This window comes from Trichosurus vulpecula, chromosome 6 (assembly GCF_011100635.1).
Source record: "Trichosurus vulpecula isolate mTriVul1 chromosome 6, mTriVul1.pri, whole genome shotgun sequence".
NCBI classification, from domain to species: Eukaryota; Metazoa; Chordata; class Mammalia; order Diprotodontia; family Phalangeridae; genus Trichosurus; species Trichosurus vulpecula.
Genome location: NC_050578.1, coordinates 265,991,373 through 266,063,461, shown reverse-complemented (window position 1 = coordinate 266,063,461; position 72,089 = coordinate 265,991,373). Strand labels below are relative to the sequence as shown.

The 72,089-nt window shown below is 39.8% G+C and overlaps 3 protein-coding genes across 3 annotated transcripts; 1 reads left to right on the top strand and 2 right to left on the bottom strand.

Moving 5' to 3' along the window:
• The first annotated feature begins 11,385 nt into the window (after window positions 1-11,385).
• LOC118854537 (olfactory receptor 4D6-like) lies at window positions 11,386-12,321 on the top strand. Its single transcript, XM_036764902.1, has one exon. It carries the CDS (start codon window positions 11,386-11,388, stop codon window positions 12,319-12,321), a length of 936 nt encoding a protein of 311 aa, XP_036620797.1.
• A 4,604-nt stretch (window positions 12,322-16,925) lies between these two features.
• On the bottom strand, window positions 16,926-46,433 carry LOC118855118 (butyrophilin subfamily 1 member A1-like). Its single transcript, XM_036765230.1, is given in 9 exon segments — window positions 16,926-17,698; window positions 19,758-19,784; window positions 23,924-24,145; window positions 26,663-26,683; window positions 32,760-32,873; window positions 34,921-35,202; window positions 37,241-37,588; window positions 40,371-40,472; window positions 46,367-46,433. Coding segments are annotated over 9 exon segments (1,956 nt in total).
• Window positions 46,434-49,967: 3,534 nt separating this feature from the next.
• On the bottom strand, window positions 49,968-65,440 carry LOC118855117 (butyrophilin subfamily 2 member A2-like). The gene is made up of 7 exons (XM_036765229.1): window positions 65,433-65,440; window positions 65,269-65,336; window positions 62,647-62,988; window positions 60,661-60,942; window positions 55,704-55,733; window positions 53,319-53,345; window positions 49,968-50,566 (listed from the first exon to the last, which is right to left on the bottom strand). Exons 1-7 carry the CDS (start codon window positions 65,438-65,440, stop codon window positions 49,968-49,970), a joined length of 1,356 nt encoding a protein of 451 aa, XP_036621124.1.
• Window positions 65,441-72,089: the final 6,649 nt, after the last annotated feature.

Sequence of the window (72,089 nt, the reverse complement as noted above, 5' to 3'; positions counted from 1 at the left end):
ACCCACTCAGAGTTAGAATCAAGATTTTTGACTTAAATACACATCACAACTATGTTAGTATCTTCAGGCATGTGGGGGTGGGGGTTTGTCTTGAGCAGAAGATAGAGGCATCCTAGGCTAGGTTGACTTGTTTTTGGTCTGGACCTATGATTCCACTGTTGTAGGGAACTCATGGTGATGAAGTTTCCTTGACATGTAAAGAACAAGTAATTCTTACTTTATCAGCTGTTTTCAAACAGAGATAAAGATGATAGTCCTCCAAGAAATATCTGATGTTGGCATACCCATTAAGAAAAGAGAGACAGCAGAAGAGAGATCAAAACTAGCAGGCTGGAATAAGTGAAATTATTTGCCTTGGGGCACAACTAGAAAGTTGTCTGGTCAGGTGGGTCTTCCTGACTCCTACCTGAATGTTCTGTCTACTATTTTTCATAATAGGAAAACAGCAGAAGCTTTCATGTATTAGGTATTAATAAAAATATCTATTCTCATGGTTATTGAGATAAAAAGGGAACCTGAGATTTCAATGGTATAGGGAGATTCCAGGTGAGATTTCCTCTCCTGGTGAAGGTTAGTGTCACTTCTACAATTTAGTCTTAGAGGGCTACCTAAAGCACTTAGAGGTTAGGTGATATGCCCAGGATCACAGAGTGTGAATTAGAGGTAGGAACTGAACCCAGGGCTACCTGGCTCTGTCAAGTACTCTCTCTACCACACCACACTGCCTCAATAACAAAACCTTAGAAAAATTGGTAAACATCATTTCAAATAATTACCAAATAAAATAAAAATAAAATTCATTGTAAGTCTGGTGAATTAACCTACTGAGACATATGAAGACATATATAAATATAACTGTCCAAAAAAGGAATAACTCAAGAATTTTGTAGCATAGTGCCTGGCAAATAGTTGGTACTTAATAAATGCTTGTTGAATATGGAACTAAATAATTGGGTAGCTATTCAATGTACATGGTAAGCTACACTAGTATAGCAAAGGGGGCAGTATTGCCCAAATTAAACTTGAGGTTTAATCTATAGCAATCAAAATATAGGTGGTATTATTCACAGAATTAGATAAAAGTAATAGCTCAATGCATGTGGAAGAATATCCAGGAAAACAGGAAAAAGTAGGCATGGGGGGAATTTTCACTGCCATATCCCAAATTGAATTATAAATCAATAACCACCAAAAACAGTTTACACTGGATTTTAAAAATAGAAAAGTAGATCAGTGAAATAGAGTAAATGAGAAAGATTTAAGATCAAATTTCTACAGTAGTTTTAGGGCTCAATTAATTAGTATAATTCATAGGGGAAGAAATTAATTATTCAACAAAAACTGCAGAGAAAACTGGAGCAGAAAACCATAACATTTCTGATCTCCCAAGAAAAATATGAAAAACAAATTACTTTAAATGCCATTGTTTTAGAAAACAGTGAAAGAAAAGTCCCCCCATCAGTACTGGTGGAAAAACAACCAAATACAAATCAACAGAATGCTGATTATGCCTTAGAAAGTAATCCTAATTCTATTCTTCTCAAATATGTGGGAGAAAATGGAGATATACCAGTACTTTACACTACATACCATAATAATTCAGTTGGGTTCAATTAAATGAACTGCCAATAAGGATCTACTCTGTGCAAAACACTATGCTATTCAGTTGGACATTCTAATATACACACAAATATAGATAATGTTCCAAGTAATACAAAATAATTTCAAGAGGGAGAAATCACCAAAAACTGAAATGATCCAAAAAGATAATACATTTTAAGTATACCAACAATATGAATATAAAAACTCACACAATAGAAAAAGAGAAGACTAGAAAGTTATATTTCTCACAGCTCAGGATAGTGAAAGAAATCTAATCAGTTCAGACTCAAAAGAAGTTATGAAACAAAATAAACTAGATTATATAAAAATAAAAAAGTTTTTGCAACTAGAAGCAGTGCATTCATGATGTATGGATATTGAAGAAAACCTTTGCTTTCAATATCCCCAATAAAAGTGTGTTGTCTCAAATTTACAAGGAACCACTTCCAATGTATCTGGATAAGAGGTATTTTCTATTAGATAAGTGATCAAATGATATAAACAAGAAGTTCTTGAAAAATGAAACAAAAATTATCCACAACCATTTGAAAATATATATATACATAACTGATAGTAATTTGAGAAATACAAATTATGAGGAAGGCAAAGAGACTATCCTTAAAAATTGGCTAATATGGATAATCACCCATTAAATTGACTAAAATAATAAAAGATTATAAAATATAATACCTGAGGGGTAGTGGAAAAGGTGATCCACTAACTCTGCAGATGCTGGTAGAGCTCAGAATTTGGTCAATATTTTTGTAAAGCAATACATAATTATATAATAAGAATTATAAAATTGTGCATGTCTGCCGTGTGACCCATTATTTACATTACTGGAACTCTATCCTAAGGATGTTATTGATAAGAAAAAAGGCCTGTCTGGATAAGTAATTGTTCCCATGGCCCTGTTTGCAAAAGCAAAGAAGACAATTTTTTAAAAAGATGCCCAATCACTGGGGAGTGGTTGCATAAATTAGGGCAAATAACACAGAGACACAGTAGTGTAGTAGAGACTCAATTTTAAGTACTTCCTCTGGCACATAAAGTCTATGTGACCCAAATGTGTGCATGTATATAAGCATACATATATTATTGTTCAGTTATTTCAATTATGTCCAACTCTTTGTGACCCCATTTGGGGTTTTCTTGGCAGAGATACTGGAATGGTTTGCCATTTCCTTCTCCAACTCATTTTATAGATGAGGAAACTGAGGCAAATAGGGTTAAATGATATATGTGTGTATATATGTATATGTGTATCTAGAGATATATGCATATGATATGTATACATATACAAATTATATATACATAATGTACATATATATTCTTCCTTCACCATGTACATGAGCTTGATTGAAGAGGGAATACAAATTCATCTAACTAGTCTCAGAACTTCCATCACATCCATCCACTGCAGACAGATATCTCTTCACCCTATCGATTCCACATGTAACCACTTCAACCTCCTCTCCCCTCCCATTCCACCTCTTGTTTTGGAAACAGCAACCCAAGTTACCAATGCTTGGGAGCTTAACAAAGACTCATTACATTGGATTAGATTATATTTCCAATTGTGTATATCTTTTTTTATTTATTAATTAATTTTTAGTTTCATTTTACAACATTCAGTTCCTCAAGGTTTTGAGTTTCAAATTTTCTCCCTCTCCCTCTCCTCCACCCTTCCCACCCAAGACTGCATGCAATTCAATATAGATTCTACATATACCTTCACACTAAGCATATTTTCACAATAGTCAAGTTGTCAAGAACTATAACCAATGGAATGAACCACAAGGAAGAAGAAACAAAACAGAAACAAAAACCAAAAAACAGAGAGCAAATAGTTTGTTTCAATCTGCATTCAGACCATAATTCTGTGGATGTGGATAGTTTTCTCCATCGTGAGTGTTTTGGAGTTGTCTTTGAACCTTGCATTGCTGAAAAATGTCAAGTCTTTGTCATCAGAGATACCATGTGTCTGTAACTGTGTATAATGTTCTCTTGCTTTTGCTCCCCTCACTCAGCATCAGATCATATATGTCTTTCCAGGTTATTATGAAGTCTGTCAGCTCCTCATTTCTTATAGCACAATAGTATTCCATTACATTCATATACCACAACTTGTTTAGCCATTCTCCAGTTGATGGGCATCTCCTTGATTTCCAATTCTTTGCCACCACAAAAAGAGGTGCTATAAATATTTTTGAACATACAGGTTCTTTTCCCACTTGTGTGATTTCTTTGAGATACAGCCCTAGAAGTGGTATCGCTATGTCAAAGGGTATGCACACTTTAATATTAACATTCATTTCTTTTTTTATCAGTTTGTAAAAGTCTTTAAAATATACTTTTGTTTTATAATATTGACATTATACTACAAATTGTCCTTCTGGTTCTTCTGACTTCACTTTGCATCAGTTCATTCATTTCTAACAGTATGATAATAATTAATCACATTCATGTACCAGAATATATTCAATTATCTCTCAACTAATAGACAGCCTTGTTAGTTTCCAGTTTAGTTTTGCCACTACTAAAAAGTAAAATGACTTTTTAAACATTGTTTTGTCTAGTTTCTTTTTTCATTTGTGTTTTTGTCTCCTTTTGGGGGGGGCAGTTCTTTCATATTATTTGATTTATCCTCCCATTAGGTTGAAAGCTTCTTGGCAGCAGAAGCTATTTCCTTTTGGTCTCTTGCAGTGCCATGGATATTCTAAAATGCCCAACTGGAGCTGTGTTCTAAGTAATATATACATTCTCCTAAACAATGCAGACCCCAGATCATATATACTTGACCAAACTGCACAGCTCCTGTCCATGTCAACTCATTCTTTCTCCATGAGACTGGGGCAAGGGGAGAAGGAAAGCATCCACACAATGAGTAGGGGGCCTTCCTGTCTTTCTTTTGACATCACAAATATAACTGTGGAGCACACAGGCTATTTCTCAATTATCCCTCCCTCCTATCATATGACCAGCCCATCTCCCTTTTCTGCTTATATATTTCTATGATGACATCCTTTACTTCAGTTATCCTGGTTTCAGAATGTGTTACCTGCCCAGACATCCCACTATGCAGGACTTAGTATGATCTCTGCACTTGGAAGGATCTCAGTAAAACTTTGTTGCATTAGATTGGATTGGATTTGTAACTCTTCATATCTTACCATGCTTCTATTGATCAATGGAATTTAAAATTAAATATATTAATAAAAATCAATGGTCATAAAAAGAAGGGATTGTACTAGATGATCTCTAAAATCCTTTCCAGCTCTTAAAGTCTATGTTAGCAAAGACAAGAATGCTCTGTCATCATCTATCTCCCAAATGTCATGGTCCTCTTTGAGAATGAAGGACAAACCACAACCTGTGAGTACTCCAAGCTGCCTGAATTGCAACCCAGATGGCCAATTCCATTTGGACAACTCGGCTCATCTCATCCCGTCCTGTCCTGTCCTCTCCTCTCCTTTCCCTTTATCTGAGGGTGTTCTGCCCAAAGCAGGGTAAATTTCAATGCCCAAAAGCTACCTAGTTAACTTGGGATTTACTGGCTAGATTTCTTCTCAAAGAACAAGCCTTAAATCCAATTCACTCTGGATCTCATGGATTGGACAATAATAGGTCCCTATCCAAACACCACTTAATGGTTATTTTGGGGCCCTCCTGGCTCAGAGTGAATGTAAATAGTAACTGTTTTTCTTTTGGCCAGCAACCCTGAGGATCTTCCCTTCCAAGTTTGATTCTTTTAATTAAAAGGGCCATGTCTTGACTCACTTCTTAAAGAGGCCTATTCACCGAATGGGCCTTGCCTCATGCAAAGCGAAAACCTGGAAAGATATTAACTTAAAAGGACCAGGGTCTCCCACTGCATCTGGGTCACCTCCTATCGTTGTGATTAATATCTGACTATGAGGCCCAGATGACTCTAGAGGAGAAAGTGGTGAGGCTGGCAACCTTGCACAGCCCTCCCTCGCTCAAATCAATGTCAATTGCTAGTCACATCTTCATCTCCCTGATGTCATGGTCCTCTTCAAGAATGAAGAACAAACCATTCAACTAACTAAAACTGAAAGATCTTACATTCTGTTTAACCAATGTCAACATGTTCTTGTCCATTACCTCTAGGGAATAAGTCCCAGAGCACAGAGGCTTGGAAGCATAACTCTAGCTAATTAGAAATGAGACTTTGGATATCTTCCAGTAGTATGTATGTGTATGTGTGTGTGTGACATTTTAATGACTCTCCACACATTTGTACTGCTTCCTGTAACAGGACAAAACTCCATGTCCTTCCGAAGGTCCAACAGTGTCACCTGCCCTGCTAATTATACCAAAGAATTGTGTACCTGGGAGTACAATAGGTTGTGATAAAGCTGAGGTGGAGCACATCAGACAGGAAAGATGGGGGTCCTGGAGACACCACCACGGTGATGTGGAGGTAGGTCAGGGGGTGGTCTGGAAGTATTGAAACCCCAACCTTAGATGAAGGCTCAGAGCACTCGGAAGGACTACATTGCTTTTTAATATTTTTATTTTTTAAAATTATAAGTGGTGTTTTCTACATCCATTTCATAAAATCTTCTGATCTCTCGTCATGACTGAAACTGACCATGCTCTCTGAAAAGCAATGGCTGCTGAGCAAAACCTCTGGCAGGGTCTACCAAGCTGGAAAGCTCAACAATAGACTGGGTGTTCAAAGACCACCCCAACTCTAGATGGAAAGGTTCACTACCAGCAAGTGGCCTAGGCTGATCATTTCATCACCCCAGAGTATTTGGTCCATAGTAGGCATTTCACAAATGTTTGTTTCAATTAGTGGCTGTTTGGATGTATTTGGTTTGTTTGTATTATTGGTTTGCTTTGATCTGTTTTGTTAATTGACTGATTGATGCAATCATCTACTAAGTAATATAAAGGTGGAATCTGATGTCCCACATCACTTCAGAGTACTCACATTAATGAAATCACAATTTTAGATTTTAGGAATCTGAAAGAGAAGTTGTTTTCTACTTGGTGCTTTATGATCTTGTATGGCAAAAGGATCGTCAATGATTGTTATAGGATCCTAGATTTAGAGCTAGAAGGGACCATTTGATTCTTTTTTTCCCCAAATATAATCCCATTATGTTTTTATTTATTTCCAAAAGTTTATTGATGCCCTTTATCAATTATACATCAGCCATTTACTGATATCCACCTTTCACAAATGAATTTTCTCTTGCAACAAATGAAGACAGTTAAACAAAAACAGACCTGTGCTATCACCAAGTCTGACATCACATTCTGAACCCCTAGAATCCCACCCATCTACTAAGAGTACAGAGAATGTTCTATCATCTGTGCTCTAGGATCAAATTAGACACTGCCATTGATGAGTCCACTTGCCTTTTGCTGATTTTTTTCATGTTATTATCATTGTATATGTTTCTTTCCTGGCTCCTTCCTCATTTTACAGAGAGGACAGAAATGGAAGCCCAGAAAGACGAAGTGCCTCTCAAGGTCACATAAATAATGACAGTCATGACTAGAACCTACATTCCTCAACTTATTCCAGTCCTCTTTTCTTTTTTTCTTTTTTTTCTTTTTGATTGAATATCCAAATGGCTTTACTGAGAGCACAAGTTACACAGCTGGGGACTTGAGGTAGTATGACACTGAAAATATGGCCCAATTCTCTTTTCACTCTGCTTCCCTTGTATTTTCCAGGAATCTGATCCTGGTGACTGTAGGCTCTGTCTCTCTAATCTCCTTATCCAGTTCAGGATTCCCTATAAGAAAATTAATCAATAATATCTAGCTCCCCACCCAGAAACACAAATACACTCTATGCCATTCTTAAGATGGGGACACTGGCTGTCTTGAGTCCACGATGAATGCTTAGGACATTATATTACCACTCTATTCCTCTGAATAGCCAGAAAAAATGATAACATTAATCACAATAATTAAGGTTTCTAAAGCAATAGGTTATGTTTATAAATGCTTCCAAGTACTTTAGATACAAAATTTCATATGGATCTTTCCAACAATCCTCTAAGGTAGCACTATTATTATCATCAACCCTCTTTCACATATGAGAAAATTGATTCTCAAAGAGGTTGATTTGTCAAGTTCATATAGGCTGTAAGTGTCTGAGGTGGTATTTAAACCCACGTATTCATTATTCCAAGTCCAGTACTCTATCCTCTGTGCCACAACACCTCTCAATAGCATGTGAATGTTTACAAATCACTTTTTGAGTGACACAGAGATCATTGGGTGGAATAGTGTAAAAGAACTTGATGTGGTTGAGATTGTGCTGAACATGGAAGCTAACAAAAGCTGAGTTTCTATCACAGCTCTGATATTTGCCAGCTGTGTGGCTGTGGACAAGTCACCTAACTTCTCTTCATCTGTTTCATCATCTGTGAAATAGGGCTCATGGCACCAACTTCACAAGGTTGTTGTAAAACTCAAACTACGTAATGAATGAAAAAGTGCTTGGCAACCATTAAAGCATGTAAATGTCCGTTATGATTATTGCTAAAGCTGGACTTTTGTTATAAAGGCAGCTGGGTGATACAATGGATAGAGCTGAGCTTTGAGTCAAGAGGACTGGGTTTGAATCCTGCCTCAGACATTTACTTAGTTATGTGTTTTCCAAAGCTTAAAGTGTCATATAAATGTAAGTAATTATTATTATTATTATGGGCTGCTAGGTGGCGCAGCGGATAGAGTGCTTGACCTGATGTAGGAAGATTTATCTTCCTGAATTCAAATTCAGCCTCACACACTTACTAGCTGTGTGACCCTGGGCCAGTCACTTACTCCTGTTTGCCTCAGTTTCTGCATCTGTAAAATGAGCTGGAGAAGGAAATGGCAAACCACTCCAGTATGTTTGCCAATAAAACCTTTAAATGTAGTCACAAAGAGTTGGACATGACTGAAACAACTAATCATTATTTTATTTACCCTCCATGCCTTTGTTGTTTGGTCTGAAAAACTCTATTCATTGTAAATAATTGTGTTGATTATAGTTATCTTGTGGATTTATGTAATTTATGTGGAAAGAGCCTTGGCTTTGTGATTAAACAACTTACCTGGGTTCAAATACTGGTTCTGCCCATTACTATCTGTGGGACACTAGACATTTCAGTTGAACACGTTCTTATTATTCTAGGTCATGTCCCTTCTCTGAGCTTCAGTTTCCTATCCGAGAAAGAAAGAGAGAGAGAGAGAGAGAGAGAGAGAGAGAGAGAGAGAGAGAGAGAGAGAGAGAGAGACATCTTTATTACAGGCTCTTGGTTAAATCTAGGGCTTTTCATCCAGAGGTCCCCTTTGTCCCTCCCTCATCTCATGGTCCACTCATTTATAAACTTGCTCAGATTACAATTAAAATCAACTGATATTTATCTGAAGATGAAACCTGTTATAAAATAGTCATAAAATAAAATTTAAGAGTGATGTCAGTTCACTAGGTGAAGATGAGGTGGAGTGGGGGGAGGAAGCATAAAGGAAATAAATTCACCTGGTCATAGTTTGGCAGGAAATTGTGTCCAGGTAGTTCTCTTGAGTGGCTCAGGTAGCCAATCGGGCTCCAACCGCTAATAATTCTCTTCCATTTAGGGTATGTCCTTTCCTTGAAATCAGCCCTTAGCCTTACAATCATTCATCCCTAGTGGTCCTCAGTTCCCAGGCTTGCTCAGTATCACATAGCTTCCACCTCCTTTAGATCTTCTTTCCAGCTGGGAAAAATACACTTCCCATTAACTTCCTAGCCAACTAAAGGCTATCTTAGGAAGGACATTGTGAAGCTGTACAAAAATTTGAGGAAAGCAACCAGAGTGGTCTATGGCCTCAAGTCCATGCTATGTAAGTTTCCATGAAAGAACAGGGTCTATTGAGCACGAATAAGGCATCACCAAAGGCACGGAGGATAGAGATGTCACATAGATGTAAATTTTAAGTTCAATATAAGGAAGAGCTTTTTAATAATTTATAAAAAAGGCAAATTCAGCAAGCATTTCTTAAGCACCTATTATGTACTAGGCAATGTGCTAAGTACTAGGGATGCAAAGAAAGGTAAAAATAGTCCCTGCCCTCAAAAAGTTCACAATCTAATGGAAGAGACTGCATGTACACAACTATACACAAACAAGAATAGATAGATAGATAGATAGTGAGAGAGAGAGAGAGATAGGTAGATAGACAGATGTAGCTATATAAATATAGATATAGGTAAATTAGAAATAATCACTGGAGGGAGGGCACTGAAATTACTTCATTCTAGCTGACACAGTAGATTGAATGCTGGGCCAGGAGTCAGGAAGACTCATCTTCCTGAGTTCAAATCTGACCTCAGACTGGCAAATCATTTAATCTTGTTTGCCTCCATTTCCTTATCTGTAAAATGAGCTGGAGAAGAAATGGCAAATCATTCCAGTATCTTTGCTGAGAAAATCCCAAATGGGGTCACAGGGAGTTGGACACAACAGAAATGACTGAACAAAAACAAAAACAAGGGAAGGTTTCTTTCATTAGGTGAAATTTTACCTGAGAATTTAAGGAAGCCAGGGAAACCAAGAGGTGGAGATGAGGAAGGAGAAAGTTTTAGGCATGAGGATAGTCAGTGAAAATAGACTGATTTGGGAGAGTCTTATGCAAGGAACAGCAAGGAGATCTATCTCATTGGATTGTAGAGTATGTGGAATGAGCTCCCTTGGAAGGAAGTGGGTTCCCCCTAAATATCCCCACTTTTAGTCAATACTTATATAGCATGAACTTAAGGCCCTAGAAGTCTTCAAGCAGAGGCTGGGTAGTCAATTGTTCATTATGATGTATTGGGAGTGTGTTTTTCAGGTACAGATTGGACTTGAACTCTGAGGTCTCTTCTAACTGAAATTCTGTGCTTCTAATTGAGTCTCTGATCCTTTGTTTCTTTCAGGGACGGGTTGAAACTTGGAATGTCTAAAAGTTGGTCTTTCTATGTTCCTTTTCTTGGTATAACTTTATCGTGACTTCTTTGATGGGCTGTGGAGCTTCTCTCCTTAGCATGATAGCCTTCCCTCCTCTCCTTAGGGAATATTTTCATTTGTTTTTACCAAAATAATGCAGCATCTTGTATTTAGATCTCTGGTGATGTCCCTCTCTGAACTCAGGCTGCTCCTCAGACAACAGACATATATATAGTCTGTAATTTAAAGCCTTCCCAGCTTGGTAGTACAGTGCACCTCTGGTATAGCATTCAAAAAGCAAGGATTGTTTGCCTCAAAGTCACAGCAGATCATTAGGGAAGGATAACAGTGAGCAATTCTCATACAGGTGGAGGTAATTCCCAGGTCCTCATCCACAGGCTGTAGTTTTTTATTTGGCCTTTGGAAATTCCCTGTTTTTGTGAACCTTCCACCACCAAAAGGTGATACAAAGAAGCATGTGTAAGAAAGCTGACTGAGTAGCACTATTCAAGTGTTATTCCCAGATATGTTCCCTGAAAAGAAAGATGTATCATAGTTCAAGAAAGCTTATATCCCATTTTTCTCCCAGAAGACACAAAGTGAAGGCACAACTACCTAACCGAGAAGATTCTCACTATTATCCAAACCCGATCATGGCAGTAGGGATCAATTGGCGAGTTCAGAGCAAATCTAAGGGATGAGTCAACCCTGGTATTTTTTTCCTGAGCATCTAACATATTCTTGGTGCTGCAGAGAATTCTATTAAAAGCCCAATAAAAAATATTATTTTCTAATTCTTATTTGGCTCCTCTCAAGGTGGACCTAAAAAAGAAGTTTCTACACCATGGACTTAGAAAACTATACCAGAGTGACAGAGTTTGTCTTCTTGGAACTCACACAGTTTTCGGAGCTGGAAACATTCTTGTTTGCGGCATTCCTTGCTGTGTACGTAACCACGGTGCTGGGCAATGTGCTCATTGTGATCACCATCACCTGTGAGCCTCGTCTTCACACACCTATGTACTTCCTCCTCCGGAACAAGTCCATATTGGATATTGTTTTTTCTTCCATTACAGTCCCTAAGTTTTTGGTGGACCTCCTGTCAGAGAGAAAAGCCATCTCTTACAATGGATGCATGGCCCAGATGTTTTTCTTCCATTTTGCCGGTGGGGCAGACATTTTTTTCCTCTCAGTTATGGCTTATGACCGATACCTTGCAATCTCAAAGCCCCTCCACTATGTCTCCATCATGAGAAAGGAAGTATGGGTTAGATTGATTTTGGCTTCATGGGTAGGGGGTGGTTTGCATTCACTTGTCCAGATCATTCTGATCCTCCCTCTCCACTTCTGTGGCCCCAATGTCCTGGATGCTTTCTACTGTGATGTCCCTCAGGTGGTGAAGCTTGCCTGCTCAGACACTTTTGCCCTTGAATTGTTATTAATCTCCAACAATGGCCTGGTGACCTTACTGTGGTTCCTACTGCTTCTGGGATCCTACACAGCTATCTTGGTGATGCTCAGATCACAAACAGGGGAAGGGAGAACCAAAGTCCTGTCCACCTGTACTTCCCACATCATAGTGGTGACGCTACACTTTGTACCCTGTGTTTACATCTATTGCAGGCCCTTTACCACTCTGCCCATGGATACAGCTGTGTCCATCAACAATACTGTCATCACTCCCATGCTCAATCCCATTATCTACACCCTGAGGAACCAAGAAATGAAGTTGGCCATGAAGAAATTGAAAAAACAATTTGTGTCTGCTGAAAGTAATTAAATCATGGTGAGATATGTTCACATGTATGTACATACATACATGTACACACATATCTTGCTGTATGTATGTATAAGTATAGATATATGTATTTTGTATATGTTCATATGTATATCTTGTTTGTACATAGTTTTTCACATGTAGTTTCACCTATTAGAGTACAAGGGCATGGAACCTGTGGCCTTGAGGCCACGTATGGCTTTATGGGTCCTTGGTTACAGACTTTTGACTGAGTCCAAGTTTTATAAGACAAATCCTTTTATTAAGGAGATTTGTTCTGTTAAGTTTGGATTCAGTCAAAGGGCCCCATTTGAGGACCTAAAGGGCCACATGTGACCTTGAGGCCTCAGGTTCCCCACCCCTGCATTACACTGTGAGCTCTTTCTTAAGAATAGGAACTATCTTTTGTTCTCCTTTGTATTCCCAGTGCTTAGCACAGTGTGTGACATATAGTAGATATTAGTAAGTGCTTGTTGGCTTTATTTACAGATGCCCCGGGGGGGTCAGTGGTTTACCCAATGTTACAGAAGTAGTGAGAGCAGCTCTGAGATTTGAACCTAGGCCCTCTGAAAACAGACCCACTGCTAATTCCTTTACACTACCCAGCTTTGAAGAGACTATTTTACTGACTTCACCAGGTACACTAAGAAGTATAAACAAGAATGTTTCAGTTAGAGGGAACTTTTACCCAGAGGCAGTACCGAGAAACAGTCCTAAGACTTTCTCTAGAAAGCTCTGGAATGTCTCTGCTTGAGGCAGCTTGGCTCAAGCGGAAAGAGTGCTGAATTGGAAGCTGGGCCTTCTAGGGGTTCAGATTCTCCCCCTGCTCCACCTCTGTGACCTTGGGCATCACTTCCACCTTCTGGGTCCCAGTTTCCTCATGGACTAGATGATCTCTAAGGTCACTGTCAACTGAGATTCTATAATTTCATCAACTAATGAGCAAAATAGAGCTCAAAGAGAAGTCACTGTCCATTTCTCCTCATATTGTCAAGACGATCATTTGAAGCTCAGGAACATGAGGGAGCATGTTTCCCCAAAACAGAGGCCTCAGAGGACAGAGATTGGTTAGTCTGAGCTGAGATTACCTCACATGGACTCTGGGAAGCTGCAAGAGACCAGCTGTCATTGGTCTCAATGTAACTTTCCAAACTACTTTGGAAACCAATATACCAGGCACAATGAAGTACCATGAACCTCAGTCACAAAATGGTGGCCCATATGTAAAACAGACCTGTCCCTGCCTTGCCCCTCAATCTGACCCAGATGACTGGAAAATTGGGGAATGCACTCAGGGACCCATCTTTGACATGGAAGAGTTGCACAGGTGGTCAGTGAGGCACCTCAGTGCAGGGAAAGTCTCTCTCTTGCCATTTACATGGTCCTGATCTCCAATATATGGGTTGGAGATAAGGTACAAGAAAAAGAGAATCCTGGTTTCAAGTCTTGTATTAGTCACTAAGTTCCTTTGTGAACTTTGAATAAATTGTTATTTTACCAGGGCTAGCCCAGAGCCAATTATAAGATCAGAGAGTCTTAAAATCTACATCTGGAAGGGACCTCATAGCCCATCTAGCCCAAATCTCTCAACTTGCAGGTGAATAAACTGAGTCCCAGTCTTTTAGCCTCTCTGTCTCAGTTTTCTCACTTATTGAATAAACACATTGATAATTGCTGAAAATTGAAAGTTGCCTAAGGGTTGAGTTGCCATGAAGGTCTAATGAGGAAAATTTGAGTTTAGGAACTTTGAAAGGTTTTTAAAAATATGATATAAATACAAAGGGAAGAAGAAAAGAAGGAGAAATAAGAAAATGAGAAAGCAGTGAAGGAAGAGGAAAGGAAAATGATGAGAAAGATGGAATTCCTTCTAGCCATGGATATAATGAGCTAATCATTGGATGCCAAGAGAACATTTAGAGATCGTACAAAGGTACTATCCAGCACAGAGCCAGTGTGTTTGACAAAACCTGACAGTGAGTCTATAAGCATTTATTAAGTACTCACTATATAACACACACTGTCCTGAGTATATAAGATATATATACATATATATGTATATATGGAAAGGTTAAAAACCTGTCCCTGCCCTCAATGAACTTGTATTCTGTTGGTGGAGAGAATATATAAATAACTATGTCCATACAAGATATTATAGAGAGAAAATGGAAGGGGAAGGCATTAGCAGTTGGTCACTCAGATGAATGACAAGGAGAGGAAGAGAGAAAAGAAGAAAATCCCATGTAAGCCATAGGGAACTTCTACTTCGAAATTGCTGGCTTCTCTTGTTTCAATTCCACAGAAGATGCTCCCACACTGGAAACCTCCTAATGTCCTATTCCTCTATCTCTGATTTCCTTATTCCTTTTGGGTGTTGTCTCCCCCCTTCAGATTGTAAGTTCCTCAAGGGCAGGGACTGTCTTTCTTTTTATTAATTGTACTTCCAATGCTTAGTACAGTGCCTCACACATAAGAAGCCCTTAATAAATGTTTATTGGATTGGATGGGACAGAATTGGACTGGAAACATATAGGATTTTGGGATAGAATGTGGATGATGACTGAGATGGAGTGGTCAGATGGGTAGGAGGGGAGATTGGAAAGAAAAAGGTCATAAAATGCAAGCAAAGATACAAGATCCAGAATGAGACGATAGTTAACTATAGCAAAGTCTGCAGAGAGAGAGGGCAGAAAGGATAAGGACAGAGGAAAGGCCATCAGAATGCACAACTAAGAGATCATTAGCAGCCTTAGAGATGGTAGTTTTGGTGATGACATTGGGAATGCAGATCACAAAGGGTAAAGTAGGGGGAGTAGGAGGAGAAGAAATGGAGAAAATGAGCATGTTTTTTGTTCAGGAAGAAAGGTAAAATATGATAACATGAAGGGATGGTAGAGTCACATTAAAGTTGATTAAGGATGATGGAGATATGAATGTGTTTCTGGTTAGTAAGGAAAGAGACAGTAAATAGGAAAAGACTAAAGATTAGATGCAAACTCTCCTGCTTGTCATTTAAAACCTTCACATTGTGGCTGCAGCTCCTCTTTCTAGGCTCAGTTTAGATCTTCTCCATAAATGGCAGCCATAGCAACAGGCAAAAAGGGAGAGAGGCTCAGATCAGTAGAGGTGGGGATCAATAGCAGCAGTGAGAAGCAGAAGAGAGAAAATGGGAAACCCAAGTACAAATCTAGCAGAGAGGACAGTCCAACGGGGACCAAACCCAGGAAAAGGAGAGTAATGACACAAGAAGACATAGGAGGCTAAGAAATGTCAAAGGAATAATTGCTCTTCCACAAGGTACTCTGGCCACATGTGATATAGATACATACATACACATATGTACATATACATATCTGTGTCATGCATGCTTCTCCTCTTCCCACTGGCATTCATGGACTTAGAGAGAATGGTGTCAATTGAGCAGAATCCAGATTGAAAAAGGTAAATTGTATAAGACAAGACAAAATGGAGGAAATGAGCACATACCTCAGATTTATGCATGAGGGGAAGAAGTATATTGCTATTTAATGTTATTGCTAGGTTTTTGCAAATACATTTAATGAAGTTATGAAAACATTTGAACAGACAGTACTGCTTTTATTTTGACAATACCATTAGGCTATATTCCTAACAATGGAATTGCTGGATCAAAAGCTAGGATTACTTTTGTAAACTTTATGGTGCACTGTCAGATAACTCTTCAGAAAGATACTACATATTGGCTAGTGCGATTGCATAGATTTATGATGTAAATGGTGAAGATCTCACATGACCTGGATACCAACTCAAAAGTATAACTGCATATATATGAATGCATTGGTTACTCATAATTTTGGGTGGCAGGAATTCTAACTAGTTATGGTAACCAGCCAATATTTCCCATAAAAATAAACCACCCTTCTTCCTGGCAAATGTGTAGGGGTTCCTTGACCCATAGGCTAGCATCTGATGTATATTTGTATTTTAAGGCCATTGTTAAAAACCTGTAAGACAAAAAGGACTATTCTAGAAAAGGTACATACACTAGTAATTCTCATGGTGCTAAAGCAAATAAAAGTGGAAGAGGTTATAAAGATGTTGTTGGTGTTTATCTTTTATTTTCAAAGAGGACCTGTGACATGTGGTGTTTTGACTTGAGAATAAACTGGATTTAAGTGAGGCAGAGTTGCACAGAGTCATCAGCCTCACTCTCTCTTCCAGAGTCATCGAAGTTCCAAAAAAAACAGTCATCAAAGTCTAGTGGCAGGACAAAAGTCAAGATGACTGATGATGGCCCAGGATGCGGTGCATGACCTTGGTGTCTTTGATGTCTGAACAAACTCTAAGTGCTCCACAGAGCCTGCTTCAGCTGCCTTCATGACCATTGGAACAAATTGTTCTCATCCACCCATTCCACCAGGGGCAGTCTTTATATACTTGGGATAGACATCTCCCTAACTCACCGAAAGGTTTGAACCCTGTTGGTTACCTTCAACCTGGTTTAACCCATCTGCCAAGGTTTTATGGACTATGAATGCTACAGCTTTGTGGAACTATGGGTTAGAGTTGGGTGACAAGTGGATACTACAGGTGGATAAATAGCCCTAAAAGGGGCTTAGCAAGCCCTCATATCAAATGGAGCAAGAAGATGTATATGGGAATGGAGGAGGACATGTGGGGGAATCTTCAACATGTGCTGAAGGGACATTCCTAAATATCTGATATCCCCCAATAGAGATGAAAGGCAAGTACATCTGTACTGAGGGTTGTGGATAATATGGATTCTCCTCAAGAACCCATATCTGCTTACTCAAAACAATTCCAGGTTGTCATGTGGCTTTAGGAAGTTTGGAAGTCTTGAGAATCTCCTGCCTTCGGGACGGAATGGTGATAGGGACGATGTTTTCCCATATAGAGAGGGGACCAGGGCAGATGCACGGCCTTAGGGCCTCATTAAAGGTGTCCTGGAAGGTGTAGATGTGGGTACCATCAGTCACATTGTAGAAGGCGATGCATCCAGCTTCATAGTCCAGGAAAATCCCCACAATCTTGGGAGGCACTACCAACTGGAGATGGGTCTGAGGGCTAGAGAGGGCCCAGTACTCATTCCCTTTCTTCAGAGAGATAGTCCAGAACCCAGCTTCTGGTGTGACCTGGTTGCCCCCTTTTCTGCAGACTGAGTCCTTGCAGAGTCCCAGAGTCCACTTCATCTTATTTTCCACCTGCACCTCCCAGTAAAATTGCCCTGAAGTGAATCTCTCCTTGGCCAGTACACAGACCAGGGTTTCAAAGCGCTTAGCACACTTGGGCTTCTTTAACTTCTGAGAACAGGAAAAGACACTTTTGCCATCCTTTCGAGGAAGGAGGTAAGGATGAGCTGTGTCTGCATCCAACGTGACATCCACTGCAGAGAAATGTACAGGTTCAATCCTGGGGCTAGAAACAGGACCCTACAGCCATGCTCCATCACTTCAACTGGTCCCCTGTGATGTGAATTATTTAATATACTTCATCTCTCAGTGATTCCCTAGAACACATTTCCTAACTGCTTTTCCAAACCATCTCCAAGCTCGAGGCACCAAGTTCTCCCCCAAACGCACAAGTACGCATTCAGCCAATGCCTTTTTCTTCAGTACATTTTTGTCTTTTCACTTTCCCTGTCTTCATTCTCCCTAACTCAGAAGGCTAAATCTCTATTCCATCTTCAAGTTTAGTACCCCATTACCTTAAAAAAGAAAAACTCAAGCAAATAATAATAATAGCTGCCTTTAAGGTTGACAAAGTGCTTTACAAATATCATGTGATTTTTGTCTACACACCAACCCTGTATTATTGTCCCCATTTTGCAGTTGAGGAAACTGAGGCAAGCGAATTAATTGACTTACCTCTGGTCACACAGCTAGTATCTGAAACCAAATGTGAACTCAGTCTTGCCTGGTCCAGTGTGCCCCCTAGTGGCTGAATCTATTGTGTTCCTTTTGTAGTATAGTTACACTTCCTTGGAGGCATGCCTCCATATACTTTTAGGTTAGGACTCCTTTTACTATATTGTGAAGGAACAATTAGAAAGGTAGGAGGGAAACAATAGGGGAAGAGGGATGTCAGATAATAGTATAGTATCAAAGAGTCCAAAAGAAGAGTTTCAAGGAGAAGAGGTGTGTAAAACAGGAACAAATGAAATAATCAAAGTCTTTGCAAACCTTAAAATTCTCTATAAATATGAGAATCACAAAATCTCAGGTAGAAGGACTTAAGAGGACTTTCAGTCCAATACGTGACCGAAAGAGAATGTATTCTAGATAAGAATGTTCCTTAAGCTGTCATTCAGTCAATTAACAAACATGGATTAAATGCTTACTTTGTGCCAAATTATACCAAGTGCTGGATTCAGCCTTTAAATCAAGATAAAAGCATTTATTAATCACCTACTATACACTCCTCACTATGCTAAACTCTAGGGATACAAAAAAAAGGAGAATGAAACAAAGACCTCAATTAAGGGATTAGTGGGATGCAGATTTTTAGTTAGAAGGGACCTTAGAAGCCATCCGACTCACCAGTCCCTACTTTTCACAGATGTGGCAACTGAGGTTCGAAAATGCTGAGTGACTTTCCCAAGGTTGCAAAGGTGTTAAGTGAAAGAGGGAGAATTTGAACTCAAGTCCTCTGACCCCAAAATCAGTACTCTTTTCACTCCACCATATCGTCCTAACTTCAGGCCATCATTTTGCCTTAGAGCTATCTCTAATTATTGTTTCTCCTGCTTTCGGGGCCCACGCAGAATAATTATCATCCCTATTTCACATGGTTACTTTTGGAATACTTGAATAACCTATTCTCATTTATAAAAAAAAAATCGCTAGGATTTATATAGCCCCTACTATTTGCCAAGCATTGTTCTCTCTGTGCTTTGCAAGTGATCCCCATTATGATCTCCATTCTACAGTTGAGGAAAATGAAGCAAAGGCTAAATGACTTTCCCAAGGTCATACTATTAGCATCTGAGGCTGGATTTGAACTTACATCTTCTTGACTCCATGCCCAATACTCTATTTACTGCACTACCAAGCTTCCCCAACACATCTATCCTAAACATATATATTTGCTTCTAATGATTGTCACTTGGCATCAGCTTAAGGCTGTTCACACTGATTTCCCTTTCCTGGACTCTCTCCACTTATAAATGTCCTTCCTAATGTGTGGCACCCAAAATTAAAACGTCCAGTAATACTCCAGATGGAGGCTGACCAGAGCAAAGTACGGTAGGTCTATCAACTCCCTAGTCCTGCTATTATTAAGCCTCTTTCGATGAAGACTTAGATGATATGAGATAGATAGATTTCTTGACTGTCATCGAACACTGTTGAGTTAAATGGAACTTGCAGTCCAGTACAAGCTCAGATCTAATTCAAAGACATTTTCTGCTCCCCATAGACTCTGCTTATAGCTTCTTCAGTGATTACCTCTGTGTTTCCGGGCAGTTTGTAAATCTGAAATAAAACCAAAAGAAGAAATAAGATTAAAATTCTAACACAAGGTGTAGAGGAATAGTTTGGTCGCCGCCATAGGGGTTGATGACCACTCTCCACCCATTTCCTAGTCATTATCAATTGCCCAGACTCAGCTCTGGACAATCTTGAGCCCTGTGTAGAAGATTAAGATTCCTGCTCTCATATTCTTCAGCTCATTAGTAACGCCCCACCCTGGCAATCTGGAGATTACGTCCATTACAATAAAAGTTATAATTCTTGACTGGATTTCCCAACAAAAGAGAGGCAACTAACAAATATACTCAAAGCACAAATTCAATACAATATTTTATAGAAATTTACTCCTAACAAAAGCAATGAAATCATAAGGAACCTACTGCACATCAACATAATGATCAGAACAGAGTTTTGTCATTTTAACTACTGTACAATTTTCTGGAAAGCTGGTAGTTAAGCCTCATTGGCATAAAGAGCAATTTTTCCAAGGCTTTTAACTAATAATTTTCCATTTTTCATCTCTGGCACTGTCTAATTAAACATCCAAATTGATTTTACTTTCTGGTGCTCTTTCCACCAAAGATATTTCCCTTTCTTCAAACTCATTTGACATTGCTACCATTACAATCATTCTGGTATATACTTTTGCCACTTCTCACAGATCTCCCAACAGTTCAACTTCACAATGTCACCTACTCAAGGAAAGGAACACCAGAAGGAAGTCAGAGGTAGCCAGTCACCTCAGCTAAAGTTCACCTAGTTGAGTCCCCCTTCAGTGGTTGCTATGTAAGTTGCCATAACACCAGCATAAGGAGGGACTTTAGGGGACAAATAGGGGAAGATAGGACTTTGTCCTTTCCCCACCTCATACTAGAATGACATGTAATCATCTGCTGAATTGCAGCCAAGAGGGAGCAAACAGGAAGCTGTGCTTTCCTTTAAAAGTTTCCCTGAGTCTTCAGATCTTCCTGCTTAGTAGCCAATTTGGGGATGTTCAGTCATCAATCATTCATGGATTAAAGTCAAGCCCTCAAATTCCCCTGTGATTGACTAGGAGCAGGCAAAGAATATTTGCATATCCTGTAAGGAATGGCTCCTTGTATAGATCAATTTGCCCACGGCTTACTGTTAATTGCAGATTATATTCTCTTGCCTCCGAGATACCTGTAACCCCAAATATGATTTAGAATTGAAGGGGATTTTAGAAATCATCAAGGTCAGCCTTATTCTACATATGAAGGCTCAGAGCAGTGAGGTGATTTCTCTAAGGTCACACAGTATGTGGTAGACTGGTGGTCAAAACATGCTAGTTGACTGAATGACTATTCCATCCCACTTTCTCCAGAAAATTGTCTGCCTATTGTCTCCATTCTCTCACATCTTCATTCTCGCCTATATACCCATTGCTTCCCAATCCTTTTAAAACTCTCAAATGTTCCTTCCATCCATTCCTTTCTCTAAATTCAATTACTTTTTCTTTTATTTAAAAAATGCTAGTATATTGATACACAAAAAACCCACTTCCAAACCTTTATTTCTCAAGAATTAGATATTTTGCTTGTCTATTGTTAATATTTTTAATGGAAGTACTATAGCTGACTTTTCTGACCTTTAAATGGCTAGTGACTTTGTTTACCTTGTAATCATTGCATATATGCTTTTTTATTCTGCCTTTATTCATTATTTAATGCAATCAGTTTCTCTAAATTATATATCTTCTTTCTTACATAGCAGTGTTATTCTATTATACTTGAACTACAACAGGTCCTCAATCATTGCTCAAGTGTTAGGGACATATTTTGTTATCACAAATACTGCTGCTATAAAAACCTTTGTATGATCATTTCTTGTTCTCAATAGACTCATTGATGAAATCTTGGAGTCACATGAATATGGACAATTGAATAACTTTTCTTGAATAATTCCAAATTGCTTTGCAGAAGAGGTGAAAGATGTCACAACTCCCACTGTTTAATTATGATTCCTGTCCTACAGACTCTCCAATGAAGAAATTTCCTGTCTTTGATAACTACATGGCCTTAAGGTGATGCTTAGTGGGTCTTTTAATTTGTACTTTTATTATTATTGATTTTAAACATTTTTCAGATAATCATTGATAACTGATATTTCTTCTTTTGGAAACTTTTTGTTTATAGCCTTCATTTGTCTATACAGGATAGTCTTATCAATTTGTATCAATTCTTCATAGATTTTGTATGTTAGATGTTTTTCAGTTACACTAAGTGAAAAGCTTCCTTTGAAACCATATTTTCCTTATGATTCTAGTGACATTGTCTTTCTTTGTGTGAAAACTTTTAAAATATATATAAATGAGTTTGTCTCCTTTACTTTTATTTTCTAACATCCAATGTCTGCTTACAAATTTTTCCCTCTGAAAAACTTAAGTTATATAACCTTCAATTTTTCTCTATTTACAGTACATAAAATATTATTTATATATTGTGAATATGTTGTATTATAAGGAATACTGTGTTGATCTAAAGCTATTTTTCTCCAGATACTACTCTGGTTTTCCACAAGTTTGTGGTAAACAAAAAAATACAGTGTGTATTCTTATAATAATTTTAAGAAAGTTTGAGAACCACTACTGTATGGTAATGTCATTTTTCTTATCCTAGCAAAGTCCAATCTTAAAGGTTGAATAGCTCCCAAGATTTTAGTGTTCTTTTAATTCTTATTTCTTATATCTTCTTTTATTTCTATAAAATACTATAAAATCCTATAAGTATATCCTCTTTTATTTCTATAAAATGCTTTTTTTATATAATCTCTGTGTATCTTAGTATGTAAATTCCCAAAATTTTAGTACATTTTTTTAAATTACATAGAATTTTTGTCCTATCTCTTCCCACTAGGTTTTGTTAGTAAAATATAGAAAGACAGGATTAGTTTAGATTGACATGTTGTCTAGAACTTAATAAAGCTTAATAAATGCTCTTTGATTAATTGATTTTGTATCTTTGATACTTTTCTAAAGTTTTCAATCATTTTGTTTTTTGTCTTAATTTTCTGTTTCTCTAGAAGGGAATCATCATATTGTCTATAAAGAGGTAATTTTTACTTCTTCTTTGACTATCCTGATTCCATTGGTTTTTTCTATTTTCAAAAAATAGCATTAATAGCACTAAATAAAATAATGATAGAAAGGGTAGGCATCCATGTATCATCCCTGATCTCACTGGGAATGCTTCTAATATTTATGTGTTACAAATTATGTTGGAGTTTCATTTTATATACTTACATAATTGTGAGGTCTTTTAATTTTTGAACTTTTGTATGTTTTTCTCTAAAAGGATTTTTTGGTTGTTTTAATATTTCATAATAAAATTAATTTCTATTGTGCTTGCTATTAATACAATTACATTTTCAATTTTCCTAAATTTGAATCATCCTTGGATTTTTGGTATAAATCCAACTTGGTAAATATAAATAATTTCTTAAATACACAGCTTTAGCCTCTTTTGTAGTGTTCATTTCAATAGTAATGTTCATTTCTGATATATAGGGTGTCCCTAAAGTCTGGACACACAGTAAATCTCATTAACATTTTACTAACCATTTCACTGAAGACTGTGTATTGTTCAGCAACTTCTTTTTCTGGAGTATGCTAAAGTAGAAGGTGCACTCAAAATCACAGATGCAACACACTTGATTGAACACATAAAGAGTGAATGTGCTAAAATTGACGGCAGTGTGGAGTTATCGCATCGAGTTCATGTGAATCTTACAAAGTGCATCAATCTTTGTATCACAAGTAATGGAAATCATATTGAAGATGTTATTTGTTAATATTCCAATTAAATATTATTGAAAATTTCATTCATTTCATTTCTTGAAAATATGCATTTTTGCTTACATGTCCAGACTTTATGAACACTCCTGTGTAGGTGTACTTTTTTTGGTCTATTTTATCTCTGCCTGGTCTATGTATCAAGACAATAAATTTGTGTCATAGAAGGAATTTCATAAGATGCCTTCTCTATATGTTTTTTAGTTTATATAACCTAGGAATAATTTATGGTTACAGTGTTCAATAGAATTCAATTTTAAATTCATCTCAACTCTTCCTGATTGCAGAAGAGGAAAAGAGATACCATTCCTTCCTGCCCCACACTCCTAACCTGGCCTCTTCAAGATGTCAGGGGAGGGAGAGAGATTCATTTCCACTTCTTTTTGTTCTCCTTGTGGGGCCTCTTCACGATGGCCGAGAAGAGAGTCAGATGCCATTCCTCCTTGCTCCTTCTGGATATCTGCTGGACTGTCCTGCTCCGGTGTGCACGGAAGGAGAGAAGCACCATTCCATTCTGCTCCCTCCAGTTGTCTTCTGGCCTGGCCTGGACAGCCTGAAAGGGGAAAAATAACATTCCATCTGTTTCCCCCACTGGTCCCCTCCCATAAGCTGATTAATGTTCTAAGAGGATTCTACTCTGAAGGCAAACTCCTAGGAATATTGATAATGTACCTGAATTAATTTATCACTGATTAATAGCCCACCCTGTCACACCTTCCTCTTCCTAGTGATTCTGAATAAGAGACTATAATTATTCAAATCTCATTCTCCATCCCCCACTGTCCACTCCCTTATTTCAATCACCCTTAACCCAGCCCCCACAAGGTTCCATTCTAAAGGTACCCAGTCCTTGCACTGTGCTCTCTGAAATGCTTGCTCCATAGGTAACAAATGTGTTTTCATTTTAAAACTTTTCCTTTCCCACTCCTTCCACATTTTGTCTCCCACTGAAAACTGGCTCGCTCCTTATTACAGTGTTCTTTGTCTCCCTTTCCAGCACTGGTTACATTTTCACTCATTTGTCTCTCTCACTGGTTGAAGTAGGGCAGTTAAAATTGTACTTGTTCCCCACTGCCGTGTCCAGACTGTCCTCCACGACCATCTCTCAGTAACTTCTTTTTAGATTCACTCAATTCAGATCTACCATCCAATCAAATTCTGGTAGCTTTTCTTTATTGACCTCCAGGACACTTCCCTTCTTTTTGCAATGAATTCTGTGACTGGTTCACTCTCCTTCCTTTCTCCCCAACTCCTGCCCTGATAATATAGAACTTAAACATACATATTGATACTCCTTCAAATACTGATGGAGTATTCACCCTGACCTCCCAGTTCTTCAATATTCTCATTTCACAGGACCTATTTCCCCACCCTACCTCAGCTACACAGAAATGGCAATACCCTTCATCTTACTGTCACCCACAAATGCACCACTTCTATGTTTATAAACTCTGAAATCCCCTTATCTGATTACAAACAATGGTTATTCCACCTTTCCCTCTGCTTCAAAACCCCAACCTCACTATTCATCCTCACCATGACCTTCAATTCCTCTACTCTTCAATTTTTCCCCCCAGGCCATTACCCCTGAATTGGCTAAATTATCCTCCTTTCTCCATCTTGACCACTTGGTGAATTAGTTCAACTCTACCCGGTCCTTTTCTCATTTATTCTTTGTATACTTATCCTATCAATGGTCTTGCCCTGTCTAACCTCAGCAGTGGATCATTCCTACCATCCACAGCCTTTGCTCCTACTCATGTGCTGCTGAAAAACACTGAAGAAAAATCACATAACTGTGCTGACTAGATCCACTGCAAATTTATGTTACACAACCTCAACTGGCCCTCACTGCTGTAAGACAATCTCTCTACACCTCCTTAAAAAACTCATTGTACCACTGACCACAGCAGCTGTTCCAAGCTTTTTCATTGGTTGTCAAACTTCCCACATCTCTCCTTCCCCCACTCTCCCATCTGAGAACTTTGCCTTGTAAAAATTGGAGCCATTCACAGAAAGCTCCCTTTTCTCTTTTCTTCTCATATGACTTAGATAACTTTCCCATCTATCTTCTCCTTCACTCCTGTCTCATATGAAGAAACAGACTTTCTCCTTGCCAAGGAAAACCCCTCTATAACTACAAATGATTCCATTCCATCTTTCCTCCAACAGGTTACTCCCTCTACCATCTCCAGTCTCTCACTTATCTTCAATCTCTCCCTGCCTGCTGGCTACTTCCCTACTGTGTACAAACATGCTCATTTCTCCTCCAGTCTCAAAACATCTTCACTTGATCCATTCATCTCCAGTAGCTATAATCTCATATCTCTCTTCCACTTTGTGGAATTTAATAAATGCTTTTTAACTGACTGAACTTAAAATATTTTCTTGGAGAAATAATTTAGCTTGATTTCACTTTCTGATCTATGGATGTTTGGGTTCTCTACAAATTCTATTCAGTTTTGTCTTTTGTATTTTTCTCAATTGTCATCTAATTCATGTAATTTTTCCATTTTGTCATGATATAATTTAGTACTATAGCTTCTAATAATTTTCTTTGTACATTCTCCATTGATTTTGAAATTCTCCCTCTTTAATATTGATATTGGCAATTAGTTTTAATCTCTCTCTTTAAAAGAAATAAAATTATCAAATTATTCAAAGATCATAATGATCTCAAAAAACAAATATTCATTTTATTTAGCATCTTAATGGTCATTTTGTTTCCAATATTTTTCTGTTATGTTTTGTTTTGTTTTGGGTTTATAAATTTGATGACTTTTTAACTATTTGCTCTTTCTTTCTTTTGATAATAGGGATATTAAGATTCAGAAGCTTTCCTCTAAGACATAATTAAACTGCCTCCCTTAAATATCAGTATGTTGATATGTTGTTATTATTTCAAAATTATTTGTTGTTTGTATGATCTATTCTTTGATCCACTCATTTAGGATACCAATGCTTTGTCTCTAGTTTTCTCTAAAATCTACAACATAGTGAAATGAGTATTATCCAGTGGTATGTCATATTACTTTATATATTGGATTATGAACAAAAAAGTATAACTCACCAAGCTCATCTTTAAGAGTGCCTATAAAAAGAAAAGTGAGAAAAATTGCCAACTCATTCATATACATTATCCATTTTTTACATTATGGCCACCTCATTATTTGCTTTTCTGTTTTCTCAAGTATCCCAATTAGCTAATATGGATGAATAAACAAAGGGACTCAAAGTTAGAAGACCCGGAATATTCAAATTCTCTGTGTGATCTTTGGTATGGTCCCTTGTCTGGGCCTCAGTTTCTCCATTTGTAATGTGAGAGGGTATTGGAGGAGATAATCTCTCATACTCATATTTCTAACAATGTACGACTATCTCACCTCTAATTCTTAACAAATTTGTGACCTTGGAAAAGTAATTTAATCTCTCTATAGCTTTGTTTTCTCATCTATGAAGTGAGTGGGTTGGTCTAACTGCCCTCAAAGGTCCCTAATAACTTTCAATTTATAATTCTTTGATAAGGTAACTTCTACTGGATGCCTTGCTTCTAAGTTATTTCCCAATCACCCATTTTTTCCTCTAGATTTGAATATCTCTTCAACTATTGCCACACTGTGCATTGGCATGGATAAAATGAGGGAATTGGACTAGATCCCTAGTCTCTTTAAGGTCTAAATCTATAACCCTTTGATCCTTCTTCCTCTATGTTGCCTTGGAATTATTTGTTTTCTAAACATCTAATAAAATTCCATTTTAAATGAATCCAGACTAGAAGCATTTTCTTCAGGAATTCCTCTACTTGGTTTCTCTTTCAGATGTTTGGCTATCTAGAGTCTCTCTTTTCTATTTTGCTAATTTTTGCTTTTTGTATCATCCACTTCATGTACATTTTCAGTTTTAGCCATTTGTTGTATTTAGCTGAATTATTAAATGTGTTAGGTAAATGATTTTTTTTCAACTTTATCTCTCCTTTGATATGGAGACATTTTCAAAATGTCTACTTTTTGGCTTCCTTTTCTGTTTCTTCCTTTCTTGGTGGTCTACAGGGGGTTTTTAAGTTCAAGTTGTGATAGTTTTTTCCTCCCAATATGAGTCTTCAGAGGTATAACTCTTTCAACCACATTCCAATAGTGTTGATATGCTGTCTCACTGTTATTTTTTTTCTTCTTTCTAGGATAAAATACAAGCCCTTTTGGGGGCATTTAAAGCTCTTCATAACCTATCCCTCCCATCTTATTATATGTTATTCTCCTCCATTCTCTCTATGATACACGTATACGATTTACATGCTATTTCTTGAGCGTGACTCTCCATCTTAATATCCCCAGCATTTAGCTCAGTGCCTGGCATATGGAAAGCTCTTAATAAATGTTTGTTGATTCACTGTCTGAGTAACCCACTCAGTTTTTAAGATGGCAATATTTTGACTCCTTTAGGAGTTTCTTTTTTCTGAAATCAACAACATAGATGAGAATTTTTCCATAGCATGTAGTCTCCCCATTTATATTTGTATAATGATGGTGAAAATATATAACTTACCAAGTTTGTCATTAAAAGTATCTGTGGTGGGAGGGTGGAGAGAAAGAAAGAGAAAGAAGGAAGTAGTCAGCCTCTGATTTTGCACTCAATTCCAGATCTGATTCTCCTACAGGGATCTTGAACAGTTCTTCTATGCTTCTGGCAATGATTTTATCTAAATTCTGCCACCCTGTGACCTTGGGAAAGTCACCTTTCCTGGCTTCAGTTACTTAATCTATTCAATTTTTTAATTGGACCAGATGATTTCTTTGATCCTTCATCACTAAATTTAATTACATGGCTTCTACTTTCCCTGCTTTTAGGTGTTTTTTCAGTCACACTTTTTTAAATTTTTCTACATTTTTCTTAATTTATTGATAAATTTTGCTCTCACAAAATGAACACTTCTTTAAAAATTGCTAATTCTACTCCCCCCAGTTAAAAAAAAAAAGATTTGTTGATCTTTTACCAAAAGAAATTCTGTGCTTTTAACTTCGATAGGTGATAGTACCAGACTAATATTGTCCATTGAATTTGAACAGAATTTTGTTGCCTCTTCTGGTTGCTAGGAGAGAGAGGGCACCTCTACTTTCCCCTCTTTGACACACGCAATGCTGTCAGAATCATCCTGCCTGTCAGTGTAAGTATGAAGTCTCTTATTACCCCTATATATTCTTTCTTCCTCCTCCCCCCACTCTGTTCTACTGTGTATGTGGAAAGGCTCATGTTAGTTGACATTTTTAAAGTTTAGAATTTCTAAAAATGAAAATGACTAAGTTTGGTCCAAGAAAGAAACACAAAAAGATTCCTCCCCAGCCCTTCTTTGCAGAGGAGAGTGACCATGGATATGGAACACTGTGTATTAAATTAAACATGTGTTCATTAAGTTTTACTGAATCTTTTCTCCTTTTTAAAAATTCTTTATTATGAGGCAGTTAGGTAGCAAATAAAATTCATATTATGAGAAGAAAATAAAACACAAACTTTAAAAAAACTAGAAAACCAGCAAAGCAAATAACACCAAAGCCGGCTCAGAAGTGGAAATTTTGAAAAAAAAAATCGATGGAGAGATAAAAGTTGAAAAGATAACGATTGAGATAATAAATACAACTCCTGACCTGGAGTCAGACAGGTTTGAGTTAAAATATGGCTTCAGACATTTCCTAGCAGTGTGACCCTGGAAAAATCACTTCATTTCTATCTGCCTCAGTTTCTTCATCTGTAAAATGGAGATAAATGATAACGCTTACCTCTCAGGGTTGTTGTGAGATTAAAGTGAGGTGATATTTGTAAAACACTTCAGAAACCTTAAGGTTCTAGCTATTATAAGGGGTAGTTATTATGTGTGCAAGGTATTATAAGGTTACCTGGGAAAAGGTGGAGGAAAAGAAACAGTGGGGAATATATATGATGTAAAAACAAAAGATATCACGAAATGATTTGAAGAGTATCTGGGGAAAAGTGAAAGAATGAGTCAACTTCCCAACAAGCATTCACCCTTCCCCAGCCCCTGACAAAAAAAAAGATTCAGTTTATGGATCATTAACTGAAAGGAAAAATCTGCCCTTTAACTCTGGCAAGACAGGAATAGTACTGTCAGTAGTTTCTGGCCAGAGTACCTTTGATTTTCGGTCTTAACCATATTTACGCTGTTGTTAATTGTATATATTGCTTTCTTGCTTTTGGCTTTTTCACTCACCATCACTTTATGCAAATCTTTTTTCTCCCTAATATTTTATTCAAGGGAGCCTCAAGTCCCCTGAAGGGAGCTTATCCCAAAGTAGAATGAGTTGCCTTCAGCAACCTTAGTTCACATTTATGGGAGACCAAACAAAGACTAGATGGGCATCTTTCAAGTCTCTTACAGAAGACATCTTTTTCAGGTACCAATTGGACTAAATGATATCAGATGTTTCTTTCAATTTGCACGTATTGTGATTCTGTGAGTGAGCAAAATTTGGAGGTATTTATCTACCTCAGAAGGCAATGAACTCCCCAACACTGGATTCTACAAGCAGAAATTAAATGGTCATTGGTCAAGAATAATGTAAATATTTTCATTTGGGGTATGGGAGAAAACAGATGGCCTATGAAAACCTCCTAAGTCTAAAGACTTCTTAGAGCCTAATATTCTGGACTCTGACCCAACTGAGCTCACCCTGATCTGTGTTTCCCTGCAGTTATAATACCACCCAATTTAGCATGTAACTGTGGATGGGTGTTTATATATTATTATCTAATTAGTTTATAGTATGATATCCAGCACTTTAAGGATTAGAGATACGAAAGATAAATGGACTGAGTGTACTAGCCCTACAAGGAAATTGTTGAAAGCCTTGGCTGGTTGCACTGTTAGGAGGTGAGGGGTGCTTAGGGCTTTGTAAATCTTTGCTCTCCCCTCCCATTAAATGCATTTCCACTTCCCCCATTAAATGTATCACTGAACCCATTTTGGTTTGCCATCTCCACCAAGACCCTAGTAAACTCATTATTAGACAATCTCATCATCTTTCAAGATCCAATCAACCAGGGACTGCTTGATACTCATACCTCATCAGTACCCTCTCCCCCTTTGATTGGAGAAAAGCCATGAACTCTTCATATTCCATTTAAGGAAGGGGGATAGTGCAGACATCTCATTTCCCACCTGGCTGCACTCATTTTGGACTCCTTTTTTTTTCCTCTGGCTGTACTCATCTTGGACTTTTTTCGGTTTTGGTCATGCCCCTACGCTGAGTACCTTCTCCTTCCCCTACATGCTCATCTGCTTTCTTTATGTGTTGTCTTCCCCCATTAGATTATAAGCTTCTTGAGGGCAGGGACTATCTTCTTCATATTTGTATCCCCAGGGATTGGTACAATGCTTGGCACATAGTAGGCACTTAAATATTTATTGACTCTATCACTCTACAAGTGTATGTGTGTAAGTGTGAAAGTGTGTATGTATATATGTTTGTATGTGTATAAATTGTATATTTGTATGTATGTTTGTATGCATATATTGTGTATGCAAGTATATGTCTGCTCTGAGAGAATATAAGTTTCTTAAGGGCAGGTACTTTGTATCTCCAGGCCTAACATAGTGCCTAACATCTAGTGGGTGCTTAATAAATATTTGTTGATTAATCAGTTTATTAGCTTTATTCTCCCCAACTAATCTTTCCCATACAATCTAATGCAGTGGCTTCAGTTGAGAGGGTGAGGTGAGGGTGGAGTCACTTCTAATTATGAGGGACAACCTATTCAACAGCATGGGCATGAAGATGGGTGATGGAATAACATGTATCAAGTTGGATTGAAATGATTGTGTTAAGTTCTGGAACGGATTTTGCTAAGTTAGATGCAAGTTTGACCAAATTGTCTAAAGCACCAGAGCAGAGGCAAGAAGAAGAAAAAGGATCTTCAGACTTGGGGAAGACTGAATTTCCAATTGCACTTCAGACACTCATGTGGTGTATGATCACTGACAAGTCAACTAGAAAAGCATCATAATCTCTCTAAGACCTATCTCACCTTTTGTGAGGCTCAAAAGATAAAATACATGCAAAAGGTTTTTTAAAGAGTCAAACATAGAAGTGTCAATTAATTATTTAGCTTCCAGACTGGATCAGAGATAGTCCTAGTCCCTCAAAGTACTTCTAGTGGCTCTTAACTTCAGGTACCCATGTTGTTTCACTGTCTTCCCCTAACACTTTCCAGGATCCAGAAAATCTCCAGAATTATTCAAGGTGATCTTGCATCCAGATTCTTAGTGCTGAGAGAAATAAAATGGAAAATAATTTAATAGGGACCATTTATCACCTTATTTTAAAAATCAATGGGTTAGAAATGTTGAGAGAGATACATTTTTTCACATAGCTTAATAAAATTTTCTGCTCCAAATTATAATTAAGTGAAAAAGTATGTGGCTATGCTCCTTCATTAACATTTAGAATTTGTTATTGGGACCATAAATGCATAATAATAATGATGGTGATATTTAATAATAATAATAATATTTATATGGTGTTTTTAAGGTTTGCAAAGCACTACAAGGATATCATTTCATTTGATCCTTGCAATGACCCTGTAAAGCAGGTTCTGTTGTTATCCACTGTCTATTTTGTGACCATTCAGGCAAAATATGAGGAAGAATTAATTCATCAGCTTCTGTGTTACCAAACAGGTTTCAACCTAGCTTTCCAGCTTACTGCATGCCAATCCCCTTCATGAAGCTAAATTGGCCTTCTTTTCATTCCCTATGCATAACATTCTATCTCTCATTTCTGTGGCTTGTTAAGGTACTGTTCCTCATGTTTAGAATGCCCTCCCTCTTCCCCCCTGTCTCTCAGATTCTCAGGTTTCCTCCAAAGCTCAGCTCCAACACTATCTTTCATATGAAGCCTTTAGTTAGAAGCCAAATTCATATCTAATGACATCTAGTTTGAATCCAAAAGTTCCAGTAGGATACAATTAATATACCCCACCTACAGGTATCTATTTGGAATCAAATTGGATCTTCAATGGGTTTCTCATAGTCTGAACTGATTCCCCCAGTGTCAAACTAAAAATAAGCTTCAAGTTATGGCTCAGACAGCTCATGATCTTCTCTAGATCCCATTGTATTATAAAATAATCCTGACACACCCACCCATTTACCCCTTTACCTCTGACTTTTCTTAGAATGTCATCATAATTGGCGAAGAATAGGAAGATTCCCACAACAAATACACAGATAAACAGTGGGATTATCTCAGAAGAGGCCTCTGGAAACAAGGTATCTGAAAAAATCAAATGTCCGAGTTATAGGCAGTCAATGCCTTACTGATTAGAGCAAAATCCTAATTTAACAGATGAGGAAACAGAGGCCCAAGCAGTTCTAATGCTTCCCCCAAGGTCCATATATGATGGACCTAGAACCCAGAAGTCCTAATTTCACAGTAGCCCAATTCCCTAGTCATTGCACTGGCCTCTGCAGACAGATTTCCTACTCTCCTCTGCATTGCTGTTAGCGCAACAGGGAAGGCAACCTACAAGGGCAGGAAGGGAGCTGGTGTGATATATTAAGACATCATCTCTCCTTTGGCCAAATGGAGGCTATCTCCAACAATTCTAGTTGAGAGGGAGTGAGGCTGTAGTCACTACCAGTCGATCTGAAACTGGCTCTTTTTCTTCCTAAAGATTGCCAGTTCAAGAAATAAGGAGATGCTTATTCAATTGGACTGGAGTAAGGTCAAAAGAAGGAGATTTAGTAAGGAGTAAAGATGGCAGGACTGGCCTTGGATCCTTGAATGTGTCGGTCCTGCTCTGTGTTTGTATGAGCAATGGTATGACTCTTGTATTCCATCTACCCTCCTCCAAGGGCTATTACCAAATAGGCATACCCTATAAGAGGCCTGGCAGAGTCACCATTGCTGGGGGTAGAATCATCATAGATTATAGACCCAGAAATGACCTTAGAATGTCTGGTTCCATTATTCTACAGATTAGGAAGTTGGAGCCCGGAGAGGTTAAGTGACTAGCCTAGAGTCACACAGCTGGTGTCTGAGACAGAATTTGAACCTATGTCTTCCTGCTTCCAAATTCAACACACTGCTCCATGTTCTAACTCTTTGTTGCCCCCATGTTGGTAGATGCTCCCAAAGCATATGTGCTGCTGTGTGGCCCATAATTCAGAAATCGGAGGTCAAGAATGACACATTGTTCCTGCCTGTATTATTAGGCAGGCAGGTAAACAGCAAGCATTCAGGTGGTAAGGAGGATAGAGCACCAGGCCAGGCATCAGGAAGATTCGTCTTCCTGAGTTAAAATCTCACCTCAGACACTTATTAGCTATGTGACCTTAGGCAAGTCACTAAACCCTGTTTGCTTCAGTTTCCTCATCTGTAAAATGAACTGGAGAAGGAGATGGCAAACCGCTCCAGTATCTCTGCCAAGAAAACCCTCAATTGGGTCACAGAGGCAGACATGACTGGAAAACAACTCAACAACATCATGTGCCATGCTCTGTGCTAAGGGCTGAGAGAGAAATATAAGCAAAAAGAAAGACAGTTCTTATCCTCAGGAAAATGTCCACAACATTCTAGTTCAGAAAGAAAATGCATAAAGGGAAGATTGAAAGGGGATGAGGTGAGGGGAAATGCAGCCTGGCAAACATACCACAAGAGAAGGCCCCAGGCGATAAGGAACATTCCAGGCTGAGAGGGCAGCCAAGTCATGGTTCAAAAGTCCTTAGAGATTTTGGCATGACTAGGAGAGTGAATGGAATATGGCCAACCCAAACCTGCCCCCAAAACAGAGGCTCCAGAAGGAATTTACCAGTGGGAGAAAAGGGACTTTGACTAGTAAAGAGAAGGTGTGATCAGTTAGGGAGCAAATGAAGCCACATGAATATGTTTAGTCTGCTTCTGTGGGTTCACTGGAAATGGTTAGCCCCACTGACAAGCAGCAAGCACAATCCTGCTACAGCAATAGGGAATCTAAAAGGCATCCAGTACTGGGTATCTCCTTGCGAATGTAGAGCCCCAGAGTCTCAGTACCTTTGAAAGGTAGGAACCCAAAAGAAGAGGCACTCTGATATATTGGAAAGAGAAGTGGATTTGTATACTGAATATACATTTGAATCCAGACTCTGCCACTTAAGAGTAGAGAATTTCTGGTCTCTTCCATCATTAAGATCCTACATGTCCTAATAGTGAAATGTCAAATATTATGACACATGATTGTGTGAAACACTTGGAGGTGTCTGGCTTTCCCTTTCTTTTTAGACCCCACAGTTTGCTCTTTCTGGGCAGAAGGCTAGCTCTGGTATTTAGGGAGGGAACTGACCTGCCCAAAAAACCTTTGTTTCCTTCCCTTGCTTAAGGAGGGGGTTCCAAATGAAACAAGAGATGCTTTCTTTTAAACTGGCCTTCAACACGATTGACATTTCTACAGAGAACAGCCCATTGTCCTGCTGCTTAATGATCATTGAGACTGGTAACAAGAGGATCCCATGAGTGTTCCTCCACTGCGCCTGAGGCTTTGGATACCAGTTGATAGATGTGCACGTCAGCCGAAGTCTGTCGGTTCCCTCAAAGTTGGTGCGTATGTGAGGGGCTGAGCCTGTTCCTAGGAGAGAGAAACAAAACAAATTGGAGGTCACTTCCGTGCTAACAGAATGATTTTTAATTACTTTATTATCCTATGTACATTTTGCAACTATTACAAATGGGAAAATAGAAGATGAGAAAAATGCACATATCTATACCTTGAGTGAAGTCATATATGGCATACTTATCCAATGGGGAAGATAACATTTTAAATTTAAATAAGAACTTAATAAGTGCCTGCTACATGTAAGGCACTATACTAGATGCATTCTGGGATAGACACATACACATGTATATCGGTGCACATCTGTGAGCACAAGCACGGCAAAGAGTAGACAGTGAGTAAAACATGGCTATCTATGTCTAATTAGGTTTCTGTACAGATTGTGTTGCTATGTATGGACAGAATTATCAAGTGTCATGAATCTGCAAATAACAACAGGGTGCCTACAGCCTTGGCTTGACAATCTCCTCTCTTCTCATCTCCACATTCATATAGTCTATGAGTTTCCTGAAGTTTGAAGCTGTGTTATATTACACAGACAGGAGTAAGTAGGGGCACAGCACTGTACCATTTCCCCGGTAAAAGCTTTTTACAGATTGACCCTGTATCCTCCCAGTTGAAATTGAGGGAGGTTGTGGTCTTCATTACTTCACTTCATTGGTCCTATTTATTCCTTCAAAAGATCACTCTTTCTCTCCTCCCTTCTGCAACCATGCACCAGGACATACGTACTTGTTGCCTACACTTCCTCACTGACCCTTCAACACCAGGCGATTTGACTTCCGGCCTCCACAAATTCTTATTGGTAAATGCATGGCTTTTTCTCAGTCCTTGTCCTATATTTTTTATGCTATTGACCATCCTATCCTCCCAAGTATCATTTTTTTGGTACCTAGATCTCTGCAGTATTCCTCCTCTCTTTGATCTCCTTTTAGTATCTTCTTCTTTAATATGGGTGTGCCCCAGAGCTCTGTCCTGGATCTTCTCTCTCTCCACTCTCTTCCCCTCACTACATTTCATCAGTGCCCATGAATTAAATTGTCACTCTATTCAGAGGACTTCCAAATATACATTCCCAATCCTCTCTCTCTCTTGAGCATTTGTCCCACATCATCTACAGACATCTCCATCTGGATGTCCCTCAGGAATGTAAAGCTTAACATGTCCAAATCAGAATTCATCTTTTCCTGCAAACATACCCCTATCACTAACTTGTCTATTTCTGTCAAGAGTGCCATTCTTTCTAGTCAGCTAAGTTTGGAAACGCAATCTCTATATCATTCTCTACTCTTCCCTTTCACTCTCCACCCATTTTTTCTACTTCCATGAGATCTCTTTCATTCACTCATTTCTCCATCTTGTCATGGCCACTACCCTGGTTCAGGCCCCTATTGTATCTTGCCCCTCAGATTGATCTCTCTTCTCCCAATCTCTTCCCAATTCAATTTATCCTCCACGCAGCTCCCAAAATTCACTTCCTAACACAGAGATCCAGATATGTCATTCCTCTCACCATGAAATTACTTTTTGCTTTGTACATAAATTATATTTAATTATCAATATAATTGTTGTAGAATGTAAACTACTTGAAGGCAGGGTTGGTTTAATTTTTGTCTTCAGGGGATCTTTAAATTGATCAACACAAACCATGGGCATAATTGTCCATCAATTTAGCACATTAGCCAAAACACCAGTTCAACAACTGCTGGAAATTCACCATTATGTGACCATTATTCTCACTCCAAGTGACTTCCCATTAACGTTACCACAATGAATCTAACTTGAGTACTTGCTTCAGATTGCATTCCATTTCTTCAGCTGGGCTACTTGTCTCCAACTGGAATGAACCATTACTTTCCAGAACATTGATCTTCATCTTTGAACTGCCCCCTCTTTTGATGCTCTGACCTGGGAACAAGGCAACATTGCCTTCAACATTGGATGTTCCTGTTTTGTCCCTCTAGTAGGATAGGCCTGCCTGTATTCCCCAGAAGCAAATTTCCCCATGGTTGTTGCCTCCACATGAGGGCTCAGGCACCTGCCACAAACTCACCTGCCACAAGTACTTGGAATTCAGCTTCATTAGAATAGATAGAGCTTCTAAATTGGCAGAAGTACTTCCCCTCATCAGATGGATGGACGTTGCTCAACCTCAGGGCCACATTCCCACTGGAAATATTCTCTCGAAGGAATTCTGTCCTCTCTTTATATTCTGGAAGTTGCTGTTCCATTTGATCCTGCTCATCTTTAGAGTGATGAACTAGACCTGAATGCTTCTCACGGAACCACATCACCTCCATATCCCCAGCATCCTTCTGGGGACAGAGGCGGCAGTAGAATGTAGCCTCTCCACCCACCAAGGCTGTGATTGGCTGTTGTGGTCCCAAAACAGTGAACTTCCCTGGAGAATGGAGACAGAGTCAGGAGGAAGCCAGGACTAAAACTAGGATAGGGGCAAGATAAAAAGCAGTAGAGTGTGGGAAAAGCATCAAGTCAAAGGTGTTTTTTTTTCAATATGGAAAATACTTTAGACACAATATAGACCAATATCCACCTTTTATAGATTACAGAAATATAAGAGCAATAAAACTTTAGAGTAGGAAGGACCTTCAAGGTCATTTAATGTACCCCTTCCTACCCTATCCCATGTAAGTATCCTCTCCATAATATCTCTGAGAGATAATCACCTAGCCCCTGCTAAAAGATCTAGCAGGGTGGGGAGCTCAAAAACCTCATTTTTATCAGTTAACAAAAAGGAGAAGAGAAAAGTGGATCAAGACAAACAGGATAAGAAACAGAAGAAGCCTTGAGGTCACTGGTTCAACACCTAACAGCCTAAAAATTCACACTGAAGATGGTGAAAAGGAAATCAATTAACATTGGTGACTTTGTTTTATTTTTAGTTTGATTATAGGATTAAATTCCCTTCTTTAGGAAAAGCTAGCCCTAACAGCTACACCCAACTAACATAGATAGTCTCTTAAGTGTACGTTATCTACAGATTTAGTAAAGAGATAGACTGAGAAGACTTTATCACTTAGTAGCAGATAATTTAGAGTAAGATATAATAAATAACCATAGGATTACTCTTTTTAAAAAGTTAGGTTTCCTTCTCTGGCAGGAAGGGGCTTTGACCAGAAGCTAAGTTCCCCTTAACGGCAGCTGGGGAAAGGCTAGCCAGAGGTTTACTTCTTTTTTTCTAGCCTTGTCAGATGAGTTCCCTTTTTTTCCTGAACTAGAATCTAAATTGAGCCATGTAATCTTCTAAGGAAGATGGGGGGGAGGTGACTACTAACTACTACTGATCCTCTTTCCCAGGAGACTTTCTGGTTACAAAAGGTAACAATGATGAGGGGCTTGGGTGCTTGTGCTTGGACCTCAGTTCCAAAATCACATTTCTCCCTAGCCTCAAAACGCTATCTCTGACAGTTTTCTCCCCAGCCCAAGGACACTATGCCTAACAACTCATGAGTTGGCCCCAGTGAGACAAACTACCTTTCCCTGCAACTACTCATAAGTAAGCCCCAGTAAAACAAATATCTTTCCCCAACACAAGAACAAGCTGACCTCTGAAGAAATTCTCTTGTAAAAACAGGACTATCTTGTAACCACAGAATTATCATGTATTGATTCCCAAAGTTATCATATTCAGTTCAGAGGTCAAGCTATAGACATCAACTCTCAAAGCTATCTTGCTACAGATATAACAGACCAAAAATATACACCTTAGAAACCTCCTTCCCTGGTTTCCAGTAGTGAATGGTGCCAGTGAACAAGGTTGTAAGTTATCACCTAATTAACATGTCTGCCAGATAATGATTTTCCTATATAAGCTTTAGCATCATTCCTGTTAGGTTGCAGGTTCCTTAAGAACTCTTGCCCACTGAAAAGGATAACAATAAATCTTTGCCACCTTGCCACCTTAAAGAATGCTTGAGTCTATGAATGCATTCCAGATGACCTTATCCAGTATTCCAGTCTTTGAGGGGTCCCTGAATCCCTCCCTCAAACCTGCATCTCTACCTGTAAGGAATGATGGGATTAAGGATTAAGAATTCTGGATAGCATTAAGAAAGGCTGGGAGAAGCTAACTAGTAAGGTGACCTGACTTGACCAATTGAATTATGTTCAAAATGATGTTTTACTCCTCTTTTCTGTTACAAAAATCAGCTCTGTAAATCATTCCTTGTCTCTGACATCTGAGGAGTCAGGTGACCTAATCTGATATGCAAATGCTATCTCTGCAAATTAAATATTAGATGGCTTGGTAACTTTGTCCTCAGTTTCCTTTTTATTTCAGATAATTAATTTAACAGTGGGTTCTTTTTCCATCAACAACATGCAATGAATTCTCTTTACTGAATTCACTGGTCATTGTTAGTTCAATGGAAAAAATAGTCACAATGGTTGACAGACCAAACCAGTTAATTTACTAAAAGAAGTAAAATTGAATTCAAATACAAAGCAAATCAAGCACTCTAAAAGAACAGGTCATTTTTTCTGTGGGTTAGGTCCTTCTGAGATTCAAATTATCCCTATACATCACCAAAACTCCCTCCTAAAAATGAAAATAAGGAGGTACAATAAAATTTTTATTAAAATATCTGTCTTCATCTTATACCATATAGCATGTTCTGTCATTTAAAAAAAACAGAAGACAATAGATAGGGTCATCTTTCACAAATGTAGCTTGGATCCTTAACCAAATAAGAAATAGAGGAAATCACAAAATATTAAATAGGTAATATATTATGTGAAATTGAAAAACTTTTGCACAAACAAAATAAATGCAGGTAGTATGAAAGGGAAATAATCAAATATCTCTGGTCCAAAGTACACAGGAAATCAATATAAATGTATAGGACTAAAAGCCATTCTCCAATGGATAGTTTACCAAAGGAAAATAAACAATTCTTGAAAGAACTGGCAATTATAAACAGCTTTATGAAAGATTACTCAAAATTAGTAATAATAAAAGAATTGTAAATCAATGCAACTCTGAGGTTTCACCTGACGCCAAACAAATTGATTAAGATCGCAAAATATATGAAAAGGTAATGTTGCCTATAGATTTCAAGAAAATATACCCATTGATATGCAGTGAGTGGATCAGTGAATTGGTCCAACATTCTGGAAAGTAATTCAGAATAATGCTTTAATAAAAGTAATTAAAATGTCTGTACCTTTCGATCCAGGAGAAATTCTACTTCTATATTTCAAGGAGGTAGAAGAAGTCCCATGTTGGCCAAAACAGTCACAGCAGCACTTTCTGTGGTGGAAAAAATCTGGGGAGAAAGGGGCAAAGTGTCTTTGTGTTGGGAAATATAAAGCGAATGGGAGTTCATGAATGTGATGAAATTTTAATTTTTGAAAACAATAAATATGAAGAAAATAAGAAAAACATGTAAAGAATTATATAAACCAATGCATAGTGACTTAAGTAGGACCAAGGAAACAATATACACAGATGACAGCAAGATAATTAGGAAGCACAATAAAATGAAATCAAGCTCTGTATTTGCAGTGCCCTGGCTTTGACCCAGAAAAGAGTAGAGAAAGTGAACTTTGCTCCTTTCACCACAGAGGTGGGGGACAGTGGGTGTGGAATGTTTCATATTCTATCAGATATGCCTAATTGTATGGCAAGGAGACATAGCGGAGAAAGAGGGCTAGAGTTAGAGTCAAGAAAATTTGACTGAATCCTGTCTGGAATACTTACCACTGATTGAACAGAAAAAAGTCACTTATCTTCTGTGCCTCAGTTTCTTCATCTGTAAATGGGAATAATAATAGCAATAGCCCCTACCTCAATGGGTTGTTGAGAGGATCAAATGAGATATGTGTAAAGTACTTTGAAAATGTTAGAAACTACGTGTTGACTGTTTTTTTCTGAAGAGGCAGTTAGGTGGCACCATGGATAGAGTAGCTGGCCTGGAATCAGGAAGACAAGTTCAAAGCTAGCCTCAGACATTTACTAGCTCTGTGACCCTGGGCAAGTCACTTAACTCTGTTTGCCTTGGTTTCCTCATCTGGAGAAGGAAATGGTAAACTACTGCCATATATTTGCCAAGGAAACTTCCAATAGAGTCATGAAGAGCCAGACAGGACTGAACAATGGTTTTGTGAAACAGCTATTTTCTCCCTCCCTTTAAAAGAATTTCTGTCATAAGGAAAGCTTTCATAGTTTAAAACTGGAGAATAAAAGGATATATTAGCAAATACAAGTGACATAAAAACCAAAGGCATTAATTAAAACGGATAAGTGAAACATTTGTTTTGAAACCTAATGGTTGAACCAGAGGCAAATCTGTAAAAGTAATACTCTGATGGGCGTAATGTCACCTGCTAAATTGGAAATCCTATTGATTTTAAATTTAACTAACCTAGTGATTACAGCTAGAAATCTTTCTGAGGAATAACTGGTTTCTCTATTGAGAGAGGGGGAGAAACAATAAGACTCCCATAAAATAGGTAGAATTTTTATAGGTGTTAAGGTATTTAAAGCACTTTACATATGTTATCTCATTTCATCCTAACAACCTCACTGTGATGAAGATGCTATTATGCTATTATTATGCCCATTTTGCAGAAGAGGAAACTAAGGGTTGGGGGGGAGTTTTAGTGATTTTCCCAGGGTCATTTTTTCCCACTATTAAGTGTCTGAGACAGGATTTGAACTCATGTCTTCTTTACTCCAAGTCCAGCACTCTATTCACTATGCTACCTAGCTAATAAAAGCATGAACTTGTAGCTTGAGCAAGACCCTCTTTCTGTGGCATTAATTTCATGCTTGCCTAGGCCATGAAAAGAAAATATGGGATAAAATCAGATGTCATGCCTTACCTTCCTGATAGGTAAATGAATAGGTCCCACACTCTCCTGGTTACCTGGCCAGACAAATCCTAACTGCCTGACCTTTGCTGATTAACAGGATGCTGTGATTATCAGGTCAGTAGAAAAAAGTAAGGCCATTCCTTTTCATTGGCTTAAGCAGATTGAGAAAGTGAGTAAACTGCAGGTTGGGGTGTGTGTGTGTGTGTGTGTGTGTAGAGTGCTTCGACATATGAGAAGCCAGAAGTAATAGTGAGTTATAGATGGACTTCAAGATGAAGATGCAGAAATACAGACCCACTGAGAGAGGTCTTAACTACAAGAAAAGGAAGCAGGAAATCATGTCTGAGACACAACCAAAGTTAAATTAAGGAAAGATGGAAAACAGTCAAGAATTTGTGAAAAGAGCACCAAATTCTACCTATGAATTTATGTCTTCAAAATTTATTCTATCTACAAGGCAACTTTATAACTACTTTATGTATTATATTTCCTGATTTTAAGAAAGTTTATTTTTTTTAATGCATGGAAAACCAAGGAGGAGTTCTACCTCACCGTACTAATAGCTTAACCCTGATAAGGCAAACCACCCGAGTAAATAATTGCTTCCACCTTGTGGATGTGAACTATAATCACAGGCTCTGTTCTTTCAAGAGATCAAAGTAGAATCTGGAAAGTGAAACAAATCTCATCATACTTATCATACTTATTATGCAAGAGATAAATTGACGGTAGAAGAAAGCCCTGGAGGATGTTGATTAAACATTTTCACTCACCAGGCTGATCAGCATACCTAAAATGGAACGCCCTCTCCTTTGTTCTCTGAGCAAACCCAGGAATTGCCTCTCTTGTGTCAACCACAAGGGCCAGATGAAGTTAAGAGCATTCCTCTGCCTAGGGCTATTAAGGATGAGGTCTTTAACCTGGGACACTATCAACATAAATTAGCACTAGATTATCTTCTATCAGAAGTGGGAAAGGGGAAAATCCAGGAGATAAAATGGAGAAATTTGTTTCCATAAATTCAGAATAAAAGTCAGTCAAATGGGAGACATAACTGAAGAGTTATGTCTCACACAGAAGATAATGGGGCAAAGCAGAATCCAACTGGTTTTATCCTGTTTTGATGTGAGAAGCCAGTTAAATAGGGTAAAAGTTAAGTCTTCCCAGGAATACTCATGCACAATAAGCTCACGAAAGCTAACTTCTCCTCTGGCAGGATTAAAGGTTCATTTTAATGGTCATGTGATGTATGTGGTGGGAGGGGGAACATATCAAGGGAAAATATGTACTAGATGCGCTGGGAAGTTGTACCTCCTGTAGTACCCAGCCAATGGGAAGCAAGAGAGGAGCTTTGCGATCAGGCATAGGTGTGTTAGGCTTGATTTTGCTTCTATAGTGTGTGTCTATTCTATGAGACACCTGCCATTGCAGTCTTGAAATAAACTTTGCTTTTAACTTCTCCCCTCCCAAGCCTGAAGGAGTTATTTCTCACTGGCATCCAAGAACTATTGCACAATGCCATCAGACAAGCTCTTGACCCAGCACTCTTTGGTGGCCTTAAGGGCTGGGGCATCCTGACAGTGGCAGTGATCTTGTTTTAAATTTGTTAAAAAAAAAAAAGAAAAGAAAAGAAAAGAAAGAAAGCAATGAATCATGACCTTTCAAAATTAATCCTGGTCAGGAATAGGCCTTTAAATTTCAAGATTAAACTTCCTTTCTCCTCTCCCTCCCCCATGAAATTAAAAGTACAGGGTTTCCTCGGAGGTGAAAATTAACTATATTTGGATCCCACCACCAAATTCAAAGGGACATCATTCTATATCTATCATATTACCAGAATTGGGAGACATTTAGTTTATTTTGAGAGGCTGAAAGGTGGCAGTAGGAAGAAGGGTCTTTTTTCTGATTCCTGATCGAAGAGAACACAAAAATGGGCCCTCTCTGTAGCAGGATAATCCTTTTATTCTTTAATTGCGACATTATTCTACTGACTACAACAACTGTCTGAAACTTTCTCTTCTCTCTTTAAGGCTCCCATAGCACCGCCACCTCCTGAACTGAAGTCCTAAAATAAAGGTGAGCTTTAAACTGTGAGCTTTCTCTTTTTCCCTCCTCGTCATCTCACAAATCCTTGATATAATCTTATATTCTCTCTTTCTTTGCTCTAGTCTCTGATGAAGAGGTGGCCCTTCTCCTTGCCAAAACCAACCTTTTTCTATGTACTCAAGCCCAATTCCTCTCATCTTTTCTAGTAGGTTTCTCCTAATATCATCACCCTGGCATTTTTATCTTCAATCTCTCCTTCTGTACTGGCTGTGCCCCTACTAACACAGCAAAGTATCCTCCATCTTTAAAAACCTTCACATGATCCTATCATACCTCTATCCTTTATCTTTCCTATGCATTTCAACCAAGTTCCTTGAAAAAAAGCCCTAGGTAGTATCTCTGCTTCCTCTCTCCTTTCTGTCTCTAAACTCTCTCAAATTATCAATGACCTTTTTTATTGGCAAATCTAATGGTTTCTTCCTAATGCTCATCCTGCTAGACCTCTCTGCCACATTTGAGTCTTTTATTTACCTTCACTTCCTTGTTTTCAGTACTGCTCTGTCTCATGTCTCTTTTTATCATTCTGATGAATTATATTTCCCAATCTTCTTTGCTAGATCATCATCAATTTCATACCCATTGACTGTGTGGTTCTCCAAGGCTCTGCTCTGTGCTTTCTTCTCTTTTCTCTGTACACTCTCACTTTGATCTCATTACTGCCAATAGATTTAATTATCATCTGTTTTCAGATTACATATACACATATACACATATGTATATATACATGTGTATCCCACCTCTTTCAAACTTCCTTATTATTATTGAGGGTACTATTTTATCCTTATAGTCGAAGAATGATGAAACTTCAGTATCATTTCTGACTCTTCTCTCCCATCCACGCTATATATCTAGTTAGTTTCTAAATCTTGTTTCAATTACCACATCTCCTGCATATGTTCCTTTCTCTTTACCCAAACAGACACCATCTTAGTTCAGGCCCTCATCATCTTAACTCCTACAATAGCCTCTTTGCTTTCCCTGCCCCAAATATCTCCCAATTTCAACCCATCCTTCACCAAGTTAAAGCAAATCTTAAAGAGAAGAAGTTTGAGGGAATAGGAGGCAGTGGATTAAGAGTTTATGGAAAGCAATTCCAAAAGGTGGAAAAGATGAGCAGACCTTTGTATGGAATGAGGCATCATAAAGCATATAAGGCGAATGAAGGAATTGTTGGGAACCATGAAGGAGGAACATGATTTTGCCTAGGGATGTTATGTTGGAATGATCAACAGAGATTAGAAGATGCTGTCTGGTGCAGAGTACACTGTGGAACATTCACTGTAAGGGAAAAGGGGCAACACCAAAGAGGCAGAGGGGTTTGGAGAGCTCAGCAGCCCAAAAGTTTCTGAAATTTCCCAATACACCTCTCTTTAAGGGAAGTTCACCTATTGATTACCTGAGTGCTGTATCTGCAAGGAATTGCAGGAACAAGGTACCAATGTGTAAGGAACAGAGACAGATGGTTGCATTCAGTTATCAGTAAATTTCAAGCTTTAGATGAAGTTCATACCTTCATTTCATGAGTGATCTCTTCACAGTAGACATCACAACTCCAGTGGCCACAAAATCTCCATGAATGGTCCAGTTTCAGGGACAGAGACTTTGCAAAGTCACTCTACCTTGTTAGAACACATGACCCAATTTGGGGTGACCTTCCATCACCTTCATAAACCATACTTACAGCATGTTTCCATGTGTGGACATGGTGGGGCAACACATTCAGATATGACTGTGCTGTAAAGAAAACTCATGAAAAAAAGTATTTTTTAAAACCCAGTAAAAGAGAGGAAAACAAGTTTTATTTTGACAAGTTTTCCCCTTTGAGGGTATGATTTGAGATCATTTTGAAGTGGATCGAAAGGTTAAGTGGGGGAAGGGATCAGGGTCCATTGATCCTAGACCCAGCACCCCTGAAGATAACATGAATGAGATAGACCGAAAAGGCAATAAGTAAAACACGGAAAGGTCACTTTGACCTTCCATTGTCAGGGGCAGCTTCATACATGACGTGGAATCTTATCTGGGTCCTGAGAGATAAGTAGGGTTGGAATCTAAATTGAAAATGTGACTATACTAATTCTTCCCTATATCCTCCGATCTGAAACATCCCACCACACAAGGAAAAGGAGACAAAGAAGATGCAGAGAGAAAGAATGTCAGAAAGGCCCAGAGGCAAGGAAGTCTCTCCCAGAAGGAGCCAGCAAGGAGAGTAGGGGCTCCACACCAAGGTCTCACCTACCTGAGAGGAGCCAGGGGAGCTGGAAAAGCACAATAAGCGCCACTTCCCTAGGGGAGAGAGAAATCATCTTGTGCAGTTCCACCTTTTGAATTCCAGCTTTGCCAGTTGCTGCCAGTGGGACTTTGGACCAATCACTTAACCACTCTCAACTTCCTTTCATCCCAATGGAGGAGTTACTCTCAAGAGCTCTGACATCTCTTCCAGCTTTTAATGTAGGATCTTCTTATCTGACTCTGAAAACACGTCCACATTTACCAACACAATCTAAATGACAAGGTCACAGAGCTGCCCAGGCTGCCTGGGTGGCAAACACCAGCACCCCTTCCACAAGAGCCACTTTCAGGGCTTGAAAATCCTGTTTTCTAAAACTGTCATCTGACCCATCAGGAAATGAAAGTGAAAGAGTTCAATTATAACCTTCCTGGTAATTGAGCTTCTCTTGTGAGAGAGCACTCATAATAATTACAGTAACAGACCAGACTAAGTGGAAAGCTAGGTGCTACGGTGGGTAGAGTGCTGGGCCTGGAGTCAAGAAGACCTGAGTTCAAATCCGACCTCAGACACTGACCAATTATGTGACCCTAGGCAAGTCATTGTGTATCTCTCTCATCCTCAATTTCCTCAAATGTAAAATAGGGACAGTAATAGCATCTACCTCCCGGGGCTGTTGTGAGGATCAAATGAGATCACATTTATAAAGTTCCTGGCACATGGCAGATGTTTCTTAAATGCTTGTGCTCTTCCCTTCCCCAGACTGGAGTTACCTTTTGTCCGGAGAAAAGTCTGTCCTGTGTATTCTCTGCTTAACCAATGTCAGAGATCATGGATTTTTAGAATTCCTAAAGCATGGGTCCATCCATGTCAGTCCCTTGCCCAACAACCTCCAATGGATCCTTATAAACTTTAGTGTTAAATATGACGTCCTCTTTCTGGCATCTAAAGGATTTAGCAGCCTGGCTCCAATGTCTTTGGTTGTTATCTTAGACATTATTCCCCTCAATGCAAATATATATATGTACACACATACATGCATATATACACACATATATATGTATACATACACGCACATATGTGTTGTGTTTGTGGATATGGATATAGACATAGACATGGACATGGACATGGACATGGACATGGACATAGTGTGTGTACGTGTGTGGTTGTTTTCCTTCATTCTCAAAGGGGACCAAAATGACATCACTATGTTAGTGTCAAATTGTGATGCTTTCATCTATGGCTGATCAGACCAGTATGGGATCAGAATGTTCTATCACAGGTGGGGCACAAATAATCCATGGGAACATTTGAGGTGGATTCTCTAAATCTGTGCATTTCAGGTTTCTTTTGAGCTACTTCAACTCTGCTTTGCTCATAAAGCACAGCTCCTTCTCTGATGAAGACATTCCATGCTGGACTGTCTTGTGCCAGTATCTCCCATATCACACAACCAATTCTAAAGTTCTTAAGAGAAAGCTTGAGACAGCCCTTGTATCATTTCTTCTGACCACCATGTGAGCTCTTGCCCTGTATGAGTTCTCCATAAAATAATTTTTTAGGCAAATTTGTTTGGCAGTATGTTTGGCATTTGAACAATGTAGCCAGCCCATTGTAGTTGCACTCTCTGTAGTAGAGTTTGAATGCTTAGCAGTTTAGTTCAGGAAAAGACCTCAGTGTCTGTTCTCTTATCTTGCCAGGTGATCTTCAGAATCTTCCTAAGACAATTCAAATGGAAGCTATTCAGTTTCCTGGCATTGTGCTGCTATACTGTCATCAACATGTCAAAAGAGGACAAGCTTATAATTCTGGGAGGCTTTAATGCTAGAGTAGGCTCAGACTACCAGACATGACAGGGAGTCCTTGGGAGGAATGGAGCTGGAAACAGCAACAGCAATGGTTACTTCCTACTGAAGACTTGTGCATCTCATGACTTTCTCATCACCAATATTGTCTTCCATTTACCTAAACACAATAAAACTTCATGGATGTACCCTCACAGCAAACACTGGCATTTAATAGACTATGTGACTGTAAGGAGAAGAGACAAAGACAGAATGCGCAAGTAATGAAGGCAATGTGTGGCCCAGAGTTCTGGATTGATCATAGACTTGGTTTGATGAAAATTATGGGGAAATTTAGAAGCTGCTAAATGAAAAATAAGACCTCAACAGTGTGTGTGAGTGTGTAAACATATATATGTAAATATATGTGTACATACATATATATCTATATGCATTTAGGAATGAGTGTTCTTACATGTGTGCATATATGTATAGATAACATGTGTGTTTATTCTATTGCCCATGTATGTTTTGTGTATTTGTGCATATATGTACATGCTATATATGTACATACATACATTTCATGTATAGTAATATAGATATAGGTGCATATTTTTTACTTGACCTGAAATTTCATTTGTATAAGGAACTTTGGGGTTTTGAGGGAGGAATTTGTATATTCACAAGAGGAAATGCATCATTTAATGGAGATTAGAAATTATATACAGTTAATCATCCCTCAACAGTCTCACAGTGACCCTTTGGCCCCAAGAAACTTGTTGAAAGGGAAGAGAAGGTAGGTTTTCCAAACACTAGTTAAAAGTCTAATGATCATGACAGAAAACAGGAAGGGGTGAGGATATGATATACAGATTAATAGAAAGTTCCCTAGAAGAGATTCAGGACAAGGTTTGATAGAGAGTAAGCTGCCTGACGTAGAGGGCTCAGAACCTTTTGTTCAGGTCTGAAAGCTTGCTTCCCTGGGTGCTATGGGCTACAAGAAGGCGAATTTTGAGTCAATGCTGAATCAAGGTGGAAATCTAGGTTGAGATTCAAACTTGCTTTTGGGCCATCTGGATTAGAGGAAGGAGAGCATGTTGAAGATCAGTGTGGTGTGTCCCAGTGATGTCACCAGTGAAGGAGGGGGAAGAGAGTCATATTATGAAAAGGGTCTAGGCATAGGATGGACAAAGCTTATGTTTGACAGCTAGTTATTGGCAGGACTTAGCCTTTTTAACATGTAGCCTAGCTCCTTATACCTACACCACCTAGTTTGGACTCTCTACCTCTTCCACTACAGGAAAAACTGGACTCATGTTCTTGTTTATTATTACTTTATTCTTCATTAAAGGCTTCATGTTAAAGATCACAGCACTAAATCATACTCACAGAACTTGATGGTAGAATTACCATGTCATTCTGACCGAAGGTTTTCTACCTCTTCATCAGCTCAGAGGTGAATGACCTCTCTGAGTCTCTGACTTAACCCTGGGTTCATAAACATCCCTCCAAACCCAAAGTAAGTACTAAAGCATGTTGCATTTTGCCCACTCCTCAAACAAAATTGTAGAAGAGGTACCAAGAGAAGTCCCAAGTCCGGAGGAACCCAGACCCATATTATATTCTTCTGGAGTCTAAGCCAGCTGAATCCCTGTCCTGCTAAAAGAAGTAGGGCATGACTGGTCCATCTTGCAGTAGTAGGCCATTCCTGAAGATCTCAGGATCCTTATGGGAACAAAGCTAGATCAGACTATGAAAGATTTTCCTTCATTCCTCATTAAACTTGTTGACTGACAGATAAGTATAATGTTTCTTATAGAGACAGATCAGTTAGGAGCTGGGGACAGATCTCCTGGGACACACACTGGGTGAAAATCACTTGGCACCTCTAGAAGACTAAGTTTCTCTTTGGTCAACCTGGGGAGGATGAGGGGAGCACCAGGAGAGACCCAGAAAAAGGGACAGATAGTCCCAGAGAAAGAGCAATTGGCAAAGGTATAAATATGTGTTCTATCTGTCACATTGTAAAATGAAACCTCTCTAGCCTCATAGTCCAAGTAAATTCCAACTTGGCTAACAGGTCTTTTCAGAGGGAGAGAGGTCAAAGGGCTGCTCAGAACCTCATAGCAATTTTTATAAAACCTCATTGTCCAAAACCCCTCTTCTGGAGATAGGACAATCCAACCTTTCTTATTCACTGCTTCCCTACAAACACCCAGGGTCCAGGCTGCCCCAGTTCCCACTTCAACCTCCCAGTAATGTCTTCCAGAGATGAAGCACTTCCTGCCCATCACACAGGGCTGAAAGTCAAATCGTTGGCTGGTTTTAGGGACATCCTGTTCAGCATCCCCATAGGTCACCTGGCTGTGGTCCTCAGATAGGATCAGGATAGGGTGAGCTGTGGCTGGGTCCAAAGTTATATGTACTGTAAGAGAGAGACACTTGGTGAGTCACAAGAGTCTGGAAACTACTTCCAGAACTGTACAGTAAATCAGTCCTACAGCCACCCCAAGCTACTCTAACTCCTATGCACTTCCTGACCAACATCTAGTTTCTGAGTGATTCTTCAGGGCCATTGTTTAGGATTGGCTATAGCCCTCTATGCCATAGCTGCCTTGGAAATTAGGGAGAGTAGACAATGAATAGTGATTAAGATTGACTGCCATATGGGCTGAGGTTCTAAGAATTTTTAATAGAACCATCTTTGAGATGTTTCAATACCACAGATTTCGATTCAATAGGCAAAGCAGATACTAAGCAGACACTATGTTAGGCCCTGCAGATATAAAAGCAAAAATGAAGCAGTCCCCGACCTCAAAGAGTTTATATTCTATTGGGAGAAAACATCATTAAAAATAATTCTGCCCCAGTCTTCACTGAAAGTCAGTTGCAAATGAAACTGATTCAATTCAAACTGGCTAGGCTGTTTTAAAATAACCACTGTTTGCTCCATTTGTTTCACTGAACTCTGTTGGGTGTTTTCAAAGTTACCTGACATTGGGTCAGGCAAAAGTGACCTATATCTGCAGCCCCAGGGAAGGGGGACACAAATACAGACAAATGGCTCATCTGGCATCATGCAAACTAAAACAATTAATTGACCAGATTTCCCTTCAAAATGCATTATTTTGAAAGCGTGGGGTCGGAGTCCACAGAAAAAGCCACTCCTTTCACCTTGTGTACATACAAAGGAAATATCCTTTCCCTCTCCTGGGTGCCTCACCTGCATGTTTCCAGAGCCTTCTCCACCCTGAAAATAGAAAATTCAATTCAGTTTTGTTTTCTGAGATGACAGAGATGACCTGCTATACCATATGTCTCAGGCCCTGGCTTCCAACAGCTCCTATGAGCAGGTTTCAAAAAGAAACAAACACAAACACACACTGACTAGATCAGAGGCTAGGGTGGCAGCAAGAGGAGGAAAATGTTTCTCTACCTTCCACTCTTCCCTCTACAAGAGATTCAGGAACCTGGTATTGCCTTTTGTCCTCCAAAGATTCTGAGGACATGCTGTTGCACACTGAAGGACTAGAATGGAAGGGTGAGCATAATTCTGGTAGAAAAATGACTATGAAATTGAACATTGGCTGTCTTTGATTCCAGAATGATCATAACAGTAGATAGGAGGTAGGAAATCCAACGTTTCACCTTAGTCTATGCTCCATGTGGCTAATGTACGCTGTCAGTTCAATCCAACAAATATTAATTAAGCACCTACTGTGTATTCCTTAATCTTAGTGCCTTGTCCCGGAGACTATCCTCAATTTATTCTGCATATCAGTTATTGGTACAGTTTTTGCATGTTATCTTCCCCATTAGATTGTAAGCTTCTTGAGGACAGGAACTGTTTTTCCTTCCTTCTTATCTCCAGAGTTTAGTACCATGCCTGACAGATAGTAGGTGCTTAATGAATGTTAGTTGACTGCCAGACATAGGACTTCCAGATGAGAGAACAGATATAATGCTGGAATCAGCATCAGGCAAGCAAGTAATGCAGTGGACAGGATTGCTGTACTGGGAGACAGCAGGACTTGCATTCAAACCATGGCTCAGGTACTTGTCAGCTCTGGGAAAGTCAAAAAACTTCTCTCAGCCACAGTTTCCTCCCCAGGGTTATTGTGAAGATCAAATGAGATAACATTTGTAAAGCACTTAGTAAACTTTAAATCACTGTGTAAACGCTATCTATTATTGCTAGGAAGAACTGAAATCAAATCCTGCCTCAGACATTTGCTGGCTGTGTGACTGTGGACAAGTCACATAAACTCTCTGTGTCCCCTTTTGTTCCTTTATAAAATGAGGGAGTGAAACTCAGTGATCTCCAAGGTCTCTTCCAGATCTAAATTTTTGATCTTATGAGCATCTCTTCTACTGTGGGAACTTACTTAAACACCAGAAAATATTCAGAAGATATTAAGCTAGAAGAGCCCTTAGAAATCACCTAGTCCAAATCCTTCCTTTCCCAGAAGAGGTAATTGAAGCCCAGAGATATAGTGATTCATCCAAGGTCACAGAGCAAGTTGATAGCAGAATTGGTGCCAGAAACCAGGTGTTCAATGTCCCAGTCAAATATTACTTCAATTACACTTGCCCTGCCTTTCCTCTTGGGATCTAGTCAAAACTTTGATTTTGTGAATAGGGATTTCCTATTTGATTTTTAAATTTAACCTGCTCCCAGTGGGTTGGTTCCTGTGTTTGGGTCTAGAATAAATATTAGGCCCCTTAGCTAGCACTGAACTTTAAATTTTATTGAACATTCTTTTCTAAAAATATCAAATTATTTTTATCTCATTCACCCACTCAGCATCATTGAGAAATGTGGAGGGAGCAGGAAACAGTTATTGATTATAAAGATATACATGTGAGCTGACTAAGATCCAAGGAAGGCAAGCAATTTGCTAAGGTCACTTGATAGGCAAGACCCAGAGCCAATGCTGTAACTCAGGGTCTTTGAATGATATCTAAGAGTGATAAACTGACAAATGAAGAAGTTGAAAGTTTGGAGTAGTAGGTAGGGAACTCTCCAAGGTAGATGTCAGATCACAGAATCATACAGAGTGTCAGATCCGGGAGAGTCCTTTGAGAGCATGGAGTCCACTATCCTCATATTATAAAGTAAGAAACCAGGATTCAAGGAAGGGAGGTGATTTGTCCAAGGTCTCACACACATAACTCACCTGCATCTGTAATGACTTTTGGGGGATCTGCAATTAAACAAATATGGAGATGAGATGCTGATGAAACAATCCCAAAAGAACCAACTTGGCCAATATTTACTTACCACTTTCTCCTTGAAGAGCCACTGGGGGAAAAAAGCAGACAAAGAACACAAAGATTTTAGTTGTGCATGCAACTTTAGACACAGGGCAGATCTTATTCTCTGCAGGCCTTTGTCTCTTCTCAAGAGGTACTTTCCAGATTATCACTATTCCCATTGCTAAAATACAGGGCCACTATGTTTGGTCCTTCCTTTGCCAACACTTCCCCAAACTTAAGAAACAATGGACAGTAATGCTTTTGGTCTAACCAAAAAAGTGTGCCTACAAGAGGTCTGCATTAAGGCTGTGTATACATGTAATGTTGGGGAACGGGAGGAAAGTAGAGGTCATTGGTATCAAAATCAGGAGACCTGGCTTTTAGCCCCAGCTCTGTTACTAGAAGGTTTACTCTGGCTCAGCTCACCCTCTTGACTACTGCATCTTCCCACCATTGCCTTGCCCACTTCAGGATGGCTCTGTCCTGTCAGTCTGCTCATTGATTGGTGAGACCCAGCTCAGGGCCATCATTCCTGAGGAGCCCTTACAATGCCAGTCACTCTCGGGATTGTCCTCATTTCCTGTTTTCATTGACCTTGCCCCATTAGCATGTAAGCTTCTTGATAACAGGAACCATCTTGTTTCCTTGCATTTGTATCCCAAATTCTTAGACCAATGCCTGGGAAATAGTAAATGCTGAATAGATTCTTCTCTATCTAAGGAGCTATGTGACTTTAAGCAAGTCAGTTCATTTCTTGGACCTCATGTTCCTCACCTACCAAATGAGTGGACCATTCCTCCTGACATTCCTTCCAAATACAAACTGCTATGATTATATATAGTCTGCTGATAAATTAGTTTTACTCAGTAAGGAAATTTGTTTATTAGTTTTTCACTCTGGCACTAACAATTGTCTAATCAAAAGCCCAATCATATGACCTCTGTGAGCCTTGGTTTTCTTATCTGTAAAATGGGGGCTTAGACAAGATGAGCATTAAGATCCCTTGTGTGTGTGTGTGTGTGTGTGTGTGTGTGTGTGTGTGTGTGTGTTCAGTCATTTCAGTCAGGTTCAACTCTCTGTGACCCCATTTGGGGGTTTTGGTGGCAAAGATATGGGGGTGGTTAGCCATTTCCTTCTCCAGGTCATTTTACAGATGAGGAACTGAGACCAACAGGGGTTAAGTGATTTGCCCAGAGTTACACAGCTGCTAAGTGTTTGAGGTTGGATTTGAGCTCGTGAAAATGAGTCTTCCTGATTTTGGTCCCAGGGTTCTATCCACTAAACCACTACTATTCTGGCATCTAGAATAAATCATTATTTGGTAAAATCCATTTGCCTGATTTTTCACTGAATTCACAATATAGTTGTATGGATACACTCAGTTACTTGGTGTTAATATTGGCCTAGTTGGGGGCGGAGGGGAGGGAATCAAACTCTACAGTATTGGATAGATAGAACAGTGAGGGGATGGGAAAAAATTCCATTCTTCAACGATTTATTACAGATTGAGTGTTCAAAGGTACATCAAGGGCCAGCTATAAAGTATAACATCTTGAAGACACACAATTATGGTGTTTGGGAGTTTTCAGTGCTGACACTTCATGATAAAAGGCAATATTGCTCAGGATAGAGAGAGGTACTTTCAGAGTTGGGAAGACCTGAGCACAAGACCTGCCTCTGATCCATCCTGCCTGTGTGACCCTGAGCAAAGCACTTATGCTCTGTCTGCCTCCATTTCCTCAAATGTAAATGGAGGTAATACGAGCACCTACCTGCCATGGTTGATGTGAGAATCAGATGAGGTAATATTGGTAAAGTACATAGCGCATTGTAGGCACTTGATAATTTTTTTCCTTCCAATGAAATCATAGGTCTCATAAAAGGAATTACAGGTACTTTATCTTAAGCACATTCCAAGTGATAAGAGTGACAGCCTCATCTTAGCTTTATACATTGAGGAACTTAAAACAAGTGGTTTAGCATTGCCTTTTAGCCATGAATATGCCTTTAAACTGCAACTATTGAGAACTACATAATTCCATCCCTGCCCAGACTAGTTAGTTTCACACAGAAAACTACTCAGCCTGATGGCTAGACTCTGAGGCTGCCTCTGGTCAGGTGTCTCACAAATGACTTTGATGACAATAGGATAAGTTCATGACAGGGTGTGTAGATGGTTCAGCACAACCCCTCTCCACTCCTGTAGGGGGAGGGGCAGAGAGACTGTCTCAAAGAATACGGGCTACTAAAGGTGCATCCATTGTTATCATCAAAGGAAAGCCTATCATTAAGTTATGGGATTTTACCTTTCTCTTCTTCATTTTGAGATTGATTTTCTGGAGGGAGAAAAAGAAAGTGTGAAATTTTATCTTCTTGCATCTAAAAACATTAATCTTTCAATCCAGTCCAGGTTCCCTCCCTGTCTAGGTTCTCTTTTCCCTTTCTATCGCCTTTCCTGAAAAGTTGCTTGGCAGATGTTTTGTTTCTTTTTTATATGCTTACACATTCTGTTCCCCCAGAAGAATATAAGTTCCTTGAGGGTAGAGACTGTTTTGTTTTTGCCTTTATATCCCCACCACCTAAATTAGTGTCTGACCTACAATAGGCACTTAAGAAATACTTCCTGAAATAACAAATGGATGAAATATCATTTGCGGAGTCAAAACTCACTTTCAGACACTAGGTTGTCCATTCTGCCTATGAAAGTATCTCTCTTCATCCATTTTCCTAGCTATTATCTATGTAGACTATCATTATTATTAATATTAATTATTATTAATTATTAATAATATTATTAAACAAATTCCTTGGAATAGATGGATTCATTTCTGTGATGCTAGATAATTGTGTATAGTTTCCACCAGTCAAGAGACTGAGATAGAACAAGAGAATCCCTAGTTTTCTTTGCAGCACAGTGCAAGTGCTGCTTTCTGCATGTTCCCCTACTTGATTTGCACCCCCCATCATTATTAGTGGCTTACTCCCCACCAAATTACCTCATATTAATTTTGTGTATATCATACGTTAGTGTTGGTCTCCCCCACCTAAAAGATATAAGTTTTTCAAAAGCATAGTGCATAGTCCCTGGCATATAAGAGGTGCTTAATAAATGTTTATTCAGGGTATCTATATGGTTCAGTGGATAGAATGCCAGGCCTGGCGTCAGGAAGACTTGAGTTCAAATCTGGCCTCAGACATTTACTAGCTGTGTGAGCTTGGGCAAGTCACTTAACGTGTTTGCCTCGTTTCCTCATTTGTAAAATGAACTGGAAAAGGAAATGGTAAACCACTCCAGTATCGTAGCCAAGAAAATCTCAAATGGGGTCATGAAGAGTTGGGCACAACTGAAACAATGGCACAACAATGACAAAATCTTGTTTATTGATTTGAAGTTGAGTGGAAGGTGCCCCTAGAAGATTAGTGACATTTCACTGGGAAAGATTGAAAGAATTGGGGCTTTTGAACAGAACCTTAGATCCAGGGACAAAAGATGTGAGTTCCAAACCTGGCTCTCCCAATTACTCCCGGTATGGCCTTGGGCAAGTCCCTTCACCTCTATGACACTCAGAAAGTAAAATGAAGTACTTGGGCAAGGGTCAGGGATCAGAGATTTCCAGCTGAAAGAGGCCTTGGAAGTCATCCAGTCCAAACCCCCCAGTTCTTACAGATGAGGAAACTAAGGCCCAGGGAGGTTAAGTGATTTGCCTGAAGTCACATGAGTAGTAGATGTCAGAGGCGAGGGCTAAATGGCTTTGGATCACTTCCATCTTTAATGTAAAATCCAGAGGAGAGAGAAAGTGCAGGTGGCACATTTATAGAGGAAGAATTTTAGTGAAGGGATATCAAGCAATTGTTGTTCTCTGTCCCCACAGAAAGATAGATCTGGCATTACACTAGCTAAAGGGAGTCCCTCAGTGACACAAACTTAAAAGAAAGCAGAAAGGGCTGGGGTTGGATCTCCTGGGCACCAAAGCAAGAAAGCCCTCCCCTCTGTTAACTGAGCAAGTCTACAGCCCTAAAGATCTCCAAGAACGGAAAAATCACCTATTCTCATCCTGGAAGAGATTTTTGCCTCCATGAAGATACAGAAATAAACTACATGATCTTTTAAGGTTTCTTCTAGATTTGGAGTCCTAAAATTTATTAGGAGTGTGTTGTTTTTGTTCAGTTGTGTCCAACTCTTCATGACCCCATTTGAGATTTTCTTGGCATTTTACAGGTAAGGAAGCTGAGGCAAAGAAGGTTAAGTGACTTGCCCAGGGCCACACAGCTAGTAAGTATCTGAGAGGCTGGATTTGAACTCACAAAGAGGAGTCTTCCTGACTTCCTGCCCAGCACTCCATCCACTGAGCCACCTAGCTGCCTCCTTTGGTAGCCCTCCTAACTAGCCAGCCCTAATAAAGGGGTGTAGTTAGGCATAAAATGGAAGTAAATCTTGGCATTTAGTCACAAGGGATTCACCCTTTCCCTCCTAAAATGCCTTACACACCAGTGTCACTGGGTGTTACTAGCTTCCACATTGGGTTAGAATGACCCAAGCTCTTTCCCTCTGCCTTAAGGTCCTCATAGCTTCTGAGTGAGAGACTGATCATCTCTGCTGGCTTTCTACTCCCCAGGTTCAAGCCTAACTAAACTGCTCCCCCCTTGTGGTCATTTCCCAATCATACCTCTTGTCTTGCATTGCTTCCTGATGAAATAAACGCTCCCCAAAACAAAGAGTCCCATGATTTGGAGGCCTATTACACAAGCAAGGATCCAGGCACAATTCTTTGAGGAAAGGGATCCTGAAACACAAAGCCTCAGAGTCAGCACACTGACAACTTCAAACTTGGTAAGCCCCTGACTCTTAAGATTGAACTAGATACTCTCTAAGGTCCATTCAAACTCATAAAACTGGGGCTATAGGGGAAAAAACCTTTCCTGATAGCTATCATCTTTCTAAAGCCCTTGCAACAATTAGCAAAGCACTTAGCTCACTAAAATCCTGTGAGGCAGGTAGTACAACTGCCCATTATCCTCATTTTGCAAATGAGGAGGCTGAGGCTCAGAGAGAAATCATGTGACTTGCACAATGTTAGGCAGTTAATTAGTGATAGAACTGGGACACAAGCCCAGTCTTCTGACTTGGCTTATCAAGTCAAGGAGAAGTTCTCTCTCAACTCGAATATTGGAATTACTAAATTCTCTTCTATCAACCTCAGGCGGTATGGTTCGGTGGGGAAAAGCACTGCCTTTGTCATAAGAGGACCTCAGTTCAAATTCTTAGGTCTAGTGGTTACTCCCTTTACTTCCTTGGGCAAGTCGCTTAATTTGCCTGGGTCTCAGTTTCCTCCTTTGTAAAATGAATGGATTGGAAAAGATGGCCATTCTTGTCCCTTCCTGCTCTACATACAGGATCCCATGATCTATGAACCAGATCATCTATATTAGAATTTACATGACTCCAAAATATATGGATTTAAAATGAATATTTAAATAGTTTGATTCCCCCAAAACTAGCAACCATGGCTACAGTTTGTGTTCCTTCATCAGAATGCTGGGCAACGTAACCTGTATCACATCATGTCAGTTACATGGTGGGAAGAGTATATTGTCTCTTGGATTCAGAGAACCTGACTTCAAATCCTTGCTCTGCGTGACTTTGGGAAAACCATTTCCTGTCTATGAGACTCAATTTCTGCCTCTATAAAAACAGTAGTATTGAATTAGAACTTATGATTTACATTTAAAGCTGGAGAGGATCCTTGAGGTCATTTAGTCCAACTGCTTCATTTTACACATGAGGAAACCAAGGCCCAGAAAAGTGAAGTGACTTGCCCAAGATCACATAGGCAGCAAAGAGTAGAGGCAAAATTTGGACCTAAATCCCCTGACTTCAAAGTCTTTCTAGGTTACCACATTTCCTTTTTGATTTCTTTTTTTTCTTTTTTTTTTTTTAGTTTTTCTTTTTTTTTTATGTTTTCAAGTGCTTTTCTTTATTTAATATGTTTAGTTTTCAGCATTGATTTTCACAAGAGTTTGAATTACAAACTTTCTCCCCATTTCTACCCTCCCCCCCACTCCAAGATGGCGTATATTCTGGTTGCCCTGTTCCCCAGTCAGCCCGTCCTTCTGTCACCCCACTCCCCTCCCAACCCCTTTTCCCTTCCTTTCTTGTAGGGCACGATAAATTTGTATGCCCCATTGCCTGTGTATCTCATTTTCTAGTTGCATGCAAAAAACTTTTTTTTTTTGTTTTTGAACATCTGTTTTTAAAACTTTGAGTTCCAAATTCTCTCCCCTCTTCCCTTCCCACCCATCCTCCCTAAGAAGTCAAGCAATTCAACATGGGCCACATGTGTATCATTATGTATAACCCTTCCACAATACTCATGTTGTGAAAGATTAACTATATTTCGCTCCTTCCTAACCTATCCCCCTTTATTGAATTTTCTCCCTTGACCCTGTCCCCTTTCAAAAGTATTTGTTTTTGATTACCTCCACCCCCATCTGCCCTCCCTTCTATCATACCCCCTTTTTTTGTCTTCTTCCTTCTTCTTTCCTGTGGGGTGATTTTGATTTTTTGATTTCTAATATCCCTTTGAACTCTAAAACAAGATACCTTTGGAGGTCTTTAGAAATAGAAGAGTTACTCATATGGGTCCTAGTGTGTTGTTCAATAATTCATAAGAGAAGAAATATGGCCTAGTGGAAAGAATACAGAATTTGAAGTAGGAAGACCCAAGTTCTATTCTTGGCATTGCCACTAACTACCTTGGGGAACTCATTGTACCCACCTTAGCTTCAGCTTCCTCATCTGTTATATGAAGGAATCAGACTAGATGCTCTCTAAGGGCCCTTCCAACCCTAGATTTATTATACTAAACTCACCCTGACTTCCATTTCTAATAGAAGAGGGGGAAATCGTCTTTGTCGTAAAGCTTTAGGGTATGAGGCGGTAAGATGATAGCTGGCATGTAGAATGGTGAGTGTTGTAGTGTTTTGTAGTATTTTCAGGACTTTGCAACACAATGCCATTTTCTCTTAACATTGAAACCACAAAAATAATCAGCCTTTCTGTAGATTAAAATCCAGCAGAAGATAGAAAACAATTCTATACAAAATTACTACAAAATACATAAAATATCTGGCCATAAACCTACCAACATCCACTGAGGTCTTGTATGAAAACTATTCCAAAACACTAAACAGAAGTGGATGCCTTAAGTCATTGGATGGAAACGATTGCTCAGATGCTTCATTCCACAATAAAAAGGGACCAACCTCCTGGGGGAAATGACACTGTCTTCTGCTTCCCAAAGAGAGGGTGCCAAATATAACAAAACACATCTTTGGTGGAATTGGCTTGGACTACTAGAGATGTTTCTACTTGGAAAAGGTCTTCTCCATCCTGAGAGTGAGACTCTGACAGGGGCAGCAAGCTCTCTCCCTGAATGTCTTTCCATCCCACTTGGGGCTTTGGGTACCACCCATTTGATTGGCACAGGAGCAGAACTTCTCCATCCTTCAGAGGTTCCACATCAATCTGAGGATCTGATCCCCAAGCTGGGAGAGAAACAAATAGTGTTTCAATAATCACTCAAAACTTATAGCACTGAACGGCCAGGATGAAAAAAATCACCTTCCCTTACTGACCCCTTCAGCATTCCCCTATTAGTTCAGTCAGTGCTTTGATGCTTCTGTCTCATTTTTGCTCATTCATTCATTCAGTAAACACTAACTACAAAGCTCTATACTACATGCTGGGATATAAAGATGAAACATAGCTATTCTTGCCCTCAAGGAATTTGAAATTTGACAGGGATATAGGAGCCAGACCTGTAATTTTATTGGTACAAAGAACTGGGGGAAAAAACACTTCCTTTCAATGCAGATGAGCACATTTTCTGTAACTCACACTCCTAAAGAATTACCTAGTGACCTAGAGGTTAAGTGATTTGTCCAGGTTCACACAGACAGCATGTGTCAGGAGTGGGACTTTGGTCTTCCTGACTTCAAGACTGGTATATTTGTTGTATATATGGTAAGTACATCCTTACATCTGTGCATGTTGTCGCTCTATTAGAACACAACCTCTTTGATGACAGAGACTGTGTCTTTGTATGGTCAGGCTTAGCCAGAGATGTTACTTTATAACAGTTTATTAATTAGTTGGATTATTGAATAATAATTCACATTTCTATGGAGCTTAAAGGTTTATAAAGCCCTTCCTCACAACTTTGGGAAGGAGGTAGATTGTTATTCACATTTATAACTGAGGTTCAGAGAGGCTGAATAACTTGGCTAGGGTAGCACAGCTAGTCCATATCAAAATGTGAACTCAAGGCAGGTTTTCTGATATCAAAACCAAATGCAAATGAGTAATTTTATAGGCCTTAAAGTTATATAAATATGATGATGAATATAATATTAAATAATGATTTGTCTTTGTGTCCATAACATGTTCTGCATGTACCAAGTGAGATTCAATAAATGTTGATTGAGTTGAGTCATAGCTAGAAAAGAAGAAAGGAAAATGATTTGGATGGATGCTTTCTTGCCATCAGAAACTCTGGGAGGCATTAACCAGGAAGATGGCTCTCCCATTTGGTCCCAGCAGCCTTTTTACCCTGGAAGATCCCTCTGCTCTTGCAGTCCCTTTCTATGATTTGTCATTTCCTCCTAGACCTTCTGTTTTAAGGAAGTGCCAAGGCCGAGTGTGTTCACTGTGCTCCCCAGCTAGGTACCAGACTCTCTAGACCTCTCTCCCTCTCCATTTTTCAGCTTCTTTTCAAATGTTGTCTTCCCAATTAGAAGGTAAGCTCTTTGAGGGCAAAAACTGTCTTTTTGCTTGTATTCGTATTTCCAGAAGACAGTACTGTGCCTAGCAAAGAGCAAGTGCTTAATAAATACTTACTGACTTGATTGGAATCCCAGTGGCATCTCTGAGGAGATACTTTTGCTTGAGAGGTGAACCTCTCTGGCTCCTACCACAGTGCAATCATTGTATAGAGATGGGGGAAATACTGGGCAAGAAATCCTTTGAGAGTGAAACTGAAGCTTGTACTATACTGGACACCTTCTGAGTGCCTGAAGCTTCCAAGAAAGCAAAATGTGGGGAAAATTCAAATTTTATAACCAGGGGCTTTAGAGATCACCTAGTTCAAATCCCTACCCTTCATTACATAGATGCGCAAAGAGTCCCACAGAGGGGAAGTGACCTGTCAAAGGTTAAAGGTCAAAGCACAAATCCTTGGCAACATTCCAAACCTGCCACCTTCAGCTCCAGAGTGGCTGCCTGTTGGCCACTGCCATCTTGAAGAACACATTGGTACTCCCCTTCATCGGAGAATCTGACCTGGTGAATCTTCAAGGCCATGCTTCCTTTAGTGATGTCATCATTCAATAAGTTGATTCTCCCAGTATATTCTATCAGCTGCTTTCTAGTGACATTCTCTCCACCAAAATATGTGATGTTGGACTGAGTGACTCTGTACCACCTAATTTCCATGTGCTCTGCATTCTTTTCAGGATATAAATCACAGGGCAATGTGATTTCTTCTCCCAATAAAGCCACTATAGGTTCCCCAGGACCAATCACAGTGGACTGGGCTGAAAAAGGACCAGAAACACAACATCAGAGTTAAATTATTAGTATGGTTTCAAGCAAGGGGTGAGATATTAAATATATGAGCTGATGGTAAAGTTCTCCAGATTCCCCTACTAGTCAGTTCATCAGGATATCTTGGGCCATCATGAATATAGCCCTGGAATATTGGGTATCTTGACCTGTTTTATTCCTCTTTGGGGATTAAGAGATTGAGAAGTTAGTCCTACTGATGGAAGGAGGCAGGAGCACCATTGATGAGTGGGGGCAGATGAATATAAACCTATCACATGTAAGGGGTCAGAAGGAAATTGTGGATGGACTATTAATAGTAACATATTGATATCACATTTTATATTTAAAAGGATTTTTCAAGTATGACTTCATTTGAATCTCATAAGCCTGTGACATAGGTTCAGCCCTATTTATGTATATGGAAAGTAAGGCTCCTACCCAAGCCAAGTCACCCAGAAGACTGATCCAAGGCCACCTAGTAGCAAGTAGCAGAGCCACTCTAAAAGGATAGGCAAGCACATAGGTGTGAGGTGGCCTGGAAGAGCTTAGGAAGCATTTGGTAAAATTTTGAGGTCTACCTGGTTTAGGTAGACAAATAGAGCGAGAAGGGAGGAAGGAAGGAAGGAAGGAAAGGAGGGAGGGAGGGAGGAAGGAAAGAAAGAAGGAAGGAAGGAAGGAAGGAAAGAAGGAAGGAAGGAAGGAAGGGAGGGAGGGACGAAGGAAGGAACGGAGGGAGGGAAGGAGGGAGGGAGGAAGGGAGGGAGGGAAGGAGGGAGGGAGGAAGGGAGGGAGGGAAGGAGGGAGGGAAGGAGGGAGGGAGGAAGGGAGGGAGGGAAGGAGGGAGGGAAGAAGGGAGGGAGGGAGGGAGCGAGCGAAGGCGAAAGGATTTATTCAGTGCCTGTCATGTGCCTAAGTGCTTTACAAATTATTATCTCATTTAATCCTCACAACAGTCCTGAGATATAGTTGCTATTATTAGCCCCATTTTACTGATGAGGAGCTGAGGCTGGCCAGGGTCACACAACCAGTAAGTATCTTTCGCACAATTTGAACTCTGGTCTTTCTGACCACAGGCCCCACGTATTAATGACTCACCCTCAAACATACTTCCCTTTCAGGACTATGGAGTGCAATAATACACCTTCTGAAACCACAGAGAGGAGAAAGATCCCCTTCATTTGCTGCTTCTGGGAGGAAAAAGTGAGCCAAGTTCTCCCTGCTCAGTGCATACTTTTGCAGGGCCCAACTCCATGAATTTATACCACGCCTGACTTGAATCTGTGGGTTGGAGGCTTAGGATCTGCTTGATTCCTATCCAAACAACTTACAGCACTCCCTCTGGGATCACTCACCCAACTCTTACTAGCACTCTTCCCCTTAGGAGTCTAGGGGCATTCCTTAGGTGATGGTACTTTGTTCATGAGCACCCACCAGAGTGCTTCTCATTATCAGCCAGAAGACTCAGTTAGCTTTTAGAAAAAGATGTTTACTAAGGTGGTATAACAGAGACAGTCGACATAAGACATCTCTTCCTCCAAAGTCTAAACCCTCCTATCTCACAAATATACCCAGATCCATGATACTCTAAAGAAAAAAATAAAATTGCATCAAATGAAATCAAATAAAACCTACCATGGTGGAAGGATCCAAAATTAGTTACAGCCAAATGTGAATTAAGGGGAAGCAGTTTGCATGGTGATCTTAGAGTTTAAGAGACATGAATTCAAATCCCACCTCTGACACATACCTGCTGTGTGACCTGGACAAGTCACTTACCCTCTCATTGCCCCAAGCAACTCTCCAAACCTTTAAGTTGGAGAGATGTGAATCTTCATTGGTAGAGGGAGCTTTCTCTCTGGGAGTTCCCTATACCAATACAGATCCCATCAAAAAAATGTTAAGTTGATTTCCACACATATTCAACTCCCTTTTAAAATGATTTCAACATCAGAGAACAGGTGGGAAAGTGTTTTGAAAGGAGCAGTATGTCATTCCTAGGACCCACAAAATCACTATTACCCACTAGCTCTTCCGTATATAATGGGAATCTCACCCTTCCATTGTGAAGGATGAGTAACCTCCCATCCTCCAACCTTTTCCCATAGGTCTTCTGCTCTCGTACCTTAGCACTGACTGGCCTTGCATCCCCCTGCCTTATATGATTTGAAGGCTAACCACTGGCCACGGGGTTCCACTCTGAGCCCATAACCCTCAGAGCCCAAGTTCAGGAGAAGAAAGTCAGAATTCCCACCTGAAATCCATGGAGTTACCTGGAGAAGAAGGCACAGGACACAGCAGGGCACACAGGAGCCAAGGGGAGCTGCCATATCTATCAGAGCTGTAGACACAGAGATCCCACAAAAGGAATGAGGCAAAAACTGACAAGGAATGATTGAGGGGGAAGAGAAAGAGAAACTGAAAGGACCGGCTTCACCTCGCCATCCATTCTCTGCTGCCACAACTACCTTGGTGATTTGACCCCAACGTGGAGTCACCTCCTGCAAACCCTAACTCCATGGCATTGTGGAAGAAAGGGAGAGGGGAAGGGGAAGAGAAATGCAGAGCAAAGAAGGAGAGAGGGGAGATTGTGAGGGGGCAAGAAAAAGAAATGGAAAGGAAAGAGGGAAGGAGGGGATGAAAGAAGGAAAGAGAGATGCAGAAAGGAAGGAGATGACAGATGAAGAAGATGAGACAGGTATCTAGAGGACAGGGGAAAGAGATGGGGTGGGGAGGTGAGGGGAGGAACCTTCCTAGGCCTTTTTGGTGAGATGCCACCCACTTCTTAAGAGCCTTTTTCTTTGCTTTCCTGTCTTTCTCTTTGTCTCTGCTTCTATCTCTCTGTCTCTGTCTCTTTTCTTTCTATCTCCCTGTCTCTGCACCTTCTCAGTCTCTTTCTGTATCTGTCTCTGTCTCTCTTCTCTCTTTTTGTCTCTGTCTCTCTCTCTCTGACTTTGTCTCAATCTATGTCTCTGTCTGTGTGTCTGTCTGTCTCTGTCTCTTTCTCTGACTCTCTCTCTTCTCTCTCTCTAACTGTCTCTCTTCTCTCTCTCTCTCCAGCACCCTCTCTCTGTCACTCTCTGACTCTCTCTGGCTCTCTCTGGCTCTCCGCCCCCTCTTTCCCCCTCCCTCTCTCTCTTTCTCTCTCTCTCTAGATCTGGCTCTCTCTGGCTCTGGGTCTGGTTCTCTCTGTCTCTGGCTCTCTGTCTTTGTCTTTCTCTTTGTCTCTGTCTCTCTCTTTGTCTCTCTGTCTCTGTCTGTCTGTGTCTTCCTATAACTCCCTCCCTCCCTGTTTAATCTGTCTCTTCTGTTTTCTTCCTTTCCTCTTTCTCTTCTCTCCTACATAGGTCTGAGATGCCAGTGGTGCCCTTGACAGACTCATTGTTAAGGTACATGAAAGTTGTTGACTGGCTGTGACTTAGAGGCAACAAATTGAGGAAAAAGAAGCACCTTGACTCAATAGTGCCAACGAGGGCCAAAGATTTTCATCCTACCTCCCCCTTACTCTACCAACCCTACATTCGTCCTTATAAACAGGGCTTTACCATTTTAAAAAGTATTTGTGCATGGAACAGTTTTCACTTAGATTAAAATGTCCTTGAGAACACAAGGACGGAGAGAGTAGTACACCTTTGTGACCCAAGCGAAGCCCAGTCCTCCTGCACCCCCTGAGAGCAGCCCTACTCAGTCTCATGGCTCCTCGGCCTGCAAGTTGGCACACACCAGGCATAGCTGCCAGGCAGGACACAAACAAGGCTTCACCCACCCACCTTTCAATCCTGGGAGTCGGAGAAGAAGAAAAAGCTCTGAGATGCTCAGTCTCTGCCTTGGGTTCTAAAGCTGCAAGACCCAGAGGCCCCACAGCATTTCAGGTTCTGAGACTTCCTGGATCATTCACCACTTGTGAAAATGAAAGGAACAAGGGTGGACTCTGATCTCTCCCCGGTCTGCCCATCCCTGCTCAAGAGGCAGCCATAAAAGCCTTTTTCTGAGAATGAATCTAAAGCTTCCCTAAACTCTTACATTTAAAAGAGTCGGCCTACTTGGCCGTGCTCAGGGAAGCATCCTCAAGGCCTAGGCTAGAGTATGGAGATAGAAACAGCTGAATGGTGCAACAGCCACAGAGTTGGACTTGCTGTCAGAAAGAACTGGTTCAAATCCTTTCTGAGATGCTTCCTAGCTGTGTGACTCTGTCCAAGTCATTTAACTCTGCCTAGGTTCCTCATCCGTAAAATGGGAACAAAATACCACCTGCCTCTCAGGGTTGTTGGGAGGGTCAAATGGGAAAGGAAGAGAAAAAGAATAAGCATCTTTATAGCACTTACTATGTGCCAGATACCATGTTAAGAACTTTACAAATATTCTCATTTGATCCTCACAACAATCCTGTGAGGTAGGTCCTGTGATTATCCCAGTTTTACAGTTGAGGAAACTGAAGCAAACAGAGGTAAAGTGACTAGCCTAGGATCATACAGCCAGAAAGTATGTGAGGCTGGATTTGAACTCAGGCCCAGGACTCTAGCTGCCCTAAAATACTCAGCATTTATATAGTGCTTTAAGTTTTTCAAAGCACTATACACGTTATCCACTTGATCTTGACAACAACCCAGAGAGGTGGGTGCTGTTATAGTCCCCATTTTACAGAGGAAGAAACAGAGACTGAGAGAAGTTAAGTGACTTGCCCAGGGTCACAGAACTAGGAAGTGTCTGAGGGAGGAAGGTTTCAAGCTCCAGTCTTCCTGACTCCAAATCCAACACTCTCCACTGCACCACTTAGCTGTCTCTCAATGGAAGAATATTTGTAAGGAGATTTGCAAACCTTAAAGTGTTATAAAAATACTAGCTGATGATGATGGTGATAATGATAGCGGTGGTAGTGGTGATGGTGATGGTGATGATGTGATGATGGTGGTGATGGTGGTGATGATGATGAGGGTGATGATGGTGGTGATGGTGATGATGATGATGGCAATGATAACAATGGTAATATTGGTGATGGTGATGATGATGATGATGATGGTGATGATGGTGATGATGGTGATGGTGATGATGATGATATGATGAAGGTGGTGATGGTGATGGTGATGATGGTGATGGTGATGTGATGATGGTGATGGTGATGATGAAGATGATGATGATGTGATGATGGTGGTGATGGTGATGATGATGAAGAAGATGATGAGGGTGGTGATGGTGGTGGTGGTGATGATGATTAGGGTGGTGATGATGATGATGATACCTGTTGTATGATGAAAAATACCTCCCGCCTCTTAGCAAAGAGGTGATGCATCAGAGGAACAGAACAAGACATGCATTCTCAGACATGGCCATTGTATTGATTTGTTTCACTAGACTAAACATATTTGTCCCAAGATAGGGTTTCTATTCAGAAAGGGTAGGGGAGAGTTTACTAGGCATTGTTAGACATGAAAAAAACAAGCATCAATGAAATATATTTTAATGCACAGAAGAAAAAATAAATATGAAGGAGATACAAAGTGAGATTTTGTTTTGTTATTGTTGTTTCTTTCAGGTGTGATGAGGGACTGGCCAATAGGAGCTCAGTCTTTAGAACATACATAATAGCCTCTGCCCAGTGCCAAGCCTCATGGAGCTTGCTTCCAGGCATTCCTGGTGGAGGGATTCCAATTCAGAGCTTGTACAAATCAAAGAGAAAGTAGATATGAAGGAGAAGCAGAGGCTGAATGACCTCTAAGTGAGAAGGATACTGCTTCCAACCTTAGCTCCCAGATATCGAAAAGTCCTCTTCTCCTTTAAGGGGCCCCCAAAGAGCAGGAAGTTTCCAAGATCCCTTCTCACCACTCTCTGAAAGAGAATGAAATAGCCAAGAATTCCAGGAATTGTCTGGTCTGAGATTCAGGCTGATTGTGCCTCAGTTACTGGATAGTCACTCCTCTAAGAAGTACTATGAGTGCCTAAGGTCCTGCCCCTCACCAGAGCTACAGAAAAAGGGCTGGTTTGTGTTTGCCTGATGACTTTCCTAAGGCCTCCAGAACTGAAAGGTTGGGCTTTAGCTGACAATGGACTTCCTGCCTTCACTTATGGCTCAGATGGGGCAGAAGATTACATAAAGAAATGAGGTTCCACCCCCATTGGGAAAGGGGGTGAATGCCACACAAAATGGGAGAGAGGACTTAACCACACTGCAGTTGTGATTACTCAACTTGGGCCTGCTGATGCTAATTAAACTACTTGGTTTTCTCTCTGAGACGTAGTTACGGCAATTTATTAGCAGCTTAACAGTAAACAACAGAGAATTTTCCAAAGTTTGGGGCTGAGCCTGTTTAGAAAACATAAACTACAGAAGTAAGAGTGAAGGGGAACAATTCCACAAATCACAAGGAGTAATAATATAAACATATGCATAGAGGAGAAATCTAAGAATGTGCCAGAACTGTCACAGAATCTCAGATACATGTAGTAACCTTTTGCTGTTCTTCAGTCCTATCCAACCCCATTTGGGTATTTTTTTGGCAAGGATTCCTGGAGTGGTTTGCCATTTCCTTCTCTGGCTCATTTTCCAGATGAGGAAACTGAGGCTAATAGGGTTAAGTGACTTGCCCAGGGTCACACAGATAGTAAATGTTTGAGGACAGATTTGAACTCAGGAAGAGGAGTCTTTCTGACTCCAGGCCTGTCACTCTACCCACTTGGCCACCTAGCTGCCCATTTAGCCCTAAAGGCCAACCAATCCAACTTACACTTGAATGACAATCCCTTTTGCAACTTGTATAGCTTTTGCTTGACTTTGAAAAGGGAAGTTTAGTTTTTCTTTTCCTTTTTACAAGATCACATTTGTGAAGTACATAGCACAGTGTCTACCACAAAGTAGGTACTTAATAAATACTCATTCCCTTCTCCTACTTTCTTTTATTCTTTTTTGGTTGGGAAAAGGTCCTTTTTTCAAGCAACAAGACAGGTGGTGTCCTCTTAGAATTCTGTAAAATGTCATTGCTTTGCTAGATTTTATCACCAGGTCTTTGAATATAGGGATGAATGTGAATTACTAAATTTGATTATAAACGGTGCCACATAAATTTTTCCCAAGACTTTTTTTTATACGGCACTGGAGAAGGAATTCAAAAAAGAAATGCAAACCGTCCCCCAAGTCACTAAAAAGCTCTCCAGGATTTTACTTTTGCCACACATGCTCTGGCATATTTGCAGAAGACAGTAAATACCAGAATTGGGTGAGAGTATAAGGATTGCTTCAGTTGGACTTGGAGTCAGGAAGTTGTTATTATTGAGTCATTTTTTCAGTTGTGTCTAACTCTCTGTGACCTCTTTGGGGTTTCCTTGGCAAAGATACTGGAGATACTGGTTTGCCATTTCCTTCTCTGGTTCATTTTACAGATAAAGAAACCGAGAGAGAGTTAAGTGACTTGCCCAGTGAGTGGGATGGTGAAGCCCTTTCATGGAATCTAGATCGCAGCCTCTCTAGAAGTTAAGTGGGATGAATGGGCGTGGGGACCTTTCGGCATGGCTCAGGGCTTCTGATTGACAGCTAGGCCTAAGTTTCGAGTTACTAAAAATCACCTGAACTGTGTCCTCACCAAATAAGGGAAAAAGTGTCTTTAAGAGTTTGGCATTGGCTAAATTGTACCTAAGGTAGTAGATTTCTGTGAAATTGTGATCCTGGACTCCACCAATGAGAGTTAAAGACCAGTGGTGGTGGAGCAAGGGCTTGTTTGTGTTAGAGTATGAGGCTGGGTTTTGCCCTCTGGGCCCCACCTCTCCCTAACAATTTCCTAGCCACTCAGAGACTGCCCTTTCCCGAGGGATTGTAATAAAATTACTTTCTACTTTCTACTTGAGTAGCCTTTGAGTTTAATTTTGGGTTTAGTTTTTTGTCTCACGCATCAGTGTTACACAGCTACTAAATATTGGAGGACAGATTTGAACTCAGGAAGATGAATCTTCCTAGCTTCCCGCCCCAAACCTTATTCCCTGTGCAGGTCCTCGGTTTCAAAGAGTACCGGTGACATTACAGGCTGATGTCTTGACTTGAATTTAAGTGAAACAGAATTGCTCAAAGTCACCAGCTTCATTCTTTCTTCCAGAGTCAATGAAGTCCCGTGGCAAGACTGGCAATGGTCCAGGATGCAGTGGATGACCTTGGTGTCTTCAATGTCTAACCAAGCTCTAAGTACTCTTCAGCACCTGCTTCATGGCCTTTGGGATAAATTGTTCTCATCTGCCCATTCCCCTGGGGGAAGTCTTCACAGGCTTGGGGTAGACATCACCCTAGCTCACTGACAGGTTTGAGGCCAGTAGGTTGCCCTCAACCTGATTTAGCCAATCTGTCTGGGCAGTTTACCAGGATGTGGCTGCTGCGCATATTATAGCTTCTTAGAGCCACAGGTGGGTGACAGATGGACACCAAGGGTGGATGAGCAGTCTTGAAAAGGGCTCAGCAAGCCCTCACACCAGAGGCACTTGTCCTCCTAGAACAACCCATACAACCCAGCACCACCCAGCTGCCTTATGAACGTTGTAGCCAGATCCTAAGAGCCATAAAATCCCTGTTGGTTTGTTCCACATTATTCAACTATGTCCTATATGTGGTGAACTAAGTTCTAACTACTGGTTTCTCTGCCAAGGGTCAAATAATTTAGAGGCAGCTAATGCTATGGCAAGAATGCAGAAACTAGCACCAGAGGATCTGGGGCTGGACACAGCTGCACCACATATTGCTTGCCCCTCCCTGGGCTTCAGTGTCCTCATCTATAAAATGGAGGAGGAAGGCTAGACAAAGTGACCTCTGAAACCCCTTCCCACCCTAAATCTATGATCCTGTGAACTTATCTGACTGTGACTATTGTTTATTGTTTCACCTTTCCAAACCACAGAAGCTGCCCTTCTAGCACATGTCCCCCGCCTACTCACACACACCTTCCCAGCAATCCTCCACTTCCCCCTCCAACACTAGCCTCCTGGCTGTTCTACAAACAAGACACTCTCTCTCCTGACTTGGGGAATTTTCAGGCTGTCCCGGTTGCTTGGGATTCTTTCCCTCCTCATTTCTGCCTCCTGACTTTGTTCAGGTGCCAGCTACCATCCCTTAGGGTCTCTT

What these genes read in the sequence shown, in the direction of transcription:
- LOC118855117 (XM_036765229.1), bottom strand. An exon ending in TCTGGAGCTGAAGGTGGCAG is followed by an intron (nt 60,943 to 62,646) that starts GTTTGGAATGTT and finishes TTTCTCTCCCAG; the next exon opens with CTTGGGGATCAGATCCTCAG. An exon ending in AAAAGTCATTACAGATGCAG is followed by an intron (nt 50,567 to 53,318) that starts GTGAGTTATGTG and finishes TCTCTCTTACAG; the next exon opens with TACATATAACTTTGGACCCA.
- LOC118854537 (XM_036764902.1), top strand. Translation starts at nt 11,386, where the DNA reads ATGGACTTAGAAAACTATACCAGAGTGACAGAGTTTGTCTTCTTGGAA.